Genomic DNA, 72089 nt, shown 5'->3' with positions numbered 1-72089 from the left:
TTTATAATGTCCTGTGGAGTATGCGCCCAAAACAAGAGTCAAAAGAAAAGACCAGCAGGCCTCTTACGCCCTATTGACATCCCACCTCGCCCTTGGCATACGCTTTCTATGGACTTCATCACCGATCTACCTCCATACTCCGGATACAATACGATTCTAGTAATCGTGGACTTATTCTCCAAGATGGCGCATTTAATTCCGCTCAAAGGCTTGCCAACAGCAGCAACTCTGGCCCGAGAATTTCTCGAAAACATCGTCCGACTGCACGGTTTTCCTTCGGTTCTAATTTCGGATCGAGGTAGTCAATTTATTTCTCATTTTTGGCGAAGTTGCTGTCGGTCGGCTCAAATTGATGTGAGACTATCGACCAGTCACCACCCTCAGACCGACGGACAAACCGAGAGGACAAATCAAACTCTGGAACAGTATTTACGCTGCATGCTGCAACAAACTGAAAAAACTTGGAAAGACATCCTTTGGATAGCCGAATATGCCTACAATAACTCTGTCCATTCGGGAACTGGGAAAACCCCGTTTTTTCTTTTGTACGGCAGTCACCCTCGAACCTCGGAGTTGGATCCCCTCCAAGATCTTGAAACACCAGCAGTAGACTACCTCCATTCTACAATCACCCAAGCCTTTAAGGAAGCTGTTTCTCACCTTCAAAGAGCTAAAGAACAATACAAGAAAGGAGCAGATCAACATCGGAAGGAAGCCCCTCAATATCAAGTAGGGGATCAAGTCTGGTTATCCACCAAATATCTACCTCTAAAAGGGCCACGCACATTCAACCCAAGATACCTTGGTCCCTATTCCATCACTACCATAGTAAACCCAGTAGCGGTCAAGTTGGACTTGCCCCCGCACATGAAGATACATCCGGTCTTCCACGTCTCTCTATTAAAACCTGTGCAACCTCAAACCCGACTAACTAAATCTCCAAGACCTATCCTAGTTGATGGAGAACTCGAGTTTGAAGTCAAAAGCATTCTGGACTCCAAGATCTCCAAATCTAAACTATTTTACGTAATTGACTGGAAAGGCTACGGCCCCCAAGAGAGATCCTGGGAACCTGCTGAATATGTCCACGCTCCTCGCCTAATCAAAAGATTTCACCGAACATTTCCTGACAAGCCAAAACCCCCGGAGAAGCCCGGTTTGGGAGGGGCCTTGAGGGGGGGTACTGTCATGATCTCTGCTTCCAAAAGGTCAGGGTTTTCCCAACTCCCTTGGAAGCAGATCCATAACCCAGGTTCCGAGTGCCAACCAGTCCCAATTGGGACCTTTTGGACCCAGTCCTGGCGCCAGTGGCACCAGGCTCATAAATATGCCCAGTCCCAGCGCTGGAAGCGCCGGGCTCATAATGCTTGGGTGGACTTACCTGCAGCAGACCATGCTGCTTACTTGCCTGCCAGTTGAGCCTCTGATCCTCTTCTGTTTGGAACTACTTTTCCTGTTGGGTGGGGCAGGAGCCACTCCCTAGATTCAGAACACTGGAACTCTTCTGGAAAGCAGGAACTCTTTTCTTACCTAGGCATGGCTGTGGAAGGAGACACCTAAGCACTACAGGAGGCTATTTAAACCACACCCGATGGATGAATCTTGCTTTGCGTTATTCTGCATCCTCTGCAGCAGAACGCTCATCGTGTCTTCTGCATCTGATCATGGGCCTAAGGAAAAAGGCTTACCATCCTGAATCCAGTCTTCAGCAACACCTATAAAGACAAGAAAGAACAGGTTAGCATTACGGTCTTCAGTGACAGCTCTTCACTTACCTGGTCCATCGGCTGTCACCAACGCCTCGCGCTGCATTCCGGCATCTGAAAGACAAAGGCTTACCTACTCTTCGTGCGCTCCGGAGGACTTCACACTGCATTCCGGCATCTGAAAGACAAAAGCTTACCAACTCTTCGCACGCTCCGGAGGCCTTCGTGCGCTGCATCCCGCATCTGAAAGACAAAACAAGGTGCGTATAAAGACATTGGGGAACTTTAATACTCACGTGCAATTACTCCTTTCCACATCTAACCCAGTGGGTATTCCGGCACCCTGCAGCCGCTCCGAACTTGTACCTGCAAAATAAAAAGACAGTTAGAGCGCATCGTGAAGCAGGCAACAAGCGCTTACTTACGTGCTTCCAGGCGCTTCTATTCATCACACGGGCTCCATCTTCAACTCACTTCAGCCCGTCATCCGCCATCGCCGGAACCCTGCAAAACAAGAAACATCATTACTAAAGACTTTAAAGACATTAGAATTACTCGAAACTTACCGTTCGTGCAGTAAACGACGGACAGCAGTCCTCTGAAGTCAAGAGGCCTGCTCCCCTTATCCAGTGAAGAAACTGGTTACAGCACCCTGCCCCGAGGCAGATGGAGAGCACGGCGTTCACTTACCTAAGGTGAGAGCGTTAACCTTTGGGGTTCTACAGGAGAAGAGAAAGGGAAGAAGAGAGAGACATTCAATAACCCAGTTGCTTAATCCCATATTTTCTATCTGCAGACATCTTACCCTTCGAGTCAGACATACAGTGCGCAGAGGTCCAGCCCAAAGAGCCAGCCGTGTGTTACACATCACCTTTGAAGATACGGTATACGCCCAGTCAAGACCGGCGCCTCTACGGGAATCAGGTGAGCGTTACAGGACCAGGCAACATAATTGGCTCAATGGAAACAGAATGTAATTAAGCACTATCTCTAATGCATGGAACAGGCAACACAATTGGCTCAATAGAAGCAGAATGCAATTGGGAACTATCGGTAATGCATGGAGCAGGCAAAACAATTGGCTCAATGGGAGATGAATGCAATTGGACAAAATCAGAAATGCATGGAATGGGCAACACAATTGTCTCAATGGAAGCAGAATGCAATTGGGCAATATCTCTAATGCATGAAACAGGCAACACAACTGGCTCGCTGGGAGTAGATTGCAATTGGACACTCTCTCTAATGCATGGAACAGGCCACACAATTGGCTCAATAGAAGCAGAAAGCAATTGTGCACTATCTCTAATGCATGAAACAGGGAACACAATTGGCTCAATGGAAGCAGAATGGAACTGGGTGCTATCTCTAATGCATGGAATAGGCAACACAATTGGCTCAGTGGGATTAGAATGCAATTGGGCACTATTAGTAATGCATAAAACAGGCAACCCAATTGGCTCAATAGAAGCACAATGCAATTGGGCACTATCTCTAATGCATGGAGCAGGCGACGCAACTAGCTCAATAGAAACACAATGCAATTGGGCACTATCTCTAATGCATGGAACAGGCAATATAATTGGCTCAATGGAAACAGAAAGCAATTGAGCCCTATCTCTGATGCATGGAACAAGCAACACAATTGGCTCAATAGAAGCAGAATGCAATTGCGCACTATTAGTAATGCATGGAGCAGGCAACACAATTGTCTCAATGGGAGCAGAATGCAACTGGGCAATATCTCTAGTACATGGAACAGGCAACATAATTGCCTCAATTGAAACAGAATGCAATTGAGCATTATCTCTAATGCATGGAACAGGCAACACAATTGGCTCAATAGAAGCAGAATGCAACAGGGCACTACCTCTAATGCATGGAGTAAATACCACAATTGGCTCAGTGGGAGTAGAATGCAATTGGGGACTATCTCTAATCATGGAACAGGCAACATAATTTGCTCAATAGAATCAGGAAGCAATTGAACACTATCTCTGAGGCTTGGAACAGGCAACACAATTAGCTCAGTGGGATTAGAATGCAATTGGGCACTGTCTATAAGGCATGGAACAGGCTACATAATTGTCTCAATGGAAACAGAATGCAATTGAGCACTATCTCTAATGCATGGAACAGGTAACACAATTGGCTCAATGGGAGCAGAATGCAACTGGGCAATATCTCTATTGCATGGAACAGGCAACATAATTGGCACAAACGAAACAGAATGCAATTGAGCACTATCTCTAATGTGTGGAACATGCAACACTATTGTCTCAATAGAAGCAGAATACAATAGGGAACTCTCTCTAATGCATGGAACAGGCAACACAATTGGCTCAATTAGGCAAATGCAATTGGGCACTATCAGTAATGGAGGGAGCAGGCAACACAATTGGCTCAGTGGGAGCAGAATGTAATTGGGCACTATCTCTAATGCATGAAACAGGGAACACAATTGTCTCAATGGAAGCAGAATGGAACTGGGTGCTATCTCTAATGCATGGAATAGGCAACACAATTGGCTCAGTGGGATTATAATGCAATTGGGTACTATTAGTAATGCATAAAACAGGCAACCCAATTGGCTCAAAAGAAGCACAATGCAATTGGGCACTATCTCTAATGCATGGAGCAGGCGACGCAATTAGCTCAATAGAAACACAATGCAATTGGGCACTATCTCTAATGCATGGAACAGGCAACACAGTTGGCTCAATAGAAGCAGAATGCAATTAGGCACTATCTATAATGCATGGAATAGGCAACATAATTGGCTCAATGGAAACAGAATGCAATTGAGCACTATCTCTAATGCATGGATCAGGTAACACAATTGGCTCAATGGGAGGAGAATGCAACTGGGCAATATCTCTAGTGCATGGAACAGGCAACATATTTGGTGCAAAGGAAACAGAATGCAATTGAGCACTATCTCTAATGTGTGGAACATGCAACACAATTAGCTCAATAGAAGCAGAATGAAATAGGCAACTCTCTCTAATGCATGGAAAAGGCAACACAATTGCAGAAAGCAGAAAGCAATTGTGAACTATCTCTAAGGCTTGGAACAGGCAACACAATTGGCTCAGTGGGATTAGAATGCCATTGGGCACTATTAATAATGCATAAAACATGCAACACAATTGGCTCAATAGAAGCAGAATGCAATTGGGCACTATTAGTTATGCATATAACAGGCAATACAAATGCCTCAATAGTAGCACAATGCAATTGTGCACTATCTCTAATCATGGAACAGGCAACATAATTGGCTCAATAGAATCAGAAAGCAATTGAACACTATCTCTAAGGCTTGGAACAGGCAACACAATTAGCTCAGTGGGATTAGAATGCAATTGGGCACTGTCTATAAGGCATGGAACAGGCAACATAATTTGCTCAATGGAAACAGAATGAAAATGAGCACTATCTCTAATGCATGGAACAGGTAACACAATTGGCTCAATGGGAGCAGAATGCAACTGGGCAATATCTCTATTGCATGGAACAGGCAACATAATTGGCACAAAAGAAACAGAATGCAATTGAGCACTATCTCTAATGTGTGGAACATGCGACACAATTGTCTCAATAGAAACAGAATGCAATAGGGAACTCTCTCTAATGCATGGAAGAGGCAACACAATTGACTCAATGAGCGCAAATGCAATTGGGCACTATCAGTAATGCAGGGAGCAGGCAACACAATTGGCTCAGTCGGAGCAGAATGCAATTGGGCACTATATCTAATGCATGGAACAGGCAACACAATTGGGTCAGTGGGAGTAGATTGCAATTGGACACTCTCTCTAATGCATGGAAAAGTCAACGCAATTGGCCCAATAAAAGCAGAAAGCAATTGTGAACTATCTCTAATGCATGAAACAGGGAACATAATTGGCTCAATGGAAGCAAAATGGAACTGGGCACTATCTCTAATGCATAGAACAGGCAGCACAATTGGCTCAGTGGGATTAGAATGCAATTGGGCACTATAAGTAATGCATAAAACAGGCAACACAATTGGCTCAATAGAAGCACAATGCAATTGGGCACTATCTATAATGTATGGAACAGGCAACGCAATTGGCTCAATAGAACACAATGCAATTGGGCACTATCTCTAATGCATGGAACAGGCAACATAATTGGCTCAATGGAAACAGAAAGCAATTGAGCACCATCTCTGATGCATGGAACAAGCAACACAATTAGCTCAGTGGGATTAGAATGCAATTGGGCAATGTCTATAAGGCATGGAACAGGCAACATAATTTGCTCAATGGAAACAGAATGAAATTGAGCACTATCTCTAATGCATGGAACAGGTAACACAATTGGCTCAATGGGAGCAGAATGCAACTGGGCAATATCTCTATTGCATGGAACAGGCAACATAATTGGCACAAAAGAAACAGAATGCAATTGAGCACTATCTCTAATGTGTGGAACATGCGACACAATTGTCTCAATAGAAGCAGAATGCAATAGGGAACTCTCTCTAATGCATGGAAGAGGCAACACAATTGACTCAATGAGAGCAAATGCAATTGGGCACTATCAGTAATGCAGGGAGCAGGCAACACAATTGGCTCAGTCGGAGCAGAATGCAATTGGGCACTATATCTAATGCATGGAACAGGCAACACAATTGGGTCAGTGGGAGTAGATTGCAATTGGACACTCTCTCTAATGCATGGAAAAGTCAACGCAATTGGCCCAATAAAAGCAGAAAGCAATTGTGAACTATCTCTAATGCATGAAACAGGGAACATAATTGGCTCAATGGAAGCAAAATGGAACTGGGCACTATCTCTAATGCATAGAACAGGCAGCACAATTGGCTCAGTGGGATTAGAATGCAATTGGGCACTATAAGTAATGCATAAAACAGGCAACACAATTGGCTCAATAGAAGCACAATGCAATTGGGCACTATCTATAATGTATGGAACAGGCAACGCAATTGGCTCAATAGAACACAATGCAATTGGGCACTATCTCTAATGCATGGAACAGGCAACATAATTGGCTCAATGGAAACAGAAAGCAATTGAGCACCATCTCTGATGCATGGAACAAGCAACACAATTAGCTCAATAGACGCAGAATGCAATTGGGCACTATCAGTGATGCATGGAGCAGGCAACACAATTCTCTCAATGGAAGCAGAATGCAATTGGGCACTATCTCTAATGCATGAAACATGCAACACATTTGGCTCAGTGGTAGAAGATTGCAATTGGACACTATCTCTAATGCATGGAACAGGGAACACAATTGGCTCAGTGGGATTAGAATGCAATTGAGCACCATCTCTGATGCATGGAACAAGCAACACAATTAGCTCAATAGACGCAGAATGCAATTGGGCACTATCAGTGATGCATGGAGCAGGCAACACAATTCTCTCAATGGAAGCAGAATGCAATTGGGCACTATCTCTAATGCATGAAACATGCAACACATTTGGCTCAGTGGTAGAAGATTGCAATTGGACACTATCTCTAATGCATGGAACAGGGAACACAATTGGCTCAGTGGGATTAGAATGCAATTGGGCACTATTAGTAATGCACAAAACAGGCAACCCAACTGGCTCAATAGAAGCACAATGCAATTGGGTACTATCTCTAATGCATGGAAAAGTCAACACAATTGGCCCAATAAAAGCAGAAAGCAATTGTGAACTATCTCTAATGCATGAAACAGGGAACATAATTGGCTCAAAGGAAGCAAAATGGAACTGGGCGCTATCTCTAATGTATAGAACAGGCAGCACAATTGGCTCAGTGGGATTAGAATGCAATTGGGCACTATAAGTAATGCATAAAACAGGCAACACAATTGGCTCAATAGAAGCACAATGCAATTGGGCACTATCTATAATGCATGGAACAGGCAACGCAATTGGCTCAATAGAACACAATGCAATTGGGCACTATCTCTAATGAATGGAACAGGCAACATAATTGGCTCAATGGAAACAGAAAGCAATTGAGCACCATCAGTAATGCATGGAGCAGGCAACACAATTGTCTCAAATCGAGCCGAATGTAATTGGGCCAATCTCTAGTGCATGGACCAGGCAACATAATTGGCTCAATGGAAACAGAATGTAATTGAGCACTATCTCTAATGCATGAAACAGGCAACACAATTGGCTCAATAGAAGCAGAATGCAATTGGGAACTATCGGTAATGCATGGAGCAGGCAAAACAATTGGCTCAATGGGAGCTGAATGCAATTGGACAAAATCAGAAATGCATGGAATGGGCAACACAATTGTCTCAATGGAAGCAGAATGCAATTGGGCAATATCTCTAATGCATGAAACAGGCAACACAATTGGCTCGCTGGGAGTAGATTGCAATTGGACACTATCTCTAATGCATGGAACAGGCCACACAATTGGCTCAATAGAAGCAGAAAGCAATTGTGCACTATCTCTAATGCATGAAACAGGCAACCCAATTGGCTCAATAGAAGCACAATGCAATTGGGCACTATCTCTAATGCATGGAGCAGGCGACGCAATTAGCTCAATAGAAACACAATGCAATTGGGCACTATCTCTAATGCATGGAACAGGCAACACAATTGGCTCAATAGAAGCAGAATGCAACTAGGCACTATCTATAATGCATGGAATAGGCAACATAATTGGCTCAATGGAAACAGAATGCAATTGAGCACTATCTCTAATGCATGGATCAGGTAACACAATTGGCTCAATGGGAGGAGAATGCAACTGGGCAATATCTCTAGTGCATGGAACAGGCAACATATTTGGCGCAAAGGAAAGAGAATGCAATTGAGCACTATCTCTAATGTGTGGAACATGCAACACAATTGGCTCAATAGAAGCAGAATGAAATAGGCAACTCTCTCTAATGCATGGAAAAGGCAACACAATTGGCTCAATAGAAGCAGAAAGCAATTGTGAACTATCTCTAAGGCTTGGAACAGGCAACACAATTAGCTCAGTGGGATTAGAATGCAATTGGGCACTGTCTATAAGGCATGGAACAGGCAACATAATTTGCTCAATGGAAACAGAATGAAATTGAGCACTATCTCTAATGCATGGAACAGGTAACACAATTGGCTCAATGGGAGCAGAATGCAACTGGGCAATATCTCTATTGCATGGAACAGGCAACATAATTGGCACAAAAGAAACAGAATGCAATTGAGCACTATCTCTAATGTGTGGAACATGCAACACAATTGTCTCAATAGAAGCAGAATGCAATAGGGAACTCTCTCTAATGCATGGAAGAGGCAACACAATTGACTCAATGAGAGCAAATGCAATCGGGCACTATCTCTAATGCATGAAACAGGCAACACAATTGGCTCAATAGAAGCAGAATGCAATTTGGCACTATCAGTAATGCATGGAGCAGGCAACACAATTGGCTCAATGGGAGCAGAATGCAATTGGACACTCTCTCTAATGCATGGAAAAGGCAACACAATTGGCTCAATAGAAGCAGAAAGCAATTGTGAACTATTTCTAATGCATGAAACAGGCAACATAATTGGCTCAATGGAAGCAAAATGGAACTGGGCACTCTCTCTAATGCATAGAACAGGCAGCGCAATTGGCTCAGTGGGATTAGAATGCAATTGGGCACTATAAGTAATGCATAAAACAGGCAACACAATTGGCTCAATAGAAGCACAATGCAATTGGGCACTATCTATAATGTATGGAACAGGCAACGCAATTGGCTCAATAGAACACAATGCAATTGGGCACTATCTCTAATCCATGGAACAGGCAACATAATTGGCTCAATGGAAACAGAAAGCAATTGAGCACCATCTCTGATGCATGGAACAAGCAACACAATTAGCTCAATAGACGCAGAATGCAATTGGGCACTATCAGTGATGCATGGAGCAGGCAACACAATTCTCTCAATGGAAGCAGAATGCAATTGGGCACTATCTCTAATGCATGAAACATGCAACACATTTGGCTCAGTGGTAGAAGATTGCAATTGGACACTATCTCTAATGCATGGAACAGGCAACACAATTGGCTCAGTGTGATTAGAATGCAATTGGGCACTATTAGTAATGCACAAAACAGGCAACCCAACTGGCTCAATAGAAGCACAATGCAATTGGGTACTATCTCTAATGCATGGAACAGGCAACGCAATTGGCTCAAAAGAAGCACAATGCAATTGGGCACAATCTCTAATGCATGGAACAGGCAACATAATTGGCTCAATGGAAACAGAAAGCAATTGAGCACTACCTCTGATGCATGGAACAAGCAACACAATTGGCTCAATAGAAGCAGAATGCAATTGGGCACTATCAGTAATGCATGGTGCAGGCACCAGAATTGTCTCAATGGGAGCACAATGTAATTGGGCACTATCTCTTATGCATGGAACAGACAAGATAAATGGCTCAATGGAAACATAATTCAATTGAGCACTATCTCTAATGCGTGGAACAGGCAACACAATTGGCTCAATGGGAGCAAAGTGCAATTGGGCACTATCAGTAATGCATGGAGCAAGCAACACAATTGGCTCAATGGGAGCAGAATGCAGTTGGGCAGTATCAGTAATGCATGGAGCAGGCAACACAATTGGCTCAATGGGAGCAGAATGCAATTGGACACTATCTCAAATGCATGGAACAGCCAACACGATTGGCTCAGTGGGAGTAGATTGCAATTAAGCACTATCTCTAATGCATGGAAAAGGCAACACAATTGGCTCAATAGAAGCAGAATGCAATAGGGCACTATCTCTAATGCATGGCGCAGGCAACACAATTGCTCAATATAAGCAGAATGCAATTGGGCACTATCAGTAATGCATGGCGCAGGCAACACAATTGGCTCAATAGAAGCAGAATTCAATTGAGCACTATATCTGATGCATGGAACAAGCACCCCAACTGGCTCAATAGAAGCAGAATGCAATTGGGCACTATCAGTAATGCATGGAGCAGGCAACACAATTGTCTCAATGGGAGCCGAATGTAATTGGGCCAATCTCTAGTGCATGGACCAGGCAACATAATTGGCTCAATGGAAACAGAATGTAAATAAGCACTATCTCTAATGCATGGAACAGGCAACACAATTGGCTCAATAGAAGCAGAATGCAATTGGGAACTATCGGTAATGCATGGAGCAGGCAAAACAATTGGCTCAATGGGAGCTGAATGCAATTGGACAAAATCAGAAATGCATGGAATGAGCAACACAATTGTCTCAATGGAAGCAGAATGCAATTGGGCAATATCCCTAATGCATGAAACAGGCAACACAATTGGCTCGCTGGGAGTAGATTGTAATTGGACACTATCTCTAATGCATGGAACGGGCAACCCAATTGGCTCAGTGGGATTAGAATGCAATTGGGCACTATCTCTAATGCATGGAACAGCCAACACAATTGGCCCATAGACGCACAATGCAATCGGGCACTATCTTTAATGCATGAAACAGGCAACACAATTGGCTCAATAGAAGCAGAATCCAATTTGGCACTATCAGTAATGCATGGAGCAGGCAACACAATTGGCTCAATGGGAGCAGAATGCAATTGGGCACTATCTCCAATGCATGGAACAGGCAACACAATTGGCTCAGTGGGAGTAGATTTCAATTGGACACTCTCTCTAATGCATGGAAAAGGCAACACAATTGGCTCAATAGAAGCCGAAAGCAATTGAGAACTATCTCTAATGCATGAAACAGGCATCATAATTGGCTCAATGGAAGCAAAATGCAACTGGGCGCTATCTCTAATGCATTGAACAGGCAGCAAAATTGGCTCAGTGGGATTAGAATGCAATTGGGCACTATTAGTAATGCATAAAACAGGAAACACAATTGGCCCAATAGAAGCACAATGCAATTGGGCACTATCAGTAATGCATGGAGCAGGCAACACAATTGTCTCAATGGGAGCAGAATGTAATTGGGCACTATCTCTAGTGCATGGAACAGGCAAGCTAATTGCTCAATGGAAACAGGATGCAATTGAGCCCTACCTCCAATGCATGGAACAGGCAACACAATTGGCTCAATGGGAATAAAATGCAATTGGGCACTATCAGTAATGCATGGAGCAGGCAACACAATTGGCTCAATTGGGGCAGAATGCAATTGGCACTATCAGTAATGAAAGGAGCAGGCAACACAATTGGCTCAATGGGAGCAGAATGCAATTGGGCACTATCTCTAATGCATGGAACAGGCAACACAATTGGCTCAGTGGGAGTAGATTGCAATTAAGCACTATCTCTAATGAATGAAACAAGCAATGCAATTGGCTCAATAGAAGCAGAATGCAATTGGGCACTATCAGTAATGCATGGAGCAGGCAACACAATTGTCTCAATGGAAGCAGAATGTAATTGGGCACTATCTCTAGTGCATGGAACAGGAAACATAATTGGCTCAATAGACGCCGAATGCAACTGGGTGCTATCTCTAATGCATGGAACGGGCAACCCAATTGGCTCAGTTGGATTAGAATGCAATTGGGCACTATCTCTAATGCATGGAACAGCCAACACAATTGGCCCATAGAAGCACAATGCAATCGGGCACTATCTCTAATGCATGAAACAGGCAACACAATTGGCTCAATAGAAGCAGAATGCAATTTGGCACTATCAGTAATGCATGCAGCAGGCAACACAATTGGCTCAATGGGAGCAGAATGCAATTGGGCACTATCTCTAATGCATGGAACAGGCAACACAATTGTAACGCTCACCTGATTCCCGTAGAGGCGCCGGTCTTGACTGGGCGTATACCGTATCTTCAAAGGTGATGTGTAACACACGGCTGGCTCTTTGGGCTGGACCTCTGTGCACTGTATGTCTGACTCGAAGGGTAAGATGTCTTAGGTAAGTGAACGCCGTGCTCTCCATCTGCCTCGGGGCAGGGTGCTGTAACCAGTTTCTTCACTGGATAAGGGGAGCAGGCCTCTTGACTTCAGAGGACTGCTGTCCGTCGTTCACTGCACGAACGGTAAGTTTCGAGTAATTCTAATGTCTTTAAAAGTCTTTAGTAATGATGTCTCTTGTTTTGCAGGGTTCCGGCGATCGCGGATGACGGGCTGAAGTGAGTTGAAGATGGAGCCCGTGTGATGAATAGAAGCGCCTGGAAGCACGTAAGTAAGCGCTTGTTGCCTGCTTCACGATGCGCTCTAACTGTCTTTTTATTTTGCAGGTACAAGTTCGGAGCGGCTGCAGGGTGCCGGAATACCCACTGGGTTAGATGTGGAAAGGAGTAATGGCACATGAGTATTAAAGTTCCCCAATGTCTTTAAACGCACCTTGTTTTGTCTTTCAGATGCGGGATGCAGCGCCGAAGGCCTCCGGAGCGTGCGAAGAGTTGGTAAGCTTTTGTCTTTCAGATGCCGGAATGCAGTGCGAAGACCTCCGGAGCGCACAAAGAGTAGGTAAGCCTTTGTCTTTCAGATGCCGGAATGCAGTGCGAAGACCTCCGGAGCGCACGAAGAGTAGGTAAGCCTTTGTCTTTCAGATGCCGGAATGCAGCGCGAGGCGTTGGTGACAGCCGATGGACCAGGTAAGTGAAGCGCTGTCACTGAAGACCGTAATGCTAACCTGTTCTTTCTTGTCTTTATAGGTGTTGCTGAAGACTGGATTCAGGATGGTAAGCCTTTTTCCTTAGGCCCAGGATCAGATGCAGAAGACACGATGAGCGTTCTGCTGCAGAGGATGCAGAATAACGCAAAGCAAGATTCATCCATCGGGTGTGGTTTAAATAGCCTCCTGTAGTGCTTAGGTGTCTCCTTCCACAGCCACGCCTAGGTAAGAAAAGTGTTCCTGCTTTCCAGAAGAGTTCCAGTGTTCTGAACCTAGGGAGTGGCTCCTGCCCCACCCAACAGGAAAAGTAGTTCCAAACAGAAGAGGATCAGAGGCTCAACTGGCAGGCAAGTAAGCAGCATGGTCTGCTGCAGGTAAGTCCACCCAAGCATTATGAGCCCGGCGCTTCCAGCGCTGGGACTGGGCATATTTATGAGCCTGGTGCCACTGGCGCCAGGACTGGGTCCAAAAGGTCCCAATTGGGACTGGTCGGCACTCGGAACCTGGGTTATGGATCTGCTTCCAAGGGAGTTGGGAAAACCCTGACCTTTTGGAAGCAGAGATCATGACAGTACCCCCCCTCAAGGCCCCTCCCAAACCGGGCTTCTCCGGGGGTTTTGGCTTGTCAGGAAATGTTCGGTGAAATCTTTTGATTAGGCGAGGAGCGTGGACATATTCAGCAGGTTCCCAGGATCTCCCTTGGGGGCCGTAGCCTTTCCAGTCAATTAGGTAAAATAGTTTAGATTTGGAGATCTTGGAGTCCAGAATGCTTTTGACTTCAAACTCGAGTTCTCCATCAACTAGGATGGGTTTTGGAGATTTAGTTAGTCGGGTTTGAGGTTGCACGGGTTTTAATAGAGAGACGTGGAAGACCGGATGTATCTTCATGTGCGGGGGCAAGTCCAACTTGACCGCTACTGGTTTTACTATGGTAGTGATGGAATAGGGACCAAGGTATCTTGGGTTGAATGTGCGTGGCCCTTTTAGAGGTAGATATTTGGTGGATAACCAGACTTGATCCCCTACTTGATATTGAGGGGCTTCCTTCCGATGTTGATCTGCTCCTTTCTTGTATTGTTCTTTAGCCCTTTGAAGGTGAGAAACAGCTTCCTTAAAGGCTTGGGTGATTGTAGAATACAGGTAGTCTACTGCTGGTGTTTCAAGATCTTGGAGGGGATCCAACTCCGAGGTTCGAGGGTGACTGCCGTATAAAAGAAAAAACGGGGTTTTCCCAGTTCCCGAATGGACAGAGTTATTGTAGGCATATTCGGCTATCCAAAGGATGTCTTTCCAAGTTTTTTCAGTTTGTTGCAGCATGCAGCGTAAATACTGTTCCAGAGTTTGATTGGTCCTCTCGGTTGTCCGTCGGTCTGAGGATGGTGACTGGTCGATAGTCTCACATCAATTTGAGCCGACCGACAGCAACTTCGCCAAAAATGAGAAATAAATTGACTACCTCGATCCGAAATTAGAACCGAAGGAAAACCGTGCAGTCGGACGATGTTCTCGAGAAATTCTCGGGCTAGAGTTGCTGCTGTTGGCAAGCCTTTGAGCGGAATGAAATGCGCCATCTTGGAGAATAAGTCCACGATTACTAGAATCGTATTGTATCCGGAGCATGGAGGTAGATCGGTGATGAAGTCCATAGAAAGCGTATGCCAAGGGCGAGGTGGGATGTCAATAGGGCGTAAGAGGCCTGCTGGTCTTTCCTTTTGACTCTTGTTTTGGGCGCATACTCCACAGGACATTATAAAGTCTCTGATATCTTTTTTCCAAGACGGCCACCAGAAGTAGAGCTTGATCTTTTCTGAGGTCTTGGCCATACCGGGATATCCTTCCATTAAAGAATCGTGATAACAAGAGATTACTTTTTTCTGTAAATCTGTGCTGGGCAGGTATAATCGTTCTTGGAAATACAATAAGTTGTCCTTTACTGCAAAGTCCTTTCCCTGCAGATGCCAATTCTGTATGTCTGCTGGAGTTACAAGTTGCCTGGATTTATCCTTAACTTCCTCTATGGATTGTGTGGCGATTACACCCAGAATTCTTTGTTCGGGAATGATTGGTACAGGTTTATGGTTGATCAAGTGTTCTTCCACTCCCATCCGAGAAAGGGCATCAGCTTTACCGTTTTTTGTACCAGGTCGATAGGTAATTATGAAGTCAAACTCGGCAAAGAATAATGCCCAACCGAGTTGTCTAGAGGATTGGGCTTTTGCGGTTTTCAAATATTGCAGGTTTCGGTGATCCAAAGGCAGACTTGATAGCCAGAAGTTCCTTGTCAGTAATCGTGTAATTGATTTCAGGAGGCGAGAATTTGCGGGACCAAAATGCCACGGGATGCAACTGATTGGTTACCGGGTCCTTTTGTGATAGAACTGCCCCCATGGCAAGGCTTGAAGCATCAGTTTCCACGATGTAGGGGAGTTCGGGGCAAGGGTGTTTTAAGATTGGTGCAGAGATGAATTTAGTCTTCAAATCCTGGAAAGCTTGTTCCGCCTCGGTAGACCATTCAAAACGTTTGTTTTTCTTTAACAAGGCAGTGATGGGCTGGACTATTCGAGAAAATTTGGGGATAAACCTGCGGTAAAAGTTAGCGAAGCCTAACATGCTTTGCACACCTTTTACGGAGGATGGTGATGGCCATTTGAGAACTGCATCGACCTTCTTTGAATCCATACGCACTCCGCTAGGTGATAATATGAATCCCAAGAATTCAACTTCAGTCATGTTGAAAACACATTTTTCCAACTTAGCGAAAAGTTTGTGTTGACGCAATCTTTCGAGGACCATTTTCACGTGTTTCCGATGTTCAGATTCCGATGAAGAATAAACGAGGATGTCGTCAATGTAAACAACAACACACACATCTATGAGCTCTCTGAGGACATCGTTCATAAAATATTGAAAGGCGGCCGGGGCATTGCAAAGTCCGAAGGGCATGACCTGATATTCAAATAGCCCATATTTGGTGCAGAAGGCCGTCTTCCATTCATCGCCCTCTTTTACTCGTACCAAGTGGTAGGCTCCTCTAAGATCCAGGTTTGTATATATGCATGCTTTTCTGACTTGGTCCAGGAGTTCAGGGATCAAAGGTAACGGATATCTATTCTTAACGGTGATCTGGTTCAGGGAGCGATAATCGATACAAGTTCTAAGGTCTCCTTCCTTTTTTGGAACGAAGAACAAAGCTGAAGAAGCAGGGGACTTGGAAGGACGAATAAACCCATTTGCCAGGTATTGATCCAGGTATTGTCGAAGGTGAAGGTTCTCAGGCTCGGTGAGGGCATAAATTCTACTACAAGGAGGAGTAGATACAGGTATCAGGTCTATCTGGCAGTCATAAGACCTATGAGGAGGTAGAGAGTTAGCCTGATCCTTCCGGAAAACATCTTGGTATTCTAGGTATTCGGGAGGTAACTGGGGAGTCTCTGAAGAAATTGCTGCCAGTGCAACACCAGGTGGAGGGTGACAAGTAGAGACACATTCTGGAAACTGGACCGTTCTTGCTCGCCAATCGATCAGAGGTTTGTGTTTCTCTAACCAAGGTATTCCTAGAATAATCTGAAACTGAGGAGCCTTGATCACATCGAACACGATCTTCTCATGGTGTCCATCTTGACTTACTAGCGTCACTTCTTGAGTGGTATGCGTTACTGGTCCGGAGGCTATCTCCGTTCCATCCACCGTAGTAATGACGTCCTTTACAGCCTTGGGACAAAGAGTTAGATTCATCCTCAAAACCATTTCATGATCCACATAATTACCAATGGCACCGCTGTCAATGTAAGCTTCAATTGCATGTAATCGATCCGATTATCAGGGCTAATGAGGACCATAGGTATCACGAAATGCGAGGTCACGGAACTGGTTTTCACGCTCGGCAAGAGGACCTCTATTCTTGTCGGGCGAGGTTGTTTCCCTGCTCAGAGTTTGTAACTTTGGTAACTGCAGCTCCTACTGCCTTCTTGGCAGGTTTCACCGGACAGTCTCGAAGAAAGTGCCCTGAGTTTCCGCAATAGAGGCATAATTGCAACTGTTTTCTCCTTTCCCGCTCCTTTTGTGTTAGAGGACCTTTCAGGCCCCCTATTTGCATGGGTTCCCTGGAGTCTACTCCTTTGGAAGGAGTTGGCGGTTTGGAAAATACTCGAGCATCAAACTTGGAACGATCGGCCTTCCTGTTCTGCAGTCTGTGATCTATTTGAACGACTAAGTCTATATAGTCCGAACAATCTTGTGGGGGATTCACTACTTGGGCTAACACATCTTTGAGCTCTCCACGTAGACCTCTATAAAACAGCGTAATCCTTTTGTCCTCAGGCCATTGAGTTTCCACTATCAGTCTGTTGAAAGACGCAATATAAGCCAAAAGGTCTTGATTACCTTGTCGCAACGAAAGAAGCTCATTGTCCAAGGCCTGTCCCTGTGAATGTCTTGCGAACAGTTTTTCCATACTGAGCTGAAAAGCTTGAAAATCATGGAGGACCGGATCATCTTGATTTACTAGAGGGATCGACCAGTCTGCCGCATTGCCACTAAGGTACGAAAGCACGAAAGCTACTTTAGCTTGATCAGTTGGAAAGGCTGCTGGCCGGCATAAGAAATGCAACCGGCACTGATTGATAAATACTGCAAACCTCTTTGGGTCACCAGAAAATCGTTCGGGCGGAGCCAGAAGTACATTCCCAGGTAGGTTGATCTGCACTGGATTCATAGAGGATGTAGAAGGAAGATTTCCCCCAGATGCGGGTAACGGGGTCTGTCCCGCTTGTGACTGTAGCAATTGTCTAGCGAGATCATCTGTTCGCTCCTTGGAAATAATCAGTTCTCTTCTTAGAGCGTTCGTTTCCTGACGGGCTGCATGCACTTCTGCCCTTAGTTCCCCAAGTAACTGGGCTAGCTGGTCGGTATCCGAGGTTTCCATAGCGCCTGGACGGGAGTTTTGCGGTAGGCTTTGCGTTCTGTAACGCTCACCTGATTCCCGTAGAGGCGCCGGTCTTGACTGGGCGTATACCGTATCTTCAAAGGTGATGTGTAACACACGTCTGGCTCTTTGGGCTGGACCTCTGTGCACTGTATGTCTGACTCGAAGGGTAAGATGTCTTAGGTAAGTGAACGCCGTGCTCTCCATCTGCCTCGGGGCAGGGTGCTGTAACCAGTTTCTTCACTGGATAAGGGGAGCAGGCCTCTTGACTTCAGAGGACTGCTGTCCGTCGTTTACTGCACGAACGGTAAGTTTCGAGTAATTCTAATGTCTTTAAAAGTCTTTAGTAATGATGTCTCTTGTTTTGCAGGGTTCCGGCGATGGCGGATGACGGGCTGAAGTGAGTTGAAGATGGAGCCCGTGTGATGAATAGAAGTGCCTGGAAGCACGTAAGTAAGCGCTTGTTGCCTGCTTCACGATGCGCTCTAACTGTCTTTTTATTTTGCAGGTACAAGTTCGGAGCGGCTGCAGGGTGCCGGAATACCCACTGGGTTAGATGTGGAAAGGAGTAATGGCACGTGAGTATTAAAGTTCCCCAATGTCTTTAAACGTACCTTGTTTTGTCTTTCAGATGCGGGATGCAGCGCCGAAGGCCTCCGGAGCGTGCGAAGAGTTGGTAAGCCTTTGTCTTTCAGATGCCGGAATGCAGTGCGAAGACCTCCGGAGCGCACGAAGAGTAGGTAAGCCTTTGTCTTTCAGATGCCGGAATGCAGCGCGAGGCGTTGGTGACAGCCGATGGACCAGGTAAGTGAAGCGCTGTCACTGAAGACCGTAATGCTAACCTGTTCTTTCTTGTCTTTATAGGTGTTGCTGAAGACTGGATTCAGGATGGTAAGCCTTTTTCCTTAGGCCCAGGATCAGATGCAGAAGACACGATGAGCGTTCTGCTGCAGAGGATGCAGAATAACGCAAAGCAAGATTCATCCATCGGGTGTGGTTTAAATAGCCTCCTGTAGTGCTTAGGTGTCTCCTTCCACAGCCACGCCTAGGTAAGAAAAGAGTTCCTGCTTTCCAGAAGAGTTCCAGTGTTCTGAACCTAGGGAGTGGCTCCTGCCCCACCCAACAGGAAAAGTAGTTCCAAACAGAAGAGTATCAGAGGCTCAACTGGCAGGCAAGTAAGCAGCATGGTCTGCTGCAGGTAAGTCCACCCAAGCATTATGAGCCCGGCGCTTCCAGCGCTGGGACTGGGCATATTTATGAGCCTGGTGCCACTGGCGCCAGGACTGGGTCCAAAAGGTCCCAATTGGGACTGGTCGGCACTCGGAACCTGGGTTATGGATCTGCTTCCAAGGGAGTTGGGAAAACCCTGACCTTTTGGAAGCAGAGATCATGACAACAATTGGCTCAGTGGGAGTAGATTGCAATTGGACACTCTCTCTAATGCTTGGAAAAGGCAACACAATTGGCTCAATAGAAGCAGAAAGCAATTGTGAACTATCTCTAATGCATGAAACAGGCAACATAATAGGCTCAATGGAAGCAAAATGCAACTGGGCGCTATCTCTAATGCATGGAAAAAGGCAGCGAAATTGGCTCAGTGGCATTAGAATGCAATTGGGCACTATTAGTAATGCATAAAACAGGCAACACAATTGGCCCAATAGAAGCACAATGCAATTGGGCACTATCTCTAATGCATGGAACAGGCAACGCAATTGGCTCAATAGAAGCACAATGCAATTGGGCACTATCTCTAATGCATGGAACAGGCAACATAATTGGCTCAATGGAAACAGAATGTAATTGAGCACTATCTCTAATGCATGGAACAGGCAACACAATTGGCTCAATAGAGGCAGAATGCAATTAGGAACTATCGGTAATGCATGGAGCAGGCAAAACAATTGGCTCAATGGGAGCTGAATGCAATTGGACAAAATCAGAAATGCATGGAATGGGCAACACAATTGTCTCAATGGAAGCAGAATGCAATTGGACAATATCTCTAATGCATGGAACAGGAAACACAATTGGCTCGCTGGGAGTAGATTGCAATTGGACACTATCTCTAATGCATGGAACAGGCTACACAATTGGCTCAATAGAAGCAGAAAGCAATTGTGCACTATCTCTAATGCATGAAATAGGGAACACAATTGGCTCAATGGAAGCAGAATGGAACTGGGTGCTATCTCTAATGCATGGAATAGCCAACACAATTGGCTCAGTGGGATTAGAATGCAATTGGGCACTATTAGTTATGCATAAAACAGGCAACCCAATTGGCTCAATAGAAGCACAATGCAATTGGGCACTATCTCTAATGCATGGAGCAGGCGACGCAATTAGCTCAATAGAAACACAATGCAATTGGGCACTATCTCTAATGCATGGAACAGGCAACATAATTGGCTCAATGGAAACAGAATGCAATTGAGCACTATATCTGATGCATGGAACAAGCACCCCAACTGGCTCAATAGAAGCAGAATGCAATTGGGCACTATCAGTAATGCATGGAGCAGGCAACACAATTGTCTCAATGGGTGCCGAATGTAATTGGGCCAATCTCTAGTGCATGGACCAGGCAACATAATTGGCTCAGTGGAAACAGAATGTAATTGAGCACTATCTCTAATGCATGGAACAGGCAACACAATTGGCTCAATAGAGGCAGAATGCAATTAGGAACTATCGGTAATGCATGGAGCAGGCAAAACAATTGGCTCAATGGGAGCTGAATGCAATTGGACAAAATCAGAAATGCATGGAATGGGCAACACAATTGTCTCAATGGAAGCAGAATGCAATTGGACAATATCTCTAATGCATGAAACAGGCAACACAATTGGCTCGCTGGGAGTAGATTGCAATTGGACACTATCTCTAATGCATGGAACAGGCTACACAATTGGCTCAATAGAAGCAGAAAGCAATTGTGCACTATCTCTAATGCATGAAATAGGGAACACAATTGGCTCAATGGAAGCAGAATGGAACTGGGTGCTATCTCTAATGCATGGAATGCAACACAATTGTCCCAATGGGAGCAGAATGCAAATGGCCACTATCTCTAGTACATGGAACAGGCAACATAATTGCCTCAATTGAAACAGAATGCAATTGTGCATTATCTCTAATGCATGGAACAGGCAACACAATTGGCTCAATAGAAGCAGAATGCAACAGGGCACTACCTCTAATGCATGGAGTAAATACCACAATTGTCTCAGTGGGAGTAGAATGCAATTGGGGACTATCTCTAATCATGGAACAGGCAACATAATTGGCTCAATAGAATCAGAAAGCAATTGAACACTATCTCTAAGGCTTGGAACAGCCAACACAATTAGCTAATTGGGATTAGAATGCAATTGGGCACTGTCTATAAGGCATGGAAGAGGCAACATAATTGGCACAAAGGAAACAGAATGCAATTGAGCACTATCTCTAATGTGTGGAACTTGCAACACAATTGTCTCAATAGAAGCAGAATGCAATAGGGAACTCTCTCTAATGCATGGAACAGGCAACACAATTGGCTCAATGAGAGCAAATGCAATTGGGCACTATCAGTAATGCAGGGAGCAGGCAACACAATTGGCTCAGTGGGAGCAGAATGCAATTGAGCACTATCTCTAATGCATGGAACAGGCAACACAATTGGGTCAGTGGGAGTAGATTGCAATTGGACACTCTCTCTAATACATGGAAAAGTCAACACAATTGGCCCAATAAAAGCAGAAAGCAATTGTGAACTATCTCTAATGCATGAAACAGGGAACATAATTGTCTCAATGGAAGCAAAATGGAACTGGGCGCTATCTCTAATGCATAGAACATGCAGCACAATTGGCTCAGTGGGATTAGAATGCAATTGGGCACTATAAGTAATGCATAAAACAGGCAACACGATTGGCTCAATAGAAGCACAATGCAATTGGGCACTATCTATAATGCATGGAACAGGCAACGCAATTGGCTCAATAGAACACAATGCAATTGGGCACTATCTCTAATGCATGGAACAGGCAACATAATTGGCTCAATGGAAACAGAAAGCAATTGAGCACCATCTCTGATGCATGGAACAAGCAACGCAATTGGCTCAATAGAACACAATGCAATTGGGCACTATCTCTAATGCATGGAACAGGCAACATAATTGGCTCAATGGAAACAGAAAGCAATTGAGCACCATCTCTGATGCATGGAACAAGCAACACAATTAGCTCAATAGAAGCAGAATGCAATTGGGCACTATCTGTGATGCATGGAGCAGGAAACACAATTGTCTCAATGGGAGCAGAATGTAATTGGGCACTATCTCTAGTGCATGGAACAGGCAAGATAATTGCTCAATGGAAACAGGATGCAATTGAGCCCTACCTCCAATGCATGGAACAGGCAACACAATTGGATCAATGGGAATAAAATGCAATTGGGCACTATCAGTAATGCATGGAGCAAGCAACACAATTGGCTCAATGGGGGCAGAATGCAATTGGGCACTATCTCTAATGCATGGAACAGGCAACACAATTGGCTCAGTGGGAGTAGATTGCAATTAAGCACTATCTCTAATGCATGGAACAAGCAACACAATTGGCTCAGTGGGAGTAGATTGCAATTACGCACTATCTCTAATGAATGAAACAAGCAATGCAATTGGCTCAATAGAAGCAGAATGCAATTGGGCACTATCAGTAATGCATGGAGCAGGCAACACAATTGTCTCAATGGTAGCAAAATGTAATTGGGCAGTATATCTAATGCATGGAACGGACAACCCAATTGGCTCAGTGGGATTAGAATGCAATTGGGCACTATCTCTAATGCATGGAACAGCCAACACAATTGGCCCATAGAAGCACAATGCAATCGGGCACTATCTCTAATGCATGAAACAGGCAACACAATTGGCTCAATAGAAGCAGAATGCAATTTGGCACTATCAGTAATGCATCGAGCAGGCAACAAAATTGGCTCAATGGGAGCAGAATGCAATTGGGCACTATCTCTAATGCATGGAACAGGCAACACAATTGGCTCAGTGGGAGTAGATTGCAATTGGACACTCTAATGCTTGGAAAAGGCAACACAATTGGCTCAATAGAAGCACTAAGCAATTGTGAACTATCTCTAATGCATGAAACAGGCAACATAATAGGCTCAATGGAAGCAAAATGCAACTGGGCGCTATCTCTAATGCATGGAAAAGGCAGCAAAATTGGCTCAGTGGGATTGGAATGCAATTGGGCACTATTAGTAATGCATAAAACAGGCAACACAATTGGCCCAATAGAAGCACAATGCAATTGGGCACTATCTCTAATGCATGGAACAGGCAACGCAATTGGCTCAATAGAAGCACAATGCAATTGGGCACTATCTCTAATGCATGGAACAGGCAACATAATTGGCTCAATGGAAACAGAATGCAATTGAGCACTATATCTGATGCATGGAACAAGCACCCCAACTGGCTCAATAGAAGCAGAATGCAATTGGGCACTATCAGTAATGCATGGAGCAGGCAACAAAATTGACTCAAATCAAGCCGAATGTAATTGGGCCAATCTCTAGTGCATGGACCAGGCAACATAATTGGCTCAATGGAAACAGAATGTAATTGAGCACTATCTATAATGCATGGAACAGGCAACACAATTGGCTCAATAGAAGCAGAATGCAATTGGGAACTATCGGTAATGCATGGAGCAGGCAAAACAATTGGCTCAATGGGAGCTGAATGCAATTTGGCACTATCAGTAATGCATGGAGCAGGCAACACAAATGGCTCAAAGGGAGCAGAATGCAATTGGGCACTATCTCTAATGCATGGAACAGGCAACAGAATTGGGTCAGTGGGAGTAGATTGCAATTGGACACTCTCTCTAATGCATGGAAAAGTCAACACAATTGGCCCAATAAAAGCAGAAAGCAATTGTGAACTATCTCTAATGCATGAAACAGGGAACATAATTGGCTCAATGGAAGCAAAATGGAACTGGGCGCTATCTCTAATGCATAGAATAGGCAGCACAATTGGCTCAGTGAGATTAGAATGCAATTGGGCACTATAAGTAATGCATAAAACAGGCAACACAATTGGCTCAATAGAAGCACAATGCAATTGGGCACTATCTATAATGCATGGAACAGGCAACGCAATTGGCTCAATAGAACACAATGCAATTGGGCACTATCTCTAATGCATGGAACAGGCAACATAATTGGCTGAATGGAAACAGAAAGCAATTGAGCACCATCTCTGATGCATGGAACAAGCAACACAATTAGCTCAATAGAAGCAGAATGCAATTGGGCACTATCAGTAATGCATAAAACACGCAACACAATTGGCCCAATAGAAGCACAATCCAATTGGGCACTATCAGTAATGCATGGAGCAGGCAACACAATTGTCTCAACGGGAGCAGAATGTAATTGGGCACTATCTCTAGTGCATGGAACAGGCAAGATAATTGCTCAATGGAAACAGGATGCAATTGAGCCCTACCTCCAATGCATGGAACAGGCAACACAATTGGCTCAATGGGAATAAAATGCAATTGGGCACTATCAGTAATGCATGGAGCAGGCAACACAATTGGCTCAATGGGGGCAGAATGCAATTGGGCACTATCAGTAATGCATGGAGCAGGCAACACAATTGGCTCAATGGGAGCAGAATGCAATTGGGCACTATCTCTAATGCATGGAACAGGCAACACAATTGGCTCAATAGAAGCAGAATGCAATTGGGAACTATCGGTAATGCATGGAGCAGGCAAAACAATTGGCTCAATGGGAGCTGAATGCAATTTGGCACTATCAGTAATGCATGGAGCAGGCAACACAAATGGCTCAAAGGAGCAGAATGCAATTGGGCACTATCTCTAATGCATGGAACAGGCAACAGAATTGGGTCAGTGGGAGTAGATTGCAATTGGACACTCTCTCTAATGCATGGAAAAGTCAACACAATTGGCCCAATAAAAGCAGAAAGCAATTGTGAACTATCTCTAATGCATGAAACAGGGAACATAATTGGCTCAATGGAAGCAAAATGGAACTGGGCGCTATCTCTAATGCATAGAATAGGCAGCACAATTGGCTCAGTGGGATTAGAATGCAATTGGGCACTATAAGTAATGCATAAAACAGGCAACACAATTGGCTCAATAGAAGCACAATGCAATTGGGCACTATCTATAATGCATGGAACAGGCAACGCAATTGGCTCAATAGAACACAATGCAATTGGGCACTATCTCTAATGCATGGAACAGGCAACATAATTGGCTGAATGGAAACAGAAAGCAATTGAGCACCATCTCTGATGCATGGAACAAGCAACACAATTAGCTCAATAGAAGCAGAATGCAATTGGGCACTATCAGTAATGCATAAAACACGCAACACAATTGGCCCAATAGAAGCACAATCCAATTGGGCACTATCAGTAATGCATGGAGCAGGCAACACAATTGTCTCAATGGGAGCAGAATGTAATTGGGCACTATCTCTAGTGCATGGAACAGGCATGATAATTGCTCAATGGAAATAGGATGCAATTGAGCCCTACCTCCAATGCATGGAACAGGCAACACAATTGGCTCAATGGGAATAAAATGCAATTGGGCACTATCAGTAATGCATGGAGCAGGCAACACAATTGGCTCAATGGGGGCAGAATGCAATTGGGCACTATCAGTAATGCATGGAGCAGGCAACACAATTGGCTCAATGGGAATAAAATGCAATTGGGCACTATCAGTAATGCATGGAGCAGGCAACACAATTGGCTCAATGGGGGCAGAATGCAATTGGGCACTATCAGTAATGCATGGAGCAGGCAACACAATTGGCTCAATTGGAGCAGAATGCAATTGGGCACTATCTCTAATGCATGGAACAGGCAACACAATTGGCTCAGTGGGATTAGAATGCAATTGGGCACTATCTCTAATGCATGGAACAGCCAACACAATTGGCCCATAGAAGCACAATGCAATCGGGCACTATCTCTAATGCATGAAACAGGCAACACAATTGGTTTAATAGAAGCAGAATGCAATTTGGCACTATCAGTAATGCATTGAGCAGGCAACACAATTGGCTCAATGGGAGCAGAATGCAATTGGGCACTATCTCTAATGCATGGAACAGGCAACACAATTGGCTCAGTGGGAGTAGATTGCAATTGGACACTCTCTCTAATGCTTGGAAAAGGCATCACAATTGGCTCAATAGAAGCAGAAAGCAATTGTGAACTATCTCTAATGCATGAAACAGGCAACATAATAGGCTCAATGGAAGCAAAATGCAACTGGGCGCTATCTCTAATGCATGGAAAAGGCAGCAAAATTGGCTCAGTGGGATTAGAATGCAATTGGGCACTATTAGTAATGCATAAAACAGGCAACACAATTGGCCCAATAGAAGCACAATGCAATTGGGCACTATCTCTAATGCATGGAACAGGCAACGCAATTGGCTCAATAGAAGCACAATGCAATTGGGCACTATCTCTAATGCATGGAACAGGCAACATAATTGGCTCATTGGAAACAGAATGCAATTGAGCACTATATCTGATGCATGGAACAAGCACCCCAACTGGCTCAATAGAAGCAGAATCCAATTGGGCACTATCAGTAATGCATGGAGCAGGCAACAAAATTGACTCAAATCAAGCCGAATGTAATTGGGCCAATCTCTAGTGCATGGACAAGGCAACATAATTGGCTCAATGGAAACAGAATGTAATTGAGCACTATCTCTAATGCATGGAACAGGCAACACAATTGGCTCAATAGAAGCAGAATGCAATTGGGAACTATCGGTAATGCATGGAGCAGGCAAAACAATTGGCTCAATGGGAGCTGAATGCAATTTGGCACTATCAGTAATGCATGGAGCAGGCAAAACAAATGGCTCAAAGGGAGCAGAATGCAATTGGGCACTATCTCTAATGCATGGAACAGGCAACACAATTGGCTCAGTGCGAGTAGATTGCAATTGGACACTCTCTCTAATGCATGGAAAAGTCAACACAATTGGCCCATAGAAGCACAATGCAATCGGGCACTATCTCTAATGCATGAAACAGGCAACACAATTGGTTTAATAGAAGCAGAATGCAATTTGGCACTATCAGTAATGCATCGAGCAGGGAACACAATTGGCTCAATGGGAGCAGAATGCAATTGGGCACTATCTCTAATGCATGGAACAGGCAACACAATTGGCTCAGTGGGAGTAGATTGCAATTGGACACTCTCTCTAATGCTTGGAAAAGGCAACACAATTGGCTCAATAGAAGCAGAAAGCAATTGTGAACTATCTCTAATGCATGAAACAGGCAACATAATAGGCTCAATGGAAGCAAAATGCAACTGGGCGCTATCTCTAATGCATGGAAAAGGCAGCAAAATTGGCTCAGTGGGATTAGAATGCAATTGGGCACTATTAGTAATGCATAAAACAGGCAACACAATTGGCCCAATAGAAGCACAATGCAATTGGGCACTATCTCTAATGCATGGAACAGGCAACGCAATTGGCTCAATAGAAGCACAATGCTATTGGGCACTATCTCTAATGCATGGAACAGGCAACATAATTGGCTCATTGGAAACAGAATGCAATTGAGCACTATATCTGATGCATGGAACAAGCACCCCAACTGGCTCAATAGAAGCAGAATGCAATTGGGCACTATCAGTAATGCATGGAGCAGGCAACAAAATTGACTCAAATCAAGCCGAATGTAATTGGGCCAATCTCTAGTGCATGGACCAGGCAACATAATTGGCTCAATGGAAACAGAATGTAATTGAGCACTATCTCTAATGCATGGAACAGGCAACACAATTGGCTCAATAGAAGCAGAATGCAATTGGGAACTATCGGTAATGCATGGAGCAGGCAAAACAATTGGCTCAATGGGAGCTGAATGCAATTTGGCACTATCAGTAATGCATGGAGCAGGCAACACAATTGGCTCAGTGCGAGTAGATTGCAATTGGACACTCTCTCTAATGCATGGAAAAGTCAACACAATTGGCCCAATAAAAGCAGAAAGCAATTGTGAACTATCTCTAATGCATGAAACAGGGAACATAATTGGCTCAATGGAAGCAAAATGGAACTGGGCGCTATCTCTAATGCATAGAATAGGCAGCACAATTGGCTCAGTGGGATTAGAATACAATTGGGCACTATAAGTAATGCATAAAACAGGCAACACAATTGGCTCAATAGAAGCACAATGCAATTGGGCACTATCTATAATGCATGGAACAGGCAACGCAATTGGCTCAATAGAACACAATGCAATTGGGCACTATCTCTAATGCATGGAACAGGCAACATAATTGGCTCAATGGAAACAGAAAGCAATTGAGCACCATCTCTGATGCATGGAACAAGCAACACAATTAGCTCAATAGAAGCAGAATGCAATTGGGCACTATCAGTAATGCATAAAACAGGCAACACAATTGGCCCAATAGAAGCACAATGCAATTGGGCACTATCAGTAATGCATGGAGCAGGCAACACAATTGTCTCAATGGGAGCAGAATGTAATTGGGCACTATCTCTAGTGCATGGAACAGGCAAGATAATTGCTCAATGGAAACAGGATGCAATTGAGCCCTACCTCCAATGCATGGAACAGGCAACACAATTGGCTCAATGGGAATAACATGCAATTGGGCACTATCAGTAATGCATGGAGCAGGCAACACAATTGGCTCAATGGGGGCAGAATGCAATTGGGCACTATCTCTAAAGCATGAAACAGGCAACATAATTGGCTCAATGGAAGCAAAATGCAACTGGGCGCTATCTCTAATGCATGGAACAGGTATCAAAATTGGCTCAGTGGGATCAGAATGCAATTGGGAACTATTAGTAATGCATAAAACAGGCAACACAATTGGCCCAATAGAAGCACAATGCAATTGGGCACTATCAGTAATGCATGGAGCAGGCAACACAATTGTCTCAATGGGAGCAGAATTTAATTGGGCACTATCTCTAGTGCATGGAACAGGCGAGATAATTGCTCAATGGAAACAGGATGCAATTGAGCCCTACCTCCAATGCATGGAACAGGCAACACAATTGGCTCAATGGGAATAAAATGCAATTGGGCACTATCAGTAATGCATGGAGCAGGCAACACAATTGGCTCAATGAGGGCAGAATGCAATTGGGCACTATCAGTAATGCATGGAGCAGGCAACACAATTGGCTCAATGGGAGCAGAATGCAATTGGGCACTATCTCTAATGCATGGAACAGGCAACACAATTGGCTCAGTGGGAGTAGATTGCAATTAAGCACTATCTCTAATGAATGAAACAAGCAATGCAATTGCCTCAATAGAAGCAGAATGCAATTGGGCACTATCAGTAATGCATGGTGCAGGCAACACAATTGTCTCAATGGGAGCAGAATGTAATTGGGCACTATCTCTAGTGCATGGAACAGGCGAAATAATTGCTCAATGGAAACAGGATGCAATTGAGCCCTACCTCCAATGCATGGAACAGGCAACACAATTGGCTCAATGGGAATAAAATGCAATTGGGCACTATCAGTAATGCATGGAGCAGGCAACACAATTGGCTCAATGGGGGCAGAATGCAATTGGGCACTATCAGTAATGCATGGAGCAGGCAACACAATTGGCTCAATGGGAGCAGAATGCAATTGGGCACTATCTCTAATGCATGGAACAGGCAACACAATTGGCTCAGTGGGAGTAGATTGCAATTAAGCACTATCTCTAATGAATGAAACAAGCAATGCAATTGCCTCAATAGAAGCAGAATGCAATTGGGCACTATCAGTAATGCATGGAACGGGCAACCCAATTGGCTCAGTGGGATTAGAATGCAATTGGGCACTATCTCTAATGCATGGAACAGGCAACACAATTGGCCCATAGAAGCACAATGCAATCGGGCACTATCTCTAATGCATGAAACAGGCAACACAATTGGTTTAATAGAAGCAGAATGCAATTTGGCACTATCAGTAATGCATCGAGCAGGCAACACAATTGGCTCAATGGGAGCAGAATGCAATTGGGCACTCTCTCTAATGCTTGGAAAAGGCAACACAATTGACTCAATAGAAGCAGAAAGCAATTGTGAACTATCTCTAATGCATGAAACAGGCAACATAATAGGCTCAATGGAAGCAAAATGCAACTGGGCGCTATCTCTAATGCATGGAAAAGGCAGCAAAATTGGCTCAGTGGGATTAGAATGCAATTGGGCACTATTAGTAATGCATATAACAGGCAACACAATTGGCCCAATAGAAGCACAATGCAATTGGGCACTATCTCTAATGCATGGAACAGGCAACGCAATTGGCTCAATAGAAGCACAATGCAATTGGGCACTATCTCTAATGCATGGAACAGGCAACATAATTGTCTCAATGGAAACAGAATGCAATTGAGCACTATATCTGATGCATGGAACAAACACCCCAACTGGCTCAATAGAAGCAGAATGCAATTGGGCACTATCAGTAATGCACGGAGCAGGCAACAAAATTGTCTCAAATCAAGCCGAATGTAATTGGGCCAATCTCTAGTGCATGGACCAGGCAACATAATTGGCTCAATGGAAACAGAATGTAATTGAGCACTATCTCTAATGCATGGAACAGGCAACACAATTGGCTCAATAGAAGCAGAATGCAATTGGGAACTATCGGTAATGCATGGAGCAGGCAAAACAATTGGCTCAATGGGAGCTGAATGCAATTTGGCACTATCAGTAATGCATGGAGAAGGCAACACAATTGGCTCAAAGGGAGCAGAATGCAATTGGGCACTATCTCTAATGCATGGAACAGGCAACACAATTGGCTCAGTGCGAGTAGATTGCAATTGGACACTCTCTCTAATGCATGGAAAAGTCAACACAATTGGCCCAATAAAAGCAGAAAGCAATTGTGAACTATCTCTAATGCATGAAACAGGGAACATAATTGGTTCAATGGAAGCAAAATGGAACTGGGCGCTATCTCTAATGCATAGAATAGGCAGCACAATTGGCTCAGTGGGATTAGAATGCAATTGGGCACTATAAGTAATGCATAAAACAGGCAACACAATTGGCTCAATAGAAGCACAATGCAATTGGGCACTATCTATAATGCATGGAACAGGCAACGCATTTGGCTCAATAGAACACAATGCAATTGGGCACTATCTCTAATGCATGGAACAGGCAACATAATTGGCTCAATGGAAACAGAAAGTAATTGAGCACCATCTCTGATGCATGGAACAAGCAACACAATTAGCTCAATAGAAGCAGAATGCAAATGGGCACTATCAGTGATGCATGGAGCAGGCAACACACTTGTCTCAATGGAAGCAAAATGCAATTGGGCACTATCTCTAATGCATGAAACAGGCAACACATTTGGCTCAGTGGTAGTAGATTGTAATTGGACACTATCTCTAATGCATGGAACAGGCAACACAATTGGCTCAGTGGGATTAGAATGCAATTGGGCACTATTAGTAATGCATAAAACAGGCAACCCAATTGGCTCAATAGAAGCACAATGCAATTGGGTACTATCTCTAATGCATGAAACAGGCAACACAATTGGTTTAATAGAAGCAGAATGCAATTTGGCACTATCAGTAATGCATTGAGCAGGCAACACAATTGGCTCAATGGGAGCAGAATGCAATTGGGCACTATCTCTAATGCATGGAACAGGCAACACAATTGGCTCAGTGGGAGTAGATTGCAATTGGACACTCTCTCTAATGCTTGGAAAAGGCATCACAATTGGCTCAATAGAAGCAGAAAGCAATTGTGAACTATCTCTAATGCATGAAACAGGCAACATAATAGGCTCAATGGAAGCAAAATGCAACTGGGCGCTATCTCTAATGCATGGAAAAGGCAGCAAAATTGGCTCAGTGGGATTAGAATGCAATTGGGCACTATTAGTAATGCATAAAACAGGCAACACAATTGGCCCAATAGAAGCACAATGCAATTGGGCACTATCTCTAATGCATGGAACAGGCAACGCAATTGGCTCAATAGAAGCACAATGCAATTGGGCACTATCTCTAATGCATGGAACAGGCAACATAATTGGCTCATTGGAAACAGAATGCAATTGAGCACTATATCTGATGCATGGAACAAGCACCCCAACTGGCTCAATAGAAGCAGAATCCAATTGGGCACTATCAGTAATGCATGGAGCAGGCAACAAAATTGACTCAAATCAAGCCGAATGTAATTGGGCCAATCTCTAGTGCATGGACAAGGCAACATAATTGGCTCAATGGAAACAGAATGTAATTGAGCACTATCTCTAATGCATGGAACAGGCAACACAATTGGCTCAATAGAAGCAGAATGCAATTGGGAACTATCGGTAATGCATGGAGCAGGCAAAACAATTGGCTCAATGGGAGCTGAATGCAATTTGGCACTATCAGTAATGCATGGAGCAGGCAACACAAATGGCTCAAAGGGAGCAGAATGCAATTGGGCACTATCTCTAATGCATGGAACAGGCAACACAATTGGCTCAGTGCGAGTAGATTGCAATTGGACACTCTCTCTAATGCATGGAAAAGTCAACACAATTGGCCCATAGAAGCACAATGCAATCGGGCACTATCTCTAATGCATGAAACAGGCAACACAATTGGTTTAATAGAAGCAGAATGCAATTTGGCACTATCAGTAATGCATCGAGCAGGGAACACAATTGGCTCAATGGGAGCAGAATGCAATTGGGCACTATCTCTAATGCATGGAACAGGCAGCACAATTGGCTCAGTGGGAGTAGATTGCAATTGGACACTCTCTCTAATGCTTGGAAAAGGCAACACAATTGGCTCAATAGAAGCAGAAAGCAATTGTGAACTATCTCTAATGCATGAAACAGGCAACATAATAGGCTCAATGGAAGCAAAATGCAACTGGGCGCTATCTCTAATGCATGGAAAAGGCAGCAAAATTGGCTCAGTGGGATTAGAATGCAATTGGGCACTATTAGTAATGCATAAAACAGGCAACACAATTGGCCCAATAGAAGCACAATGCAATTGGGCACTATCTCTAATGCATGGAACAGGCAACGCAATTGGCTCAATAGAAGCACAATGCTATTGGGCACTATCTCTAATGCATGGAACAGGCAACATAATTGGCTCATTGGAAACAGAATGCAATTGAGCACTATATCTGATGCATGGAACAAGCACCCCAACTGGCTCAATAGAAGCAGAATGCAATTGGGCACTATCAGTAATGCATGGAGCAGGCAACAAAATTGACTCAAATCAAGCCGAATGTAATTGGGCCAATCTCTAGTGCATGGACCAGGCAACATAATTGGCTCAATGGAAACAGAATGTAATTGAGCACTATCTCTAATGCATGGAACAGGCAACACAATTGGCTCAATAGAAGCAGAATGCAATTGGGAACTATCGGTAATGCATGGAGCAGGCAAAACAATTGGCTCAATGGGAGCTGAATGCAATTTGGCACTATCAGTAATGCATGGAGCAGGCAACACAATTGGCTCAGTGCGAGTAGATTGCAATTGGACACTCTCTCTAATGCATGGAAAAGTCAACACAATTGGCCCAATAAAAGCAGAAAGCAATTGTGAACTATCTCTAATGCATGAAACAGGGAACATAATTGGCTCAATGGAAGCAAAATGGAACTGGGCGCTATCTCTAATGCATAGAATAGGCAGCACAATTGGCTCAGTGGGATTAGAATACAATTGGGCACTATAAGTAATGCATAAAACAGGCAACACAATTGGCTCAATAGAAGCACAATGCAATTGGGCACTATCTATAATGCATGGAACAGGCAACGCAATTGGCTCAATAGAACACAATGCAATTGGGCACTATCTCTAATGCATGGAACAGGCAACATAATTGGCTCAATGGAAACAGAAAGCAATTGAGCACCATCTCTGATGCATGGAACAAGCAACACAATTAGCTCAATAGAAGCAGAATGCAATTGGGCACTATCAGTAATGCATAAAACAGGCAACACAATTGGCCCAATAGAAGCACAATGCAATTGGGCACTATCAGTAATGCATGGAGCAGGCAACACAATTGTCTCAATGGGAGCAGAATGTAATTGGGCACTATCTCTAGTGCATGGAACAGGCAAGATAATTGCTCAATGGAAACAGGATGCAATTGAGCCCTACCTCCAATGCATGGAACAGGCAACACAATTGGCTCAATGGGAATAACATGCAATTGGGCACTATCAGTAATGCATGGAGCAGGCAACACAATTGGCTCAATGGGGGCAGAATGCAATTGGGCACTATCTCTAAAGCATGAAACAGGCAACATAATTGGCTCAATGGAAGCAAAATGCAACTGGGCGCTATCTCTAATGCATGGAACAGGTATCAAAATTGGCTCAGTGGGATCAGAATGCAATTGGGAACTATTAGTAATGCATAAAACAGGCAACACAATTGGCCCAATAGAAGCACAATGCAATTGGGCACTATCAGTAATGCATGGAGCAGGCAACACAATTGTCTCAATGGGAGCAGAATTTAATTGGGCACTATCTCTAGTGCATGGAACAGGCGAGATAATTGCTCAATGGAAACAGGATGCAATTGAACCCTACCTCCAATGCATGGAACAGGCAACACAATTGGCTCAATGGGAATAAAATGCAATTGGGCACTATCAGTAATGCATGGAGCAGGCAACACAATTGGCTCAATGAGGGCAGAATGCAATTGGGCACTATCAGTAATGCATGGAGCAGGCAACACAATTGGCTCAATGGGAGCAGAATGCAATTGGGCACTATCTCTAATGCATGGAACAGGCAACACAATTGGCTCAGTGGGAGTAGATTGCAATTAAGCACTATCTCTAATGAATGAAACAAGCAATGCAATTGCCTCAATAGAAGCAGAATGCAATTGGGCACTATCAGTAATGCATGGTGCAGGCAACACAATTGTCTCAATGGGAGCAGAATGTAATTGGGCACTATCTCTAGTGCATGGAACAGGCGAGATAATTGCTCAATGGAAACAGGATGCAATTGAGCCCTACCTCCAATGCATGGAACAGGCAACACAATTGGCTCAATGGGAATAAAATGCAATTGGGCACTATCAGTAATGCATGGAGCAGGCAACACAATTGGCTCAATGGGGGCAGAATGCAATTGGGCACTATCAGCAATGCATGGAGCAGGCAACACAATTGGCTCAATGGGAGCAGAATGCAATTGGGCACTATCTCTAATGCATGGAACAGGCAACACAATTGGCTCAGTGGGAGTAGATTGCAATTAAGCACTATCTCTAATGAATGAAACAAGCAATGCAATTGCCTCAATAGAAGCAGAATGCAATTGGGCACTATCAGTAATGCATGGAACGGGCAACCCAATTGGCTCAGTGGGATTAGAATGCAATTGGGCACTATCTCTAATGCATGGAACAGGCAACACAATTGGCCCATAGAAGCACAATGCAATCGGGCACTATCTCTAATGCATGAAACAGGCAACACAATTGGTTTAATAGAAGCAGAATGCAATTTGGCACTATCAGTAATGCATCGAGCAGGCAACACAATTGGCTCAATGGGAGCAGAATGCAATTGGGCACTCTCTCTAATGCTTGGAAAAGGCAACACAATTGACTCAATAGAAGCAGAAAGCAATTGTGAACTATCTCTAATGCATGAAACAGGCAACATAATAGGCTCAATGGAAGCAAAATGCAACTGGGCGCTATCTCTAATGCATGGAAAAGGCAGCAAAATTGGCTCAGTGGGATTAGAATGCAATTGGGCACTATTAGTAATGCATATAACAGGCAACACAATTGGCCCAATAGAAGCACAATGCAATTGGGCACTATCTCTAATGCATGGAACAGGCAACGCAATTGGCTCAATAGAAGCACAATGCAATTGGGCACTATCTCTAATGCATGGAACAGGCAACATAATTGGCTCAATGGAAACAGAATGCAATTGAGCACTATATCTGATGCATGGAACAAACACCCCAACTGGCTCAATAGAAGCAGAATGCAATTGGGCACTATCAGTAATGCACGGAGCAGGCAACAAAATTGTCTCAAATCAAGCCGAATGTAATTGGGCCAATCTCTAGTGCATGGACCAGGCAACATAATTGGCTCAATGGAAACAGAATGTAATTGAGCACTATCTCTAATGCATGGAACAGGCAACACAATTGGCTCAATAGAAGCAGAATGCAATTGGGAACTATCGGTAATGCATGGAGCAGGCAAAACAATTGGCTCAATGGGAGCTGAATGCAATTTGGCACTATCAGTAATGCATGGAGAAGGCAACACAATTGGCTCAAAGGGAGCAGAATGCAATTGGGCACTATCTCTAATGCATGGAACAGGCAACACAATTGGCTCAGTGCGAGTAGATTGCAATTGGACACTCTCTCTAATGCATGGAAAAGTCAACACAATTGGCCCAATAAAAGCAGAAAGCAATTGTGAACTATCTCTAATGCATGAAACAGGGAACATAATTGGTTCAATGGAAGCAAAATGGAACTGGGCGCTATCTCTAATGCATAGAATAGGCAGCACAATTGGCTCAGTGGGATTAGAATGCAATTGGGCACTATAAGTAATGCATAAAACAGGCAACACAATTGGCTCAATAGAAGCACAATGCAATTGGGCACTATCTATAATGCATGGAACAGGCAACGCATTTGGCTCAATAGAACACAATGCAATTGGGCACTATCTCTAATGCATGGAACAGGCAACATAATTGGCTCAATGGAAACAGAAAGCAATTGAGCACCATCTCTGATGCATGGAACAAGCAACACAATTAGCTCAATAGAAGCAGAATGCAAATGGGCACTATCAGTGATGCATGGAGCAGGCAACACACTTGTCTCAATGGAAGCAGAATGCAATTGGGCACTATCTCTAATGCATGAAACAGGCAACACATTTGGCTCAGTGGTAGTAGATTGTAATTGGACACTATCTCTAATGCATGGAACAGGCAACACAATTGGCTCAGTGGGATTAGAATGCAATTGGGCACTATTAGTAATGCATAAAACAGGCAACCCAATTGGCTCAATAGAAGCACAATGCAATTGGGTACTATCTCTAATGCATGGAACAGGCAACGCAATTGGCTCAAAAGAAGCACAATGCAATTGGGCACAATCTCTAATGCATGGAACAGGCAACATAATTGGCTCAATGGAAACAGAAAGCAATTGAGCACTATCTCCGATGCATGGAACAAGCAACACAATTGGCTCAATAGAAGCAGAATGCAATTGGGCACTATCAGTAATGCATGGTGCAGGCACCAGAATTGTCTCAATGGGAGCAGAATGTAATTGGGCACTATCAGTAATGCATGGAGCAGGCAACACAATTGGCCCATAGAAGCACAATGCAATTGGGCACTATCTCTAATGCATGAAACAGGCAACACAATTGGTTTAATAGAAGCAGAATGCAATTTGGCACTATCAGTAATGCATCGAGCAGGCAACACAATTGGCTCAATGGGAGCAGAATGCAATTGGGCACTCTCTCTAATGCTTGGAAAAGGCAACACAATTGGCTCAATAGAAGCAGAAAGCAATTGTGAACTATCTCTAATGCATGAAACAGGCAACATAATAGGCTCAATGGAAGCAAAATGCAACTGGGCGCTATCTCTAATGCATGGAAAAGGCAGCAAAATTGGCTCAGTGGGATTAGAATGCAATTGGGCACTATTAGTAATGCATATAACAGGCAACACAATTGGCCCAATAGAAGCACAATGCAATTGGGCACTATCTCTAATGCATGGAACAGGCAACGCAATTGGCTCAATAGAAGCACAATGCAATTGGGCACTATATCTAATGCATGGAACAGGCAACATAATTGGCTCAATGGAAACAGAATGCAATTGAGCACTATATCTGATGCATGGAACAAGCACCCCAACTGGCTCAATAGAAGCAGAATGCAATTGGGCACTATCAGTAATGCATGGAGCAGGCAACAAAATTGACTCAAATCAAGCCGAATGTAATTGGGCCAATCTCTAGTGCATGGACCAGGCAACATAATTGGCTCAATGGAAACAGAATGTAATTGAGCACTATCTCTAATGCATGGAACAGGCAACACAATTGGCTCAATAGAAGCAGAATGCAATTGGGAACTATCGGTAATGCATGGAGCAGGCAAAACAATTGGCTCAATGGGAGCTGAATGCAATTTGGCACTATCAGTAATGCATGGAGCAGGCAACACAAATGGCTCAAAGGGAGCAGAATGCAATTGGGCACTATCTCTAATGCATGGAACAGGCAACAGAATTGGGTCAGTGGGAGTAGATTGCAATTGGACACTCTCTCTAATGCATGGAAATGTCAACACAATTGGCCCAATAAAAGCAGAAAGCAATTGTGAACTATCTCTAATGCATGAAACAGGGAACATAATTGGCTCAATGGAAGCAAAATGGAACTGGGCGCTATCTCTAATGCATAGAATAGGCAGCACAATTGGCTCAGTGGGATTAGAATGCAATTGGGCACTATAAGTAATGCATAAAACAGGCAACACAATTGGCTCAATAGAAGCACAATGCAATTGGGCACTATCTATAATGCATGGAACAGGCAACGCAATAGGCTCAATAGAACACAATGCAATTGGGCACTATCTCTAATGCATGGAACAGGCAACATAAGTGGCTCAATGGAAACAGAAAGCAATTGAGCACCATCTCTGATGCATGGAACAAGCAACACAATTAGCTCAATAGAAGCAGAATGCAATTGGGCACTATCAGTAATGCATAAAACAGGCAACACAATTGGCCCAATAGAAGCACAATGCAATTGGGCACTATCAGTAATGCATGGAGCAGGCAACACAATTGTCTCAATGGGAGCAGAATGTAATTGGGCACTATCTCTAGTGCATGGAACAGGCAAGATAATTGCTCAATGGAAACAGGATGCAATTGAGCCCTACCTCAAATGCATGGAACAGGCAACACAATTGGCTCAATGGGAATAACATGCAATTGGGCACTATCAGTAATGCATGGAGCAGGCAACACAATTGGCTCAATGGGGGCAGAATGCAATTGGGCACTATCTCTAATGCATGAAACAGGCAACATAATTGGCTCAATGGAAGCAACATGCAACTGGGCGCTATCTCTAATGCATGGAACAGGCATCAAAATTGGCTCAGTGGGATCAGAATGCAATTGGGAACTATTAGTAATGCATAAAACAGGCAACACAATTGGCCCAATAGAAGCACAATGCAATTGGGCACTATCAGTAATGCATGGAGCAGGCAACACAATTGTCTCAATGGGAGCAGAATTTAATTGGGCACTATCTCTAGTGCATGGAACAGGCGAGATAATTGCTCAATGGAAACAGGATGCAATTGAGCCCTACCTCCAATGCATGGAACAGGCAACACAATTGGCTCAATGGGAATAAAATGCAATTTGGCACTATCAGTAATGCATGGAGCAGGCAACACAATTGGCTCAATGGGGGCAGAATGCAATTGGGCACTATCAGTAATGCATGGAGCAGGCAACACAATTGGCTCAATGGGAGCAGAATGCAATTGGGCACTATCTCTAATGCATGGAACAGGCAACACAATTGGCTCAGTGGGAGTAGATTGCAATTAAGCACTATCTCTAATGAATGAAACAAGCAATGCAATTGCCTCAATAGAAGCAGAATGCAATTGGGCACTATCAGTAATGCATGGTGCAGGCAACACAATTGTCTCAATGGGAGCAGAATGTAATTGGGCACTATCTCTAGTGCATGGAACAGGCGAGATAATTGCTCAATGGAAACAGGATGCAATTGAGCCCTACCTCCAATGCATGGAACAGGCAACACAATTGGCTCAATGGGAATAAAATGCAATTGGGCACTATCAGTAATGCATGGAGCAGGCAACACAATTGGCTCAATGGGGGCAGAATGCAATTGGGCACTATCAGTAATGCATGGAGCAGGCAACACAATTGGCTCAATGGGAGCAGAATGCAATTGGGCACTATCTCTAATGCATGGAACAGGCAACACAATTGGCTCAGTGGGAGTAGATTGCAATTAAGCACTATCTCTAATGAATGAAACAAGCAATGCAATTGCCTCAATAGAAGCAGAATGCAATTGGGCACTATCAGTAATGCATGGAACGGGCAACCCAATTGGCTCAGTGGGATTAGAATGCAATTGGGCACTATCTCTAATGCATGGAACAGGCAACACAATTGGCCCATAGAAGCACAATGCAATCGGGCACTATCTCTAATGCATGAAACAGGCAACACAATTGGTTTAATAGAAGCAGAATGCAATTTGGCACTATCAGTAATGCATCGAGCAGGCAACACAATTGGCTCAATGGGAGCAGAATGCAATTGGGCACTCTCTCTAATGCTTGGAAAAGGCAACACAATTGGCTCAATAGAAGCAGAAAGCAATTGTGAACTATCTCTAATGCATGAAACAGGCAACATAATAGGCTCAATGGAAGCAAAATGCAACTGGACGCTATCTCTAATGCATGGAAAAGGCAGCAAAATTGGCTCAGTGGGATTAGAATGCAATTGGGCACTATTAGTAATGCATATAACAGGCAACACAATTGGCCCAATAGAAGCACAATGCAATTGGGCACTATCTCTAATGCATGGAACAGGCAACGCAATTGGCTCAATAGAAGCACAATGCAATTGGGCACTATCTCTAATGCATGGAACAGGCAACATAATTGGCTCAATGGAAACAGAATGCAATTGAGCACTATATCTGATGCATGGAACAAACACCCCAACTGGCTCAATAGAAGCAGAATGCAATTGGGCACTATCAGTAATGCACGGAGCAGGCAACAAAATTGTCTCAAATCAAGCCGAATGTAATTGGGCCAATCTCTAGTGCATGGACCAGGCAACATAATTGGCTCAATGGAAACAGAATGTAATTGAGCACTATCTCTAATGCATGGAACAGGCAACACAATTGGCTCAATAGAAGCAGAATGCAATTGGGAACTATCGGTAATGCATGGAGCAGGCAAAACAATTGGCTCAATGGGAGCTGAATGCAATTTGGCACTATCAGTAATGCATGGAGAAGGCAACACAATTGGCTCAAAGGGAGCAGAATGCAATTGGGCACTATCTCTAATGCATGGAACAGGCAACACAATTGGCTCAGTGCGAGTAGATTGCAATTGGACACTCTCTCTAATGCATGGAAAAGTCAACACAATTGGCCCAATAAAAGCAGAAAGCAATTGTGAACTATCTCTAATGCATGAAACAGGGAACATAATTGGTTCAATGGAAGCAAAATGGAACTGGGCGCTATCTCTAATGCATAGAATAGGCAGCACAATTGGCTCAGTGGGATTAGAATGCAATTGGGCACTATAAGTAATGCATAAAACAGGCAACACAATTGGCTCAATAGAAGCACAATGCAATTGGGCACTATCTATAATGCATGGAACAGGCAACGCATTTGGCTCAATAGAACACAATGCAATTGGGCACTATCTCTAATGCATGGAACAGGCAACATAATTGGCTCAATGGAAACAGAAAGCAATTGAGCACCATCTCTGATGCATGGAACAAGCAACACAATTAGCTCAATAGAAGCAGAATGCAAATGGGCACTATCAGTGATGCATGGAGCAGGCAACACACTTGTCTCAATGGAAGCAGAATGCAATTGGGCACTATCTCTAATGCATGAAACAGGCAACACATTTGGCTCAGTGGTAGTAGATTGTAATTGGACACTATCTCTAATGCATGGAACAGGCAACACAATTGGCTCAGTGGGATTAGAATGCAATTGGGCACTATTAGTAATGCATAAAACAGGCAACCCAATTGGCTCAATAGAAGCACAATGCAATTGGGTACTATCTCTAATGCATGGAACAGGCAACGCAATTGGCTCAAAAGAAGCACAATGCAATTGGGCACAATCTCTAATGCATGGAACAGGCAACATAATTGGCTCAATGGAAACAGAAAGCAATTGAGCACTATCTCCGATGCATGGAACAAGCAACACAATTGGCTCAATAGAAGCAGAATGCAATTGGGCACTATCAGTAATGCATGGTGCAGGCACCAGAATTGTCTCAATGGGAGCAGAATGTAATTGGGCACTATCAGTAATGCATGGAGCAGGCAACACAATTGGCCCATAGAAGCACAATGCAATTGGGCACTATCTCTAATGCATGAAACAGGCAACACAATTGGTTTAATAGAAGCAGAATGCAATTTGGCACTATCAGTAATGCATCGAGCAGGCAACACAATTGGCTCAATGGGAGCAGAATGCAATTGGGCACTCTCTCTAATGCTTGGAAAAGGCAACACAATTGGCTCAATAGAAGCAGAAAGCAATTGTGAACTATCTCTAATGCATGAAACAGGCAACATAATAGGCTCAATGGAAGCAAAATGCAACTGGGCGCTATCTCTAATGCATGGAAAAGGCAGCAAAATTGGCTCAGTGGGATTAGAATGCAATTGGGCACTATTAGTAATGCATATAACAGGCAACACAATTGGCCCAATAGAAGCACAATGCAATTGGGCACTATCTCTAATGCATGGAACAGGCAACGCAATTGGCTCAATAGAAGCACAATGCAATTGGGCACTATCTCTAATGCATGGAACAGGCAACATAATTGGCTCAATGGAAACAGAATGCAATTGAGCACTATATCTGATGCATGGAACAAGCACCCCAACTGGCTCAATAGAAGCAGAATGCAATTGGGCACTATCAGTAATGCATGGAGCAGGCAACAAAATTGACTCAAATCAAGCCGAATGTAATTGGGCCAATCTCTAGTGCATGGACCAGGCAACATAATTGGCTCAATGGAAACAGAATGTAATTGAGCACTATCTCTAATGCATGGAACAGGCAACACAATTGGCTCAATAGAAGCAGAATGCAATTGGGAACTATCGGTAATGCATGGAGCAGGCAAAACAATTGGCTCAATGGGAGCTGAATGCAATTTGGCACTATCAGTAATGCATGGAGCAGGCAACACAAATGGCTCAAAGGGAGCAGAATGCAATTGGGCACTATCTCTAATGCATGGAACAGGCAACAGAATTGGGTCAGTGGGAGTAGATTGCAATTGGACACTCTCTCTAATGCATGGAAATGTCAACACAATTGGCCCAATAAAAGCAGAAAGCAATTGTGAACTATCTCTAATGCATGAAACAGGGAACATAATTGGCTCAATGGAAGCAAAATGGAACTGGGCGCTATCTCTAATGCATAGAATAGGCAGCACAATTGGCTCAGTGGGATTAGAATGCAATTGGGCACTATAAGTAATGCATAAAACAGGCAACACAATTGGCTCAATAGAAGCACAATGCAATTGGGCACTATCTATAATGCATGGAACAGGCAACGCAATAGGCTCAATAGAACACAATGCAATTGGGCACTATCTCTAATGCATGGAACAGGCAACATAATTGGCTCAATGGAAACAGAAAGCAATTGAGCACCATCTCTGATGCATGGAACAAGCAACACAATTAGCTCAATAGAAGCAGAATGCAAATGGGCACTATCAGTGATGCATGGAGCAGGCAACACACTTGTCTCAATGGAAGCAGAATGCAATTGGGCACTATCTCTAATGCATGAAACAGGCAACACATTTGGCTCAGTGGTAGTAGATTGTAATTGGACACTATCTCTAATGCATGGAACAGGCAACACAATTGGCTCAGTGGGATTAGAATGCAATTGGGCACTATTAGTAATGCATAAAACAGGCAACCCAATTGGCTCAATAGAAGCACAATGCAATTGGGTACTACCTCTAATGCATGAAACAGGCAACACAATTGGTTTAATAGAAGCAGAATGCAATTTGGCACTATCAGTAATGCATTGAGCAGGCAACACAATTGGCTCAATGGGAGCAGAATGCAATTGGGCACTATCTCTAATGCATGGAACAGGCAACACAATTGGCTCAGTGGGAGTAGATTGCAATTGGACACTCTCTCTAATGCTTGGAAAAGGCATCACAATTGGCTCAATAGAAGCAGAAAGCAATTGTGAACTATCTCTAATGCATGAAACAGGCAACATAATAGGCTCAATGGAAGCAAAATGCAACTGGGCGCTATCTCTAATGCATGGAAAAGGCAGCAAAATTGGCTCAGTGGGATTAGAATGCAATTGGGCACTATTAGTAATGCATAAAACAGGCAACACAATTGGCCCAATAGAAGCACAATGCAATTGGGCACTATCTCTAATGCATGGAACAGGCAACGCAATTGGCTCAATAGAAGCACAATGCAATTGGGCACTATCTCTAATGCATGGAACAGGCAACATAATTGGCTCATTGGAAACAGAATGCAATTGAGCACTATATCTGATGCATGGAACAAGCACCCCAACTGGCTCAATAGAAGCAGAATCCAATTGGGCACTATCAGTAATGCATGGAGCAGGCAACAAAATTGACTCAAATCAAGCCGAATGTAATTGGGCCAATCTCTAGTGCATGGACAAGGCAACATAATTGGCTCAATGGAAACAGAATGTAATTGAGCACTATCTCTAATGCATGGAACAGGCAACACAATTGGCTCAATAGAAGCAGAATGCAATTGGGAACTATCGGTAATGCATGGAGCAGGCAAAACAATTGGCTCAATGGGAGCTGAATGCAATTTGGCACTATCAGTAATGCATGGAGCAGGCAACACAAATGGCTCAAAGGGAGCAGAATGCAATTGGGCACTATCTCTAATGCATGGAACAGGCAACACAATTGGCTCAGTGCGAGTAGATTGCAATTGGACACTCTCTCTAATGCATGGAAAAGTCAACACAATTGGCCCATAGAAGCACAATGCAATCGGGCACTATCTCTAATGCATGAAACAGGCAACACAATTGGTTTAATAGAAGCAGAATGCAATTTGGCACTATCAGTAATGCATCGAGCAGGGAACACAATTGGCTCAATGGGAGCAGAATGCAATTGGGCACTATCTCTAATGCATGGAACAGGCAACACAATTGGCTCAGTGGGAGTAGATTGCAATTGGACACTCTCTCTAATGCTTGGAAAAGGCAACACAATTGGCTCAATAGAAGCAGAAAGCAATTGTGAACTATCTCTAATGCATGAAACAGGCAACATAATAGGCTCAATGGAAGCAAAATGCAACTGGGCGCTATCTCTAATGCATGGAAAAGGCAGCAAAATTGGCTCAGTGGGATTAGAATGCAATTGGGCACTATTAGTAATGCATAAAACAGGCAACACAATTGGCCCAATAGAAGCACAATGCAATTGGGCACTATCTCTAATGCATGGAACAGGCAACGCAATTGGCTCAATAGAAGCACAATGCTATTGGGCACTATCTCTAATGCATGGAACAGGCAACATAATTGGCTCATTGGAAACAGAATGCAATTGAGCACTATATCTGATGCATGGAACAAGCACCCCAACTGGCTCAATAGAAGCAGAATGCAATTGGGCACTATCAGTAATGCATGGAGCAGGCAACAAAATTGACTCAAATCAAGCCGAATGTAATTGGGCCAATCTCTAGTGCATGGACCAGGCAACATAATTGGCTCAATGGAAACAGAATGTAATTGAGCACTATCTCTAATGCATGGAACAGGCAACACAATTGGCTCAATAGAAGCAGAATGCAATTGGGAACTATCGGTAATGCATGGAGCAGGCAAAACAATTGGCTCAATGGGAGCTGAATGCAATTTGGCACTATCAGTAATGCATGGAGCAGGCAACACAATTGGCTCAGTGCGAGTAGATTGCAATTGGACACTCTCTCTAATGCATGGAAAAGTCAACACAATTGGCCCAATAAAAGCAGAAAGCAATTGTGAACTATCTCTAATGCATGAAACAGGGAACATAATTGGCTCAATGGAAGCAAAATGGAACTGGGCGCTATCTCTAATGCATAGAATAGGCAGCACAATTGGCTCAGTGGGATTAGAATACAATTGGGCACTATAAGTAATGCATAAAACAGGCAACACAATTGGCTCAATAGAAGCACAATGCAATTGGGCACTATCTATAATGCATGGAACAGGCAACGCAATTGGCTCAATAGAACACAATGCAATTGGGCACTATCTCTAATGCATGGAACAGGCAACATAATTGGCTCAATGGAAACAGAAAGCAATTGAGCACCATCTCTGATGCATGGAACAAGCAACACAATTAGCTCAATAGAAGCAGAATGCAATTGGGCACTATCAGTAATGCATAAAACAGGCAACACAATTGGCCCAATAGAAGCACAATGCAATTGGGCACTATCAGTAATGCATGGAGCAGGCAACACAATTGTCTCAATGGGAGCAGAATGTAATTGGGCACTATCTCTAGTGCATGGAACAGGCAAGATAATTGCTCAATGGAAACAGGATGCAATTGAGCCCTACCTCCAATGCATGGAACAGGCAACACAATTGGCTCAATGGGAATAACATGCAATTGGGCACTATCAGTAATGCATGGAGCAGGCAACACAATTGGCTCAATGGGGGCAGAATGCAATTGGGCACTATCTCTAAAGCATGAAACAGGCAACATAATTGGCTCAATGGAAGCAAAATGCAACTGGGCGCTATCTCTAATGCATGGAACAGGTATCAAAATTGGCTCAGTGGGATCAGAATGCAATTGGGAACTATTAGTAATGCATAAAACAGGCAACACAATTGGCCCAATAGAAGCACAATGCAATTGGGCACTATCAGTAATGCATGGAGCAGGCAACACAATTGTCTCAATGGGAGCAGAATTTAATTGGGCACTATCTCTAGTGCATGGAACAGGCGAGATAATTGCTCAATGGAAACAGGATGCAATTGAGCCCTACCTCCAATGCATGGAACAGGCAACACAATTGGCTCAATGGGAATAAAATGCAATTGGGCACTATCAGTAATGCATGGAGCAGGCAACACAATTGGCTCAATGAGGGCAGAATGCAATTGGGCACTATCAGTAATGCATGGAGCAGGCAACACAATTGGCTCAATGGGAGCAGAATGCAATTGGGCACTATCTCTAATGCATGGAACAGGCAACACAATTGGCTCAGTGGGAGTAGATTGCAATTAAGCACTATCTCTAATGAATGAAACAAGCAATGCAATTGCCTCAATAGAAGCAGAATGCAATTGGGCACTATCAGTAATGCATGGTGCAGGCAACACAATTGTCTCAATGGGAGCAGAATGTAATTGGGCACTATCTCTAGTGCATGGAACAGGCGAGATAATTGCTCAATGGAAACAGGATGCAATTGAGCCCTACCTCCAATGCATGGAACAGGCAACACAATTGGCTCAATGGGAATAAAATGCAATTGGGCACTATCAGTAATGCATGGAGCAGGCAACACAATTGGCTCAATGGGGGCAGAATGCAATTGGGCACTATCAGTAATGCATGGAGCAGGCAACACAATTGGCTCAATGGGAGCAGAATGCAATTGGGCACTATCTCTAATGCATGGAACAGGCAACATTATTGGCTCAGTGGGAGTAGATTGCAATTAAGCACTATCTCTAATGAATGAAACAAGCAATGCAATTGCCTCAATAGAAGCAGAATGCAATTGGGCACTATCAGTAATGCATGGAACGGGCAACCCAATTGGCTCAGTGGGATTAGAATGCAATTGGGCACTATCTCTAATGCATGGAACAGGCAACACAATTGGCCCATAGAAGCACAATGCAATCGGGCACTATCTCTAATGCATGAAACAGGCAACACAATTGGTTTAATAGAAGCAGAATGCAATTTGGCACTATCAGTAATGCATCGAGCAGGCAACACAATTGGCTCAATGGGAGCAGAATGCAATTGGGCACTCTCTCTAATGCTTGGAAAAGGCAACACAATTGACTCAATAGAAGCAGAAAGCAATTGTGAACTATCTCTAATGCATGAAACAGGCAACATAATAGGCTCAATGGAAGCAAAATGCAACTGGGCGCTATCTCTAATGCATGGAAAAGGCAGCAAAATTGGCTCAGTGGGATTAGAATGCAATTGGGCACTATTAGTAATGCATATAACAGGCAACACAATTGGCCCAATAGAAGCACAATGCAATTGGGCACTATCTCTAATGCATGGAACAGGCAACGCAATTGGCTCAATAGAAGCACAATGCAATTGGGCACTATCTCTAATGCATGGAACAGGCAACATAATTGGCTCAATGGAAACAGAATGCAATTGAGCACTATATCTGATGCATGGAACAAACACCCCAACTGGCTCAATAGAAGCAGAATGCAATTGGGCACTATCAGTAATGCACGGAGCAGGCAACAAAATTGTCTCAAATCAAGCCGAATGTAATTGGGCCAATCTCTAGTGCATGGACCAGGCAACATAATTGGCTCAATGGAAACAGAATGTAATTGAGCACTATCTCTAATGCATGGAACAGGCAACACAATTGGCTCAATAGAAGCAGAATGCAATTGGGAACTATCGGTAATGCATGGAGCAGGCAAAACAATTGGCTCAATGGGAGCTGAATGCAATTTGGCACTATCAGTAATGCATGGAGAAGGCAACACAATTGGCTCAAAGGGAGCAGAATGCAATTGGGCACTATCTCTAATGCATGGAACAGGCAACACAATTGGCTCAGTGCGAGTAGATTGCAATTGGACACTCTCTCTAATGCATGGAAAAGTCAACACAATTGGCCCAATAAAAGCAGAAAGCAATTGTGAACTATCTCTAATGCATGAAACAGGGAACATAATTGGTTCAATGGAAGCAAAATGGAACTGGGCGCTATCTCTAATGCATAGAATAGGCAGCACAATTGGCTCAGTGGGATTAGAATGCAATTGGGCACTATAAGTAATGCATAAAACAGGCAACACAATTGGCTCAATAGAAGCACAATGCAATTGGGCACTATCTATAATGCATGGAACAGGCAACGCATTTGGCTCAATAGAACACAATGCAATTGGGCACTATCTCTAATGCATGGAACAGGCAACATAATTGGCTCAATGGAAACAGAAAGCAATTGAGCACCATCTCTGATGCATGGAACAAGCAACACAATTAGCTCAATAGAAGCAGAATGCAAATGGGCACTATCAGTGATGCATGGAGCAGGCAACACACTTGTCTCAATGGAAGCAGAATGCAATTGGGCACTATCTCTAATGCATGAAACAGGCAACACATTTGGCTCAGTGGTAGTAGATTGTAATTGGACACTATCTCTAATGCATGGAACAGGCAACACAATTGGCTCTGTGGGATTAGAATGCAATTGGGCACTATTAGTAATGCATAAAACAGGCAACCCAATTGGCTCAATAGAAGCACAATGCAATTGGGTACTATCTCTAATGCATGGAACAGGCAACGCAATTGGCTCAAAAGAAGCACAATGCAATTGGGCACAATCTCTAATGCATGGAACAGGCAACATAATTGGCTCAATGGAAACAGAAAGCAATTGAGCACTATCTCCGATGCATGGAACAAGCAACACAATTGGCTCAATAGAAGCAGAATGCAATTGGGCACTATCAGTAATGCATGGTGCAGGCACCAGAATTGTCTCAATGGGAGCAGAATGTAATTGGGCACTATCAGTAATGCATGGAGCAGGCAACACAATTGGCCCATAGAAGCACAATGCAATTGGGCACTATCTCTAATGCATGAAACAGGCAACACAATTGGTTTAATAGAAGCAGAATGCAATTTGGCACTATCAGTAATGCATCGAGCAGGCAACACAATTGGCTCAATGGGAGCAGAATGCAATTGGGCACTCTCTCTAATGCTTGGAAAAGGCAACACAATTGGCTCAATAGAAGCAGAAAGCAATTGTGAACTATCTCTAATGCATGAAACAGGCAACATAATAGGCTCAATGGAAGCAAAATGCAACTGGGCGCTATCTCTAATGCATGGAAAAGGCAGCAAAATTGGCTCAGTGGGATTAGAATGCAATTGGGCACTATTAGTAATGCATATAACAGGCAACACAATTGGCCCAATAGAAGCACAATGCAATTGGGCACTATCTCTAATGCATGGAACAGGCAACGCAATTGGCTCAATAGAAGCACAATGCAATTGGGCACTATCTCTAATGCATGGAACAGGCAACATAATTGGCTCAAATCAAGCCGAATGTAATTGGGCCAATCTCTAGTGCATGGACCAGGCAACATAATTGGCTCAATGGAAACAGAATGTAATTGAGCACTATCTCTAATGCATGGAACAGGCAACACAATTGGCTCAATAGAAGCAGAATGCAATTGGGAACTATCGGTAATGCTTGGAGCAGGCAAAACAATTGGCTCAATGGGAGCTGAATGCAATTTGGCACTATCAGTAATGCATGGAGCAGGCAACACAAATGGCTCAAAGGGAGCAGAATGCAATTGGGCACTATCTCTAATGCATGGAACAGGCAACAGAATTGGGTCAGTGGGAGTAGATTGCAATTGGACACTCTCTCTAATGCATGGAAATGTCAACACAATTGGCCCAATAAAAGCAGAAAGCAATTGTGAACTATCTCTAATGCATGAAACAGGGAACATAATTGGCTCAATGGAAGCAAAATGGAACTGGGCGCTATCTCTAATGCATAGAATAGGCAGCACAATTGGCTCAGTGGGATTAGAATGCAATTGGGCACTATAAGTAATGCATAAAACAGGCAACACAATTGGCTCAATAGAAGCACAATGCAATTGGGCACTATCTATAATGCATGGAACAGGCAACGCAATTGGCTCAATAGAACACAATGCAATTGGGCACTATCTCTAATGCATGGAACAGGCAACATAATTGGCTCAATGGAAACAGAAAGCAATTGAGCACCATCTCTGATGCATGGAACAAGCAACACAATTAGCTCAATAGAAGCAGAATGCAATTGGGCACTATCAGTAATGCATAAAACAGGCAACACAATTGGCCCAATAGAAGCACAATGCAATTGGGCACTATCAGTAATGCATGGAGCAGGCAACACAATTGTCTCAATGGGAGCAGAATGTAATTGGGCACTATCTCTAGTGCATGGAACAGGCAAGATAATTGCTCAATGGAAACAGGATGCAATTGAGCCCTACCTCCAATGCATGGAACAGGCAACACAATTGGCTCAATGGGAATAACATGCAATTGGGCACTATCAGTAATGCATGGAGCAGGCAACACAATTGGCTCAATGGGATCAGAATGCAATTGGGAACTATTAGTAATGCATAAAACAGGCAACACAATTGGCCCAATAGAAGCACAATGCAATTGGGCACTATCAGTAATGCATGGAGCAGGCAACACAATTGTCTCAATGGGAGCAGAATTTAATTGGGCACTATCTCTAGTGCATGGAACAGGCGAGATAATTGCTCAATGGAAACAGGATGCAATTGAGCCCTACCTCCAATGCATGGAACAGGCAACACAATTGGCTCAATGGGAATAAAATGCAATTTGGCACTATCAGTAATGCATGGAGCAGGCAACACAATTGGCTCAATGGGGGCAGAATGCAATTGGGCACTATCAGTAATGCATGGAGCAGGCAACACAATTGGCTCAATGGGAGCAGAATGCAATTGGGCACTATCTCTAATGCATGGAACAGGCAACACAATTGGCTCAGTGGGAGTAGATTGCAATTAAGCACTATCTCTAATGAATGAAACAAGCAATGCAATTGCCTCAATAGAAGCAGAATGCAATTGGGCACTATCAGTAATGCATGTTGCAGGCAACACAATTGTCTCAATGGGAGCAGAATGTAATTGGGCACTATCTCTAGTGCATGGAACAGGCGAGATAATTGCTCAATGGAAACAGGATGCAATTGAGCCCTACCTCCAATGCATGGAACAGGCAACACAATTGGCTCAATGGGAATAAAATGCAATTGGGCACTATCAGTAATGCATGGAGCAGGCAACACAATTGGCTCAATGGGGGCAGAATGCAATTGGGCACTATCAGTAATGCATGGAGCAGGCAACACAATTGGCTCAATGGGAGCAGAATGCAATTGGGCACTATCTCTAATGCATGGAACAGGCAACACAATTGGCTCAGTGGGAGTAGATTGCAATTAAGCACTATCTCTAATGAATGAAACAAGCAATGCAATTGCCTCAATAGAAGCAGAATGCAATTGGGCACTATCAGTAATGCATGGAACGGGCAACCCAATTGGCTCAGTGGGATTAGAATGCAATTGGGCACTATCTCTAATGCATGGAACAGGCAACACAATTGGCCCATAGAAGCACAATGCAATCGGGCACTATCTCTAATGCATGAAACAGGCAACACAATTGGTTTAATAGAAGCAGAATGCAATTTGGCACTATCAGTAATGCATCGAGCAGGCAACACAATTGGCTCAATGGGAGCAGAATGCAATTGGGCACTCTCTCTAATGCATGGAAAAGGCAACACAATTGGCTCAATAGAAGCAGAAAGCAATTGTGAACTATCTCTAATGCATGAAACAGGCAACATAATAGGCTCAATGGAAGCAAAATGCAACTGGGCGCTATCTCTAATGCATGGAAAAGGCAGCAAAATTGGCTCAGTGGGATTAGAATGCAATTGGGCACTATTAGTAATGCATATAACAGGCAACACAATTGGCCCAATAGAAGCACAATGCAATTGGGCACTATCTCTAATGCATGGAACAGGCAACGCAATTGGCTCAATAGAAGCACAATGCAATTGGGCACTATCTCTAATGCATGGAACAGGCAACATAATTGGCTCAATGGAAACAGAATGCAATTGAGCACTATATCTGATGCATAAAACAAACACCCCAACTGGCTCAATAGAAGCAGAATGCAATTGGGCACTATCAGTAATGCACGGAGCAGGCAACAAAATTGTCTCAAATCAAGCCGAATGTAATTGGGCCAATCTCTAGTGCATGGACCAGGCAACATAATTGGCTCAATGGAAACAGAATGTAATTGAGCACTATCTCTAATGCATGGAACAGGCAACACAATTGGCTCAATAGAAGCAGAATGCAATTGGGAACTATCGGTAATGCATGGAGCAGGCAAAACAATTGGCTCAATGGGAGCTGAATGCAATTTGGCACTATCAGTAATGCATGGAGAAGGCAACACAATTGGCTCAAAGGGAGCAGAATGCAATTGGGCACTATCTCTAATGCATGGAACAGGCAACACAATTGGCTCAGTGCGAGTAGATTGCAATTGGACACTCTCTCTAATGCATGGAAAAGTCAACACAATTGGCCCAATAAAAGCAGAAAGCAATTGTGAACTATCTCTAATGCATGAAACAGGGAACATAATTGGTTCAATGGAAGCAAAATGGAACTGGGCGCTATCTCTAATGCATAGAATAGGCAGCACAATTGGCTCAGTGGGATTAGAATGCAATTGGGCACTATAAGTAATGCATAAAACAGGCAACACAATTGGCTCAATAGAAGCACAATGCAATTGGGCACTATCTATAATGCATGGAACAGGCAACACAATTGGCTCAATAGAACACAATGCAATTGGGCACTATCTCTAATGCATGGAACAGGCAACATAATTGGCTCAATGGAAACAGAAAGCAATTGAGCACCATCTCTGATGCATGGAACAAGCAACACAATTAGCTCAATAGAAGCAGAATGCAATTGGGCACTATCAGTGATGCATGGAGCAGGCAACACACTTGTCTCAATGGAAGCAGAATGCAATTGGGCACTATCTCTAATGCATGAAACAGGCAACACATTTGGCTCAGTGGTAGTAGATTGTAATTGGACACTATCTCTAATGCATGGAACAGGCAACACAATTGGCTCAGTGGGATTAGAATGCAATTGGGCACTATTAGTAATGCATAAAACAGGCAACCCAATTGGCTCAATAGAAGCACAATGCAATTGGGTACTATCTCTAATGCATGGAACAGGCAACGCAATTGGCTCAAAAGAAGCACAATGCAATTGGGCACAATCTCTAATGCATGGAACAGGCAACATAATTGGCTCAATGGAAACAGAAAGCAATTGAGCACTATCTCCGATGCATGGAACAAGCAACACAATTGGCTCAATAGAAGCAGAATGCAATTGGGCACTATCAGTAATGCATGGTGCAGGCACCAGAATTGTCTCAATGGGAGCAGAATGTAATTGGGCACTATCAGTAATGCATGGAGCAGGCAACACAATTGGCTCAATGGGGGCAGAATGCAATTGGGCACTATCAGTAATGCATGGAGCAGGCAACACAATTGGCTCAATGGGAGCAGAATGCAATTGGGCACTATCTCTAATGCATGGAACAGGCAACACAATTGGCTCAGTGGGAGTAGATTGCAATTAAGCACTATCTCTAATGAATGAAACAAGCAATGCAATTGCCTCAATAGAAGCAGAATGCAATTGGGCACTATCAGTAATGCATGGTGCAGGCAACACAATTGTCTCAATGGGAGCAGAATGTAATTGGGCACTATCTCTAGTGCATGGAACAGGCGAGATAATTGCTCAATGGAAACAGGATGCAATTGAGCCCTACCTCCAATGCATGGAACAGGCAACACAATTGGCTCAATGGGAATAAAATGCAATTGGGCACTATCAGTAATGCATGGAGCAGGCAACACAATTGGCTCAATGGGGGCAGAATGCAATTGGGCACTATCAGTAATGCATGGAGCAGGCAACACAATTGGCTCAATGGGAGCAGAATGCAATTGGGCACTATCTCTAATGCATGGAACAGGCAACACAATTCGCTCAGTGGGAGTAGATTGCAATTAAGCACTATCTCTAATGAATGAAACAAGCAATGCAATTGCCTCAATAGAAGCAGAATGCAATTGGGCACTATCAGTAATGCATGGAACGGGCAACCCAATTGGCTCAGTGGGATTAGAATGCAATTGGGCACTATCTCTAATGCATGGAACAGCCAACACAATTGGCCCATAGAAGCACAATGCAATCGGGCACTATCTCTAATGCATGAAACAGGCAACACAATTGGTTTAATAGAAGCAGAATGCAATTTGGCACTATCAGTAATGCATCGAGCAGGCAACACAATTGGCTCAATGGGAGCAGAATGCAATTGGGCACTCTCTCTAATGCTTGGAAAAGGCAACACAATTGGCTCAATAGAAGCAGAAAGCAATTGTGAACTATCTCTAATGCATGAAACAGGCAACATAATAGGCTCAATGGAAACAAAATGCAACTGGGCGCTATCTCTAATGCATGGAAAAGGCAGCAAAATTGGCTCAGTGGGATTAGAATGCAATTGGGCACTATTAGTAATGCATATAACAGGCAACACAATTGGCTCAATAGAAGCACAATGCAATTGGGCACTATCTCTGATGCATGGAACAAGCACCCCAACTGGCTCAATAGAAGCAGAATGCAATTGGGCACTATCAGTAATGCATGGAGCAGGCAACAAAATTGTCTCAAATCAACCCGAATGTAATTGGGCCAATCTCTAGTGCATGGACCAGGCAACATAATTGGCTCAATGGAAACAGAATGTAATTGAGCACTATCTCTAATGCATGGAACAAGCAACACAATTGGCTCAATAGAAGCAGAATGCAATTGGGAACTATCGGTAATGCATGGAGCAGGCAAAACAATTGGCTCAATGGGAGCTGAATGCAATTTGGCACTATCAGTAATGCATGGAGAAGGCAACACAATTGGCTCAAAGGGAGCAGAATGCAATTGGGCACTATCTCTAATGCATGGAACAGGCAACACAATTGGCTCAGTGGGAGTAGATTGCAATTGGACACTCTCTCTAATGCATGGAAAAGTCAACACAATTGGCCCAATAAAAGCAGAAAGCAATTGTGAACTATCTCTAATGCATGAAACAGGGAACATAATTGGTTCAATGGAAGCAAAATGGAACTGGGCGCTATCTCTAATGCATAGAATAGGCAGCATAATTGGCTCAGTGGGATTAGAATGCAATTGGGCACTATAAGTAATGCATAAAACAGGCAACACAATTGGCTCAATAGAAGCACAATGCAATTGGGCACTATCTATAATGCATGGAACAGGCAACGCAATTGGCTCAATAGAACACAATTCAATTGGGCACTATCTCTAATGCATGGAACAGGCAACATAATTGGCTCAATGGAAACAGAAAGCAATTGAGCACCATCTCTGATGCATGGAACAAGCAACACAATTAGCTCAATAGAAGCAGAATGCAATTGGGCACTATCAGTGATGCATGGAGCAGGCAACACAATTGTCTCAATGGAAGCAGAATGCAATTGGGCACTATCTCTAATGCATGAAACAGGCAACACATTTGGCTCAGTGGTAGTAGATTGTAATTGGACACTATCTCTAATGCATGGAACAGGCAACACAATTGGCTCAGTGGGATTAGAATGCAATTGGGCACTATTAGTAATGCATAAAACAGGCAACCCAATTGGCTCAATAGAAGCACAATGCAATTGGGTACTATCTCTAATGCATGGAACAGGCAACGCAATTGGCTCAAAAGAAGCACAATGCAATTGGGCACAATCTCTAATGCATGGAACAGGCAACATAATTGGCTCAATGGAAACAGAAAGCAATTGAGCACTATCTCCGATGCATGGAACAAGCAACACAATTGGCTCAATAGAAGCAGAATGCAATTGGGCACTATCAGTAATGCATGGTGCAGGCACCAGAATTGTCTCAATGGGAGCAGAATGTAATTGGGCACTATCTCTAATGCATGGAACAGACAAGGTAATTGGCTCAATGAAAACATAATGCAATTGAGCACTATCTCTAATGCATGGAACAGGCAACACAATTGGCTCAATGGGAGCAAAGTGCAATTGGGCACTATCAGTAATGCATGGAGCAGGCAACACAATTGGCTCAATGGGAGCAGAATGCAGTTGGGCAGTATCAGTAATGCATGGAGCAGGCAACACAATTGGCTCAATGGGAGCAGAATGCAATTGGGCACTATCTCAAATGCATGGAACAGCCAGCACGATTGGCTCAGTGGGAGTAGATTGCAATTAAGCACTATCTCCAATGCATGGAAAAGGCAACACAATTGGCTCAATAGAAGCAGAATGCAATAGGGCACTATCTCTAATGCATGGCGCAGGCAACACAATTGCTCAATAGAAGCAGAATGCAATTGGGCACTATCAGTAATGCATGGCGCAGGCAACACAATTGGCTCAATAGAAGCAGAATGCAATTGAGCACTATATCTGATGCATGGAACAAGCACCACAACTGGCTCAATAGAAGCAGAATGCAATTGGGCACTATCAGTAATGCATGGAGCAGGCAACACAATTGTCTCAATGGGAGCAGAATGTAATTGGGCACTATCTCTAGTGCATGGAACAGGCAAGATAATTGCTCAACGGAAACAGGAGGCAATTGAGCCCTACCTCTAATGCATGGAACAGGCAACACAATTGGCTCAATGGGAGTAAAATGCAATTGGGCACTATCAGTAATGCATGGAGCAGGCAACACAATTGGCTCAATGGGGGCAGAATGCAATTGGGCACTATCAGTAATGCATTGACCAGGCAACACAATTGGCTCAATGGGGGCAGAATGCAATTAAGCACTATCTCTAATGAATGAAACAAGCAATGCAATTGTCTCAATAGAAGCAGAATGCAATTGGGCACTATCAGTAATGCATGGAGCAGGCAACACAATTGTCTTAATGGGAGCAGAATGTAATTGGGCACTATCTCTAGTGCATGGAACAGGAAACATAATTGGCTCAATAGACGCAGAATGCAACTGGGTGCTATCTCTAATGCATGGAACGGCCAACACAATTGGCCCATAGAAGCACAATGCAATCGGGCACTATCTCTAATGCATGAAACAGGCAACACAATTGGCTCAATAGAAGCAGAATGCAATTTGGCACTATCAGTAATGCATGGAGCAGGCAACACAATTGGCTCAATGGGAGCAGAATGCAATTGAGAACTATCTCTAATGCATGAAACAGGCAACATAATTGGCTCAATGGAAGCAAAATGCAACTGGGCGCTATCTCTAATGCATGGAACAGGCAGCAAAATTGGGTCAGTGGGATCAGAATGCAATTGGGCACTATTAGTAATGCATAAAACAGGCAACACAATTGGCCCAATAGAGGCACAATGCAATTGGGCACTATCAGTAATGCATGGAGCAGGCAACACAATTGTCTCAATGGGAGCAGAATGTAATTGGGCACTATCTCTAGTGCATGGAACAGGCAAGATAATTGCTCAATGGAAACAGGATGCAATTGAGCCCTACCTCCAATGCATGGAACAGGCAACACAATTGGCTCAATGGGAATAAAATGCAATTGGGCACTATCAGTAATGCATGGAGCAGGCAACACAATTGTCTCAATGGGGGCAGAATGCAATTGGGCACTATCAGTAATGCATGGAGCAGGCAACACAATTGGCTCAATGGGAGCAGAATGCAATTGGGCACTATCAGTAATGCATGGAGCAGGCAACACAATTGGCTCAATGGGAGCAGAATGTAATTGGGCACTATCTCTAGTGCATGGAACAGGCAAGATAATTGCTCAATGGAAACAGGATGCAATTGAGCCCTACCTCTAATGCATGGAACAGGCAACACAATTGGCTCAATGGGAGTAAAATGCAATTGGGCACTATCAGTAATGCATGGAGCAGGCAACACAATTGGCTCAATGGGGGCAGAATGCAATTGGGCACTATCAGTAATGCATGGAGCAGGCAACACAATTGGCTCAATGGGAGCAGAATGCAATTGGGCACTATCTCTAATGCATGGAACAGGCAACACAATCGGCTCAATGGGGCAGAATGCAATTAAGCACTATCTCTAATGAATGAAACAAGCAATGCAATTGTCTCAATAGAAGCAGAATGCAATTGGGCACTATCAGTAATGCATGGAGCAGGCAACACAATTGTCTCAATGGGAGCAGAATGTAACTGGGCACTATCTCTAGTGCATGGAACAGGCAAGATAATTGCTCAATGGAAACAGGATGCAATTGAGCCCTACCTCCAATGCATGGAACAGGCAACACAATTGGCTCAATGGGAATAAAATGCAATTGGGCACTATCAGTAATGCATGGAGCAGGCAACACAATTGGCTCAATGGGGGCAGAATGCAATTGGGCACTATCAGTAATGCATGGAGCAGGCAACACAATTGGCTCAATGGGAGCAGAATGCAACTGGGCACTATCTCTAATGCATGGAACAGGCAACACAATTGGCTCAGTGGGAGTAGATTGCAATTAAGCACTATCTCTAATGAATGAAACAAGCAATGCAATTGTCTCAATGGGAGCAGAATGTAATTGGGCACTATCTCTAGTGCATGGAACAGGCAAGATAATTGCTCAATGGGAGTAAAATGCAATTGGGCACTATCAGTAATGCATGGAGCAGGCAACACAATTGGCTCAATGGGGGCAGAATGCAATTGGGCACTATCAGTAATGCATGGAGCAGGCAACACAATTGGCTCAATGGGAGCAGAATGCAATTGGGCACTATCTCTAATGCATGGAACAGGCAACACAATTGGCTCAATGGGGCAGAATGCAATTAAGCACTATCTCTAATGAATGAAACAAGCAATGCAATTGTCTCAATAGAAGCAGAATGCAATTGGGCACTATCAGTAATGCATGGAGCAGGCAACACAATTGTCTCAATGGGAGCAGAATGTAATTGGGCACTATCTCTAGTGCATGGAACAGGAAACATAATTGGCTCAATAGACGCAGAATGCAACTGGGTGCTATCTCTAATGCATGAAACAGGGAACACAATTGGCTCAATGGAAGCAGAATGGAACTGGGTGCTATCTCCAATGCATGGAATAGGCAACACAATTGGCTCAGTGGGATTAGAATGCAATTTGGCACTATTAGTAATGCATAAAACAGGCAACCCAATTGGCTCAATAGAAGCACAATGCAATTGGGCACCATCTCCAAAGCATGGAGCAGGCGACGCAATTAGCTCAATAGAAACACAATGCAATTGGGCACTATCTCTAATGCATGGATCAGGCAACACAATTGGCTCAATAGAAGTAGAATGCAACAGGGCACTACCTCGAATGCATGGAGCAAATACCACAATTGGCTCAGTGGGAGTAGAATGCAATTGGGGACTATCTCTAATCATGGAACAGGCAACATAATTGGCTCAATAGAATCAGAAAGCAATTGGACACTATCTATAAGGCTTGGTGGGATTAGAATGCAATTGGGCACTGTCTATAAGGCATGGAACAGGCAACATAATTTGCTCAATGGAAACAGAATGAAATTGAGCACTATCTCTAATGCATGGAACAGGTAACACAATTGGCTCAATCGGAGCAGAATGCAACTGGGCAATATCTCTATTGCATGGAACAGGCAACATAATTGGCACAAAGGAAACAGAATGTAATTGAGGACTATGTCTAATGTGTGGAACATGCAACACAATTGTCTTAATAGAAGCAGAATGCAATAGGGAACTCTCTCTAATGCATGGAACAGGCAACACAATTGGCTCAATGAGAGCAAATGCAATTGGGCACTATCTCTAATGCATGGAACAGGCAACAGAATTGGGTCAGTGGGAGTAGATTGCAATTGGACACTCTCTCTAATGCATGGAAAAGTCAACACAATTGGCCCAATAAAAGCAGAAAGCAATTGTGAACTATCTCTAATGCATGAAACAGGGAACATAATTGGCTCAATAGAAGCACAATGCAATTGGGCACTATCTATAATGCATGGAACAGGCAACGCAATTGGCTCAATAGAACACAATGCAATTGGGCACTATCTCTAATGCATGGAACAGGTAACACAATTGGCTCAATCGGAGCAGATTGCAACTGGGCAATATCTCTATTGCATGGAACAGGCAACATAATTGGCACAATAGAAGCAGAATGCAATTGGGCACTATCAGTGATGCATGGAGCAGGCAACACACTTGTCTCAATGGACGCAGAATGCAATTGGGCACTACCTCTAATGCATGAAACAGGCAACTCAATTGCTCAATAGAAGCAGAATGCAATTGGGCACTATCAGTAATGCATGGCGCAGGCAACACAATTGGCTCAATAGAAGCAGAATGCAATTGAGCACTATATCTGATGCATGGAACAAGCACCACAACTGGCTCAATAGAAGCAGAATGCAATTGGGCACTATCAGTAATGCATGGAGCAGGCAACACAATTGTCTCAATGGGAACAGAATGTAATTGGGCACTATCTCTAGTGCATGGAACAGGCAAGATAATTGCTCAATGGAAACAGGATGCAATTGCGCCCTACCTCTAATGCATGGAACAGGCAACACAATTGGCTCAATGGGAGTAAAATGCAATTGGGCACTATCAGTAATGCATGGAGCAGGCAACACAATTGGCTCAATGGGAGCAGAATGCAATTGGGCACTATCTCTAATGCATGGAACAGGCAACACAATTGGCTCAATGGGGGCAGAATGCAATTAAGCACTATCTCTAATGAATGAAACAAGCAATGCAATTGTCTCAATAGAAGCAGAATGCAATTGGGCACTATCAGTAATGCATGGAGCAGGCAACACAATTGTCTCAATGGGAGCAGAATGTAATTGGGCACTATCTCTAGTGCATGGAACAGGAAACATAATTGGCTCAATAGACGCAGAATGCAACTGGGTGCTATCTCTAATGCATGGAACGGGCAACCCAATTGGCTCAGTGGTATTAGAATGCAATTGGGCACTATCTCTAATGCATGGAACAGGCAACACAATTGGCTCAATAGAAGCAGAATGCAATTTGGCACTATCAGTAATGCATGGAGCAGGCAACACAATTGGCTCAATGGGAGCAGAATGCAATTGGACACTCTCTCTAATGCATGGAAAAGTCAACACAATTGGCCCAATAAAAGCAGAAAGCAATTGTGAACTATCTCTAATGCATGAAACAGGGAACATAATTGGCTCAATGGAATCAAAATGGAACTGGGCGCTATCTCTAATGCATAGAATAGGCAGCACAATTGGCTCAGTGGGATTAGAATGCAATTGGGCACTATAAGTAATGCATAAAACAGGCAACACAATTGGCTCAATAGAAGCACAATGCAATTGGGCACTATCTATAATGCATGGAACAGGCAACGCAATTGGCTCAATAGAACACAATGCAATTGGGCACTATCTCTAATGCATGGAACAGGCAACATAATTGGCTCAATGGAAACAGAAAGCAATTGAGCACCATCTCTGATGCATGGAACAAGCAACACAATTAGCTCAATAGAAGCAGAATGCAATTGGGCACTATCAGTGATGCATGGAGCAGGCAACACAATTGTCTCAATGGACGCAGAATGCAATTGGGCACTACCTCTAATGCATGAAACAGGCAACACAATTGCTCAATAGAAGCAGAATGCAATTGGGCACTATCAGTAATGCATGGCGCAGGCAACACAATTGGCTCAATAGAAGCAGAATGCAATTGAGCACTATATCTGATACATGGAACAAGCACCACAACTGGCTCAATAGAAGCAGAATGCAATTGGGCCCTATCAGTAATGCATGGAGCAGGCAACACAATTGTCTCAATGGGAACAGAATGTAATTGGGCACTATCTCTAGTGCATGGAACAGGCAAGATAATTGCTCAATGGAAACAGGATGCAATTGCGCCCTACCTCTAATGCATGGAACAGGCAACACAATTGGCTCAATGGGAGTAAAATGCAATTGGGCAATATCAGTAATGCATGGAGCAGGCAACACAATTGGCTCAATGGGAGCAGAATGCAATTGGGCACTATCTCTAATGCATGGAACAGGCAACACAATTGGCTCAATGGGGGCAGAATGCAATTAAGCACTATCTCTAATGAATGAAACAAGCAATGCAATTGTCTCAATAGAAGCAGAATGCAATTGGGCACTATCAGTAATGCATGGAGCAGGCAACACAATTGTCTCAATGGGAGCAGAATGTAATTGGGCACTATCTCTAGTGCATGGAACAGGAAACATAATTGGCTCAATAGACGCAGAATGCAACTGGGTGCTATCTCTAATGCATGGAACGGGCAACCCAATTGGCTCAGTGGTATTAGAATGCAATTGGGCACTATGTATAATGCATGGAACAGGCAACACAATTGGCTCAATAGAAGCAGAATGCAATTTGGCACTATCAGTAATGCATGGAGCAGGCAACACAATTGGCTCAATGGGAGCAGAATGCAATTGGGCACTATCTCTAATGCATGGAACAGGCAACACAATTGACTCAGTGGGAGTAGATTGCAATTGAGAACTATCTCTAATGCATGAAACAGGCAACATAATTGGCTCAATGGAAGCAAAATGCAACTGGGCGCTATCTCTAATGCATGGAACAGGCAGCAAAATTGGCTCAGTGGGATCAGAATGCAATTGGGCACTATTAGTAATGCATAAAACAGGCAACACAATTGGCCCAATAGAAGCACAATGCAATTGGGCACTATCAGTAATGCATGGAGCAGGCAACACAATTGTCTCAATGGGAGCAGAATGTAATTGGGCACTATCTCTATTGCATGGAACAGGCAAGATAATTGCTCAATGGAAACAGGATGCAATTCAGCCCTACCTCCAATGCATGGAACAGGCAACACAATTGGCTCAATGGGAATAAAATGCAATTGGGCACTATCAGTAATGCATGGAGCAGGCAACACAATTGGCTAAATGGGGGCAGAATGCAATTGGGCACTATCAGTAATGCATGGAGCAGGCAACACAATTGGCTCAATGGGAGCAGAATGCAATTGGGCACTATCTCTAATGCATGGAACAGGCAACACAATTGGCACAGTGGGAGTAGATTGCAATTAAGCACTATCTCTAATGAATGAAACAAGCAATGCAATTGTCTCAATGGGAGCAGAATGTAATTGGGCACTATCTCTAGTGCATGGAACAGGCAAGATAATTGCTCAATGGAAACAGGATGCAATTGAGCCCTACCTCTAATGCATGGAACAGGCAACACAATTGGCTCAATGGGAGTAAAATGCAATTGGGCACTATCAGTAATGCATGGAGCAGGCAACAGAATTGGCTCAATGGGGGCAGAATGCAATTGGGCACTATCAGTAATGCATGGAGCAGGCAGCACAATTGGCTCAATGGGAGCAGAATGCAAGTGGGCACTATCTCTAATGCATGGAACAGGCAACACAATTGGCTCAATGGGGCAGAATGCAATTAAGCACTATCTCTAATTAATGAAACAAGCAATGCAATTGTCTCAATAGAAGCAGAATGCAATTGGGCACTATTAGTAATGCATGGAGCAGGCAACACAATTGGCCCATAGAAGCACAATGCAATCGGGCACTATCTCTAATGCATGAAACAGGCAACACAATTGGCTCAATAGAAGCAGAATGCAATTTGGCACCATCAGTAATGCATGGAGCAGGCAACACAATTGGCTCAATGGGAGCAGAATGCAATTGGGCACTATCTCTAATGCATGGAACAGGCAGCAACATTGGCTCAGTGGGATCAGAATGCAATTGGGCACTATTGGTAATGCATAAAACAGGCAACACAATTGGCCCAATAGAAGCACAATGCAATTGGGCACTATCAGTAATGCATGGAGCAGGCAACACAATTGTCTCAATGGGAGCAGAATGTAATTGGGCACTATCTCTAGTGCATGGAACAGGCAAGATTATTGCTCAATGGAAACAGGATGCAATTCAGCCCTACCTCCAATGCATGGAACAGGCAACACAATTGGCTCAATGGGAATAAAATGCAATTGGGCACTATCAGTAATGCATGGAGCAGGCAACACAATTGGCTCAATGGGAGCAGAATGCAACTGGGCACTATCTCTAATGCACGGAACAGGCAACACAATTGGCTCAGTGGGAGTAGATTGCAATTAAGCACTATCTCCAATGAATGAAACAAGCAATGCAATTGGCTCATTAGAAGCAGAATGCAATTGGGCACTATCAGTAATGCATGGAGCAGGCAACACAATTGTCTCAATGGGAGCAGAATGTAATTGGGCACTATCTCTAGTGCATGGAACAGGAAACATAATTGGCTCAATAGACGCAGAATGCAACTGGGTGCTATCTCTAATGCATGGAACGGTCAACCCAATTGGCTCAGTGGGATTAGAATGCAATTGGGCACTATCTCTAATGCATGGAACAGCCAACACAATTGGCCCATAGAAGCACAATACAATCGGGCACTATCTCTAATGCATGAAACAGGCAACACAATTGGCTCAGTGGGAGTAGATTGCAATTGGACACTCTTTCTAATGCTTGGAAAAGGCAACACAATTGGCTCAATAGAAGCAGAAAGCAATTGTGAACTATCTCTAATGCATGAAACAGGCAGCATAATAGGCTCAATGGAAGCAAAATGCAACTGGGCGCTATCTCTAATGCATGGAAAAGGCAGCAAAATTGGCTCAGTGGGATTAGAATGCAATTGGGCACGATTAGTAATGCATAAAACAGGCAACACAATTGGCCCAATAGAAGCACAATGCAATTGGGCACTATCTCTAATGCATGGAACAGGCAACATAATTGGCTCAATGGAAACAGAATGGAATTGAGCACTATATCTGATGCATGGAACAAGCACCCCAATTGGCTCAATAGAAGCAGAATGCAATTGGGCACTATCAGTAATGCATGGAGCAGGCAACACAATTGTCTCAAATTGAGCCGAATGTAATTGGGCCAATCTCTAGTGCATGGACCAGGCAACATAATTGGCTCAATGGAAACAGAATGTAATTGAGCACTATCTCTAATGCATGGAACAGGCAACACAATTGGCTCAATAGAAGCAGAATGCAATTGGGAACTATTGGTAATGCATGGAGCAGGCAAAACAATTGGCTCAATGGGAGCTGAATGCAATTGGACAAAATCAGAAATGCATGGAATGGGCAACACACTTGTCTCAATGGAAGCAGAATGCAATTGGGCAATATCTCTAATGCATGAAACAAGCAACACAATTGGCTCGCTGGGAGTAGATTACAATTGGACACTATCTCTAATGCATGGAACAGGCCACACAATTGGCTCAATGGGGCAGAATGCAACTAAGCACTATCTCTAATGAATGAAACAAGCAATGCAATTGTCTCAATAGAAGCAGAATGCAATTGGGCACTATCAGTAATGCATGGAGCAGGCAACACAATTGTCTCAATGGGAGCAGAATGTAATTGGGCACTATCTCTAGTGCATGGAACAGGAAACATAATTGGCTCAATAGACGCAGAATGCAACTGGGTGCTATCTCTAATGCATGGAACGGGCAACCCAATTGGCTCAGTGGGATTAGAATGCAATTGGGCACTATCTCTAATGCATGGAACAGCCAACACAATTGGCCCATAGAAGCACAATGCAATCGGGCACTATCTCTAATGCATGAAACAGGCAACACAATTGGCTCAATAGAAGCAGAATGCAATTTGGCACTATCAGTAATGCATGGAGCAGGCAACACAATTGGCTCAATGGGAGCAGAATGCAATTGGGCACTATCTCTAATGCATGGAACAGGCAGCAACATTGGCTCAGTGGGATCAGAATGCAATTGGGCACTATTAGTAATGCATAAAACAGGCAACACAATTGGCCCAATAGAAGCACAATGCAATTGGGCACTATCAGTAATGCATGGAGCAGGCAACACAATTGTCTCAATGGGGGCAGAATGTAATTGGGCACTATCTCTAGTGCATGGAACAGGCAAGATAATTGCTCAATGGAAACAGGATGCAATTCAGCCCCACCTCCAATGCATGGAACAGGCTACACAATTGGCTCAATGGGAATAAAATGCAATTGGGCACTATCAGTAATGCATGGAGCAGGCAACACAATTGGCTCAATGGGATCAGAATGCAATTGGGCACTATCTCTAATGCATGGAACAGGCAACACAATTGGCTCAGTGGGAGTAGATTGCAATTAAGCACTATCTCTAATGAATGAAACAAGCAATGCAATTGGCTCAATAGAAGCAGAATGCAATTGGGCACTATCAGTAATGCATGGAGCAGGCAACACAATTGTCTCAATGGGAGCAGAATGTAATTGGGCACTATCTCTAGTGCATGGAACAGGAAACATAATTGGCTCAATAGACGCAGAATGCAACTGGGTGCTATCTCTAATGCATGGAACGGTCAACCCAATTGGCTCAGTGGGATTAGAATGCAATTGGGCACTATCTCTAATGCATGGAACAGCCAACACAATTGGCCCATAGAAGCACAATACAATCGGGCACTATCTCTAATGCATGAAACAGGCAACACAATTGGCTCAATAGAAGCAGAATGCAATTTGGCACTATCAGTAATGCATGGAGCAGGCAACACAATTGGCTCAATGGGAGCAGAATGCAATTGGGCACTATCTCAAATGCATGGAACAGGCAACACAATTGGCTCAGTGGGAGTAGATTGCAATTGGACACTCTCTCTAATGCTTGGAAAAGGCAACACAATTGGCTCAATAGAAGCAGAAAGCAATTGTGAACTATCTCTAATGCATGAAACAGGCAGCATAATAGGCTCAATGGAAGCAAAATGCAACTGGGCGCTATCTCTAATGCATGGAAAAGGCAGCAAAATTGGCTCAGTGGGATTAGAATGGAATTGGGCACTATTAGTAATGCATAAAACAGGCAACACAATTGGCCCAATAGAAGCACAATGCAATTGGGCACTATCTCTAATGCATGGAACAGGCAACGCATTTGGCTCAATAGAAGCACAATGCAATTGGGCACTATCTCTAATGCATGGAACAGGCAACATAATTGGCTCAATGGAAACAGAATGCAATTGAGCACTATATCTGATGCATGGAACAAGCACCCCAATTGGCTCAATAGAAGCAGAATGCAATTGGGCACTATCAGTAATGCATGGAGCAGGCAACACAATTGTCTCAAATTGAGCCGAATGTAATTGGGCCAATCTCTAGTGCATGGACCAGGCAACATAATTGGCTCAATGGAAACAGAATGTAATTGAGCACTATCTCTAATGCATGGAACAGGCAACACAATTGGCTCAATAGAAGCAGAATGCAATTGGGAACTATCGGTAATGCATGGAGCAGGCAAAACAATTGGCTCAATGGGAGCTGAATGCAATTGGACAAAATCAGAAATGCATGGAACGGGCAACACAATTGTCTCAATGGAAGCAGAATGCAATTGGGCAATATCTCTAATGCATGAAACAAGCAACACAATTGGCTCGCTGGGAGTAGATTGCAATTGGACACTATCTCTAATGCATGGAACAGGCCACACAATTGGCTCAATAGAAGCAGAAAGCAATTGTGCACTATCTCTAATGCATGAAACAGGGAACACAATTGGCTCAATGGAAGCAGAATGGAACTGGGTGCTATCTCGAATGCATGGAATAGGCAACACAATTGGCTCAGTGGGATTAGAATGCAATTGGGCACTATTAGTAATGCATAAAACAGGCAACCCAACTGGCTCAATAGAAGCACAATGCGATTGGGCACTATCTCTAATGCATGGAGCAGGCAACGCAATTAGCTCAAAAGAAGCACAATGCAATTGGGCACTATCTCTAATGCATGGAACAGGCAACATAATTGGCTCAATGGAAACAGAAAGCAATTGAGCCCTATCTCTGATGCATGGAACAAGCAACACAATTGGCTCAATAGAAGCAGAATGCAATTGCGCACTATTAGTAATGCATGGAGCAGGTAACACAATTGTCTCAATGGGAGCAGAATGCAACTAGGCAATATCTCTAGTACATGGAACAGGCAACATAATTGCCTCAATTGAAACAGAATGCAATTGAGCATTATCTCTAATGCATGGAACAGGCAACACAATTGGCTCAATAGAAGCAGAATGCAACAGGGCACTACCACTAATGCATGGAGCAAATACCACAATTGGCTCAGTGGGAGTAGAATGCAATTGGGGACTATCTCTAATCATGGAACAGGCAACACAATTGGCTCAATAGAATCAGAAAGCAATTGAACACTATCTCTAAGGCTTGGACCAGGCAACACAATTAGCTCAGTGGGATTAGAATGCAATTGGGCACTGTCTATAAGGCATGGAACAGGCAACATAAGTTGCTCAATGGAAACAGAATGAAATTGAGCACTATCTCTAATGTGTGGAACATGCAACACAATTATCTCAATAGAAGCAGAATGCAATAGGGAACTCTCTCTAATGCATGGAAGAGGCAACACAATTGGCTCAATGAGAGCAAATGCAATTGGGCACTATCAGTAATGCAGGGAGCAGGCCACACAATTGGCTCAGTGGGAGCAGAATGCAATTGGGCACTATCTCTAATGCATGGAACAGGCAACACAATTGGGTCAGTGGGAGTAGATTGCAATTGGACACTCTCTCTAATGCATGGAAAAGTCAACACAATTGGCCCAATAAAAGCAGAAAGCAATTGTGAACTATCTCTAATGCATGAAACAGGGAACATAATTGGCTCAATGGAAGCAAAATGGAACTGGGCGCTATCTCTAATGCATAGAACAGGCAGCACAATTGGCTCAGTGGGATTAGAATGCAATTGGGCACTATAAGTAATGCATAAAAAAGGCAACACAATTGGCTCAATAAAAGCACAATGCAATTGGGCACTATCTCTAATGCATGGAACAGGCAACGCAATTGGCTCAATAGAACACAATGCAATTGGGCACTATCTCTAATGCATGGAACAGGCAACATAATTGGCTCAATGGAAACAGAAAGCAATTGAGCACCATCTCTGATGCATGGAACAAGCAACACAATTAGCTCAATAGAAGCAGAATGCAATTGGGCACTATCAGTGATGCATGGAGCAGGCAACACAATTGTCTCAATGGAAGCAGAATGCAATTGGGCACTATCTCTAATGCATGAAACAGGCAACACATTTGGCTCAGTGGTAGTAGATTGCAATTGGACACTATCTCTAATGCATGGAACAGGCAACACAATTGGCTCAGTGGGATTAGAATGCAATTGGGCACTATTAGTAATGCATAAAACAGGCAAGCCAATTGGCTCAATAGAAGCACAATGCAATTGGGTACTATCTCTAATGCATGAAACAGGCAACATAATTGGCTCAATGGAAGCAAAATGCAACTGGGCGCTATCTCTAATGCATGGAACAGGCAGCAAAATTGGCTCAGTGGGATCAGAATGCAATTGGGCACTATTAGTAATGCATAAAACAGGCAACACAATTGGCCCAATAGAAGCACAATGCAATTGGGCACTATCAGTAATGCATGGAGCAGGCAACACAATTGTCTCAATGGGAGCAGAATGTAATTGGGCACTATCTCTAATGCATGGAACAGACAAGATAATTGGCTCAATGGAAACATAATGCAATTGAGCACTATCTCCAATGCATGGAACAGGCAACACAATTGGCTCAATGGGAGCAAAGTGCAATTGGGCACTATCAGTAATGCATGGAGCAGGCAACACAATTGGCTCAATGGGAGCAGAATGCAATTGGGCACTATCTCAAATGCATGGAACAGCCAACACGATTGGCTCAGTGGGAGTAGATTGCAATTAAGCACTATCTCTAATGCATGGAAAAGGCAACACAATTGGCTCAATAGAAGCTGAATGCAACTGGGCAATATCTCTAGTACATGGAACAGGCAACATAATTGCCTCAATTGAAACAGAATGCAATTGAGCATTATCTCTAATGCATGGAACAGGCAACACAATTGGCTCAATAGAAGCAGAATGCAACAGGGCACTACCTCTAATGCATGGAGCAAATACCACAATTGGCTCAGTGGGAGTAGAATGCAATTGGGGACTATCTCTAATCATGGAACAGGCAACATAATTGGCTCAATAGAATCAGAAAGCAATTGAACACTATCTCTAAGGCTTGGAACAGGCAACACAATTAGCTCAGTGGGATTAGAATGCAATTGGGCATTGTCTATAAGGCATGGAACAGGTAACACAATTGGCTCAATGGGAGCAGAATGCAACTGGGCAATATCTCTATTGCATGGAACAGGCAACATAATTGGCACAAAGGAAACAGAATGTAATTGAGCACTATGTCTAATGTGTGGAACATGCAACACAATTGTCTCAATAGAAGCAGAATGCAATAAGAAACTCTCTCTAATGCATGGAACAGGCAACACAATTGGCTCAATGAGAGCAAATGCAATTGGGCACTATCTCTAATGCATGGAACAGGCAACACAATTGGGTCAGTGGGAGTAGATTGCAACTGGGCAATATCTCTATTGCATGGAACAGGCAACATAATTGGCACAAAGGAAACAGAATGTAATTGAGCACTATGTCTAATGTGTGGAACATGCAACACAATTGTCTCAATAGAAGCAGAATGCAATAAGAAACTCTCTCTA

This window comes from Ambystoma mexicanum, chromosome 4p, assembly GCF_040938575.1.
Source record: "Ambystoma mexicanum isolate Mex_15411 chromosome 4p, UKY_AmexF1_1, whole genome shotgun sequence".
NCBI classification, from domain to species: domain Eukaryota; kingdom Metazoa; phylum Chordata; class Amphibia; order Caudata; family Ambystomatidae; genus Ambystoma; species Ambystoma mexicanum.
The sequence above is the reverse complement of the archived record's forward strand: the minus strand, read 5'-3'. Positions refer to the sequence as shown.